The sequence below is a fragment of the Prosopis cineraria genome, unplaced genomic scaffold, assembly GCF_029017545.1.
Source record: "Prosopis cineraria cultivar Desert tree isolate PC_DT_omini unplaced genomic scaffold, ASM2901754v1 PC12, whole genome shotgun sequence".
Lineage (NCBI taxonomy): Eukaryota > Viridiplantae > Streptophyta > Magnoliopsida > Fabales > Fabaceae > Prosopis > Prosopis cineraria.
In genome coordinates, this window is record NW_026555343.1 from 29,216,853 (window position 1) to 29,288,941 (window position 72,089).

General features: G+C 31.9%; 1 protein-coding gene, 1 long non-coding RNA gene and 1 pseudogene across 2 annotated transcripts; all 3 read right to left on the reverse strand.

The window, feature by feature from the left end:
• Positions 1-34,614: 34,614 nt before the first annotated feature.
• Positions 34,615-36,964, reverse strand: LOC129288624 (cytochrome P450 76T24-like). Its single transcript, XM_054925296.1, has 2 exons — positions 35,909-36,964; positions 34,615-35,344 (listed from the first exon to the last, which is right to left on the reverse strand). Exons 1-2 carry the CDS (start codon positions 36,884-36,886, stop codon positions 34,736-34,738), a joined length of 1,587 nt encoding a protein of 528 aa, XP_054781271.1. The 5' UTR covers positions 36,887-36,964; the 3' UTR covers positions 34,615-34,735.
• A 1,005-nt stretch (positions 36,965-37,969) lies between these two features.
• Positions 37,970-42,539, reverse strand: LOC129287635 (uncharacterized). Its single transcript, XR_008587763.1, has 2 exons — positions 41,963-42,539; positions 37,970-38,375 (listed from the first exon to the last, which is right to left on the reverse strand). It is a non-coding gene; the product is annotated as an uncharacterized LOC129287635 (long non-coding RNA).
• A 26,369-nt stretch (positions 42,540-68,908) lies between these two features.
• Positions 68,909-71,836, reverse strand: LOC129288612 (cytochrome P450 76T24-like; annotated as a pseudogene).
• Positions 71,837-72,089: the final 253 nt, after the last annotated feature.

The window sequence follows — 72,089 nt, forward strand, 5'->3', positions numbered from 1 at the left end:
AACTTAATCACCTAAGGTCCTAAATTTATTGAGAACATGAATAATTCTTTTTTGTCTTCGAGTAGCCCGATTGAAGGAGATTAGCCAGGAAATTTGCTAGTGCTTGGCCTTTTACTAAATTTTGATATAGAAATATTAATGACAATTCAGCCAGGGCCAAGCTCTATTTCCCTATACAGCTTGTCATAATTGCCCAATTAAGCATGTATTTAATTAAATCAGAATGTGAAACCACATACATAATTGCATTTATTATATAATGCCTTAATTTAGTACAAGCATAATACAATGCTAAACATGATATCTCCACAAGTGAGTATCTAGTCTCTGTGAGAGTTAAACACCTACTCAAATAATAAATTGCTTACTCACATCCCCATTAATAAATTGGGCTAACATACAACCTATAGATAAAGTGGTGGAAGCAAAATACAAAATGAATGGTGTATTCTCCCTTGGAGTTACTAAGATCAAGGGCTTCATTAAATTTCTTTGATTTTGTTAAAGGCTGCTTGCTTATGTTTAGTCTAGGTGAATTCCTCTGCATTTTTAAGTTTTAGAAGCTCAGAGAACTCTTTTGTTTTACTTGCTAGATTTGGAATGAAACACCTGAGATAATTAACTTGGCTTAGGAATCTTTATAGCTCTTTTTCTTTACTTGGCACCTTTGCTTCTAAGATAGCTCATACTTTATTTTGGTCTACTTCAATTCCTCTTTTATGGACCAAGAATTCAAGGAAGTTACTTATGATCACACCGAATGTACATTTAAGTGAATTTAATTTAAGGCTTACTTCCCTTATTTGAAAGAAGCTCATCTTTAAATGTTCAATACGATCTTGTGCTTTTTTTTTATTTGATCATTATATCATCTATGCATACTTCTAGATGTTTTCCTATCATATCATGAAAGATGGCATTCATAGCCCTCTTATAAGTAGCCTCGATATTTTTAAGTTCAAATAGCATGACCACCCATTCAAATGTTCTAATAGAGCTTGATCATCTTAAAGGAATTTTGTGAATGTCTTCTTTCATAATAAATATTTAATTATACCTTAAAAAACAATCCATTAATGACAATAACGCATTCCTAGCCCTAGTATCTATTAACTTGTCTGCATTAGGCATTGCATACACGTCTTTAAGCGTGGTCGTGTTTTTGTTTTGAAAATCTACACATACCCATATTTTTCTATTCTTCTTGATCACTAGGACTATGTGCAAGAGCCATTAAGCATACCTATAAGGTTGTATAAATCCAGCTTATAGGAGGCATTTGATCTCCTCGTTTACTAATAATTCTACCTCAATAGACATCCTGTGAGTGGGCTACTGATGTTGTCAGTAATTTAGCTTTATGGTGAGCTTGTGTTCAACCAGCTATCTTGCTAGCCCTGACATTTCATCATCGTCCCATGTAAAGTAATCCTTAAATTCCTGTAACACCTACTTTAAGGCATTTTTCTATTCATAAGCTAGTAACAAGCTAACATAGGTGATCCTTGATTCTTTTAGGGATTTAAGATTTACTTCTTCAAGTGGGTCCTGTACCTCTAGCTATATTTTTAAATTTTAGAGGTGTAGCATCTAGCTTGTGCAATTATGTTAGTCCTTGGGATTCATCTTCATAAATGACTTCAATCCCTAGTGTTTTGGGCCCGTAACCTTCTAGTTGCTCTTGCATGGTTTACAACCTTAGTTTTTGAATGTTCATGGCTACTACAACCTTTTTATGTTCTGATTTAGTCATCTATCAATTCTATAATGGGATCATGCCTCCGCGATGTTAGAGGTATGATATTGTGTGTTGTTAAGTAACTTTGCTTGGACCTCTTGCTGATTTACCCTTTTGAAAGTAAAAGGGTCGACATCAACGTCATATTACCTAGTATCTACAAAGTCTGTAACTACCGTAAAGGGCATGTCTTCGACCTAAACCATTTTTACTTCTTCCCTTTTCCATATAAGGAGCATATGATGAAAAGAAGAAGGGATACATTCATTAGCATGTATCTAGTCTCGACCTAAAAAGGCCTGATATTGTGTTATCATACTGATTACAAAGGAAGCCGTCAGAGAGAATTTGGTCCCAACATCAAATTGTAATGGTAGAACCCTAAGAACTTTCAAGGCATCTTAATAAATCCCACTATGGATACCTCCATTAGCATCAAATATTGTTCCTCCCATCCCATTTTGAGCATTATATAAGCTGGCAGTATATTCACCATTGAGCCATTGTCTACCAATACTCTGGTCATAGGCTTCCCATTAAAATGTACCTTAATATATAAGGACTTTAAATGTTGAATCATTTTAAGGCTAGGTTTTTCTATAATAGTCCATTTAGGCTTCCCTTCCATAGCCTGTGACGTGATTTGGCATAGGGGCTCTATCTTAGTTTTATTTGCTTATAACTATACCTCAACTAGTTTAGGTTCCTCATCCTTCCTAGGCTCTATCGAGAAATATTAATATGAGCTTGTACGCATTGTCTCTGTGAGCCCTATCTCATCCTGATCCCTTAACAATTGGTCTTAGACCTTGTAAAGGGAGCATTAACAAAACTACACAACAGAGATTCAGGGGTATCTCTCTTATGTGAATGTTCCCACTTTGTTGGTTTTCCTCCTTACTTTCTTCGTCCTAGTCTTTTGTTAACCTTCTTTTGAACTTATTTGATTTATGCCCATCGGTAATTTCTTAGGCATTCACCTCTTGTTGCTCTAAGAACCTTTGTGCAAGCCATTTGCATTAAAGACATCTTTTCTGGGTTCTTGCTAAGACACCTTGAAATTGTTGGTGTCTTACAACTCTCCCTTGTAGGGGCAGCATATTACTAGGTGGAGTAATAAACATGCCCGCATTCTTTATGGTCCTTAATGTTGAAGAGAGCTCTGTAATGTTTTTTAATACTAGCTCTATCAAGGGTAGTCCATCAAGACCCACATCCTATCTTAAAGGTGTTCTTGTGAAAGGATCTCTTGTTTTTAGCAGAGCTGAGTATTTTACGAAATAGTCAAACTTACTAGATGGTTCTCCCAAGTGGTCCTAAACCAACTTAGACCTTTATGGACTCTTTATATGTTGCCCCTTTAGGCCAATATCCTAGCCTAAAGGTTTGTTTCTATCTTGATTTACTGTGCATTGTTTGTCAAAATTTGTCTTGCTCATAAGTTCTCCCAGGTGGTCATATACCATCTTTATGTTCTCTCACTTCATTTCTTCCCTAGTCTAAATGTTCCAAGGTTATCCATATCCTTGTTTATTTTTCCTACCATTGTATCTTTTGGTTTGTCGTCTATTAGAGTCTATTTTCACTATGTTGACAATGGCAAATTGTGGGAATGACCATGGACTCCTCCTTTGGAAACTTCAGGATTTCTTTGTTAATCCTATCTTGCACGACGTTCTTAAAGCCCCAATAAAGATTAGTATTGTGGCTCCATGAGTGATGGTACTTGCAATATTCCTTTCCTCTTTGTTCTTCTTTGGAAGGAATCTTATGGTCTGTGGGCAGTGAGATGAACTTCTCTTTGAGTAAGAAATCAAAGATTTCTTTAGTTTTTAAGGTTTCGAAAGTATATTGTACTGTGTTAGGCCTTTAGGGGTTTTTCACAGCCTTCCTTATTAAAGTCGAACATGTAGAGTTGCCTGTGTTTTTTCAGCTCTGCTACTGCTATGTCAAGTTTGCCAAAGTATGTGCTTATAATGATCTATTGACAGTGATCCTCTTCCTTCAACAGCTCTTCATATCTATAGACGTTGTCTGTGAGCTCATAAAAATCCTTGAACTTCATTCCTTTAGAACTTTTTCCTTAACTCTATGTCAAGACCTACCTGGGCTAGTTTGACAAACTTGACCTCTAGAAGCAGTACATGGCACCTACTCATAGTCTTTCGAACCTTACAAGGTACTAATCTGCTGCCTCTCTAGCCTGTTGGGTAAGTTTGCAAAGCTTTGCTATACTGACTTTTGGTTCTGTTTTATAAAATTGCACATGGAATTTTCATTCCATTTCCATCTAGCTAAGTATCGAATTACAGGGCAGTGAGGTATATCATGTGAATGCTAGGGCTATAAGAGTGTTCGAGAATAGTCTCATTTTTAACTTAGCAAAGTTGTTATAATTGGTAATCTCTTCGCATTGAATGATAAATCTGCCAATATGCTTTATGGGGAGGTGTTTTTTCTTTGTTGCTTTTTTGGGTTTTAAGGGAAAGACACATGATGTATGAGCAAATTCTTTAAAGTTGACATTCATGAATTTATGTGAAAGTTTCTTTTTTGGTTTTGAAAATTTTTCATTTCATGATTTTTTATAAAACATAATTAAAATTGTATCTCCTCTTACTTAAAAAAATAAACCTTGTCAAATTCACGGATCCCAATTTCACAGGATCCATTTCCCGTAATGCAATTGGGTACTATGTTGCATTGCACAAAGTATAGGATACGCAGCACAGTTATGTTCATGGCTTATCAAATCCGACATTCTATGTATAATTTTTAGGTGATCGAATGTTCACAAAACAAGAAGATTAATATAGATTCATAGATTCATAGACTTTTTGATATACAGATTCATAGGTTCATTGATCATAAAAGAGTCTAACATCATTCTAATGATTTAATTATAGATTCATATATTTGTTTGACATAGTAGTATAAATAAAATAATTAATATGTCAAACACAAGAATGTGGAAAAATATGGTGTTTTGTCTTGATGTGGACATTTGATTCATTTACCGTTTCAGGAACGTAATAGTCAATAAAGCTAGCTAGTGCCATGTCGAAAGGATAAAGATTAAAGTACAAATCTCCTCTTAATAAAATTTATTCAAAGGCAATAATTGATATTTTAAAGTATTTAAAAGCACAATTTGACATCCAATATTTTTAAAAAATGGTATAATTTTGTCTTGACTTTACTGTTTGATAATGTTGACCATTGACTTTTAATTTTGACTGCTAAATGTCTCATTAACACACCAGATAAACGTTCATGCATGAAAGCTAAGTGGGACCCATTTTTAATTTTTTTATTCAATTCTTTTTCATTCCTCATTCGATTACATGCAATCAATCTATGCTTGAAGCATCAAACATACCAATCCATCATCTAAAGCAAGTAAACAAACCAAGAACAATCAAATAAGCTTAGCAAAACAAAATTTGATTTTGCTACAAAACAAGAACAATCAAATAAACCCAAAAAAAAAAGAGATTTGATTTTGCTACAAACCAAGAACAATCAAATTCCATGTTTCACCTTTGCTTCTCGACAACAAACTCGAGGGGCCAGAAATCTCAAACTTGATTGAAATTTTAAATTAACTAGAAAGTTGCTTCTCAATGACAAAAACCAATCACCTATGCTGTTTATGGGTTTGCACAAAATAGCCAAGGAGTATGTGATGAACAACTAGAATTTTCAGTTATGTGAATACACTACTACAAAAAAGCCTTTTCACAGCGGTTAAAAAATACTTTTTACATCGGTTCACGTAGCATTGTTGTTTCAGGGGATGTAAAAAGTATGAGATTTTTTACAAAATTGTAAAATTGCTACTGCCTGAACTTTTTACATCGTTTGCCTTCCAACCAATGTAAAAAGTCCCCTGTAAAAGCTAAATTTTGTACAAGTGATGCTTGATGCCTGAATAAACTTCTTGAGGTTTTCATCAATTTGAAATCAAATAAAGGCCAACCTTGTTTTCTTGCTTCTTTTTATTTTTCCAAAAATGAAAGAAAAAAGCAAGCTCAGGTTTAGAACCGGGAGGTGATTCTAGAGAAGAAATTGAACGGTGGTGATTCTGGAGAAGAAGTCAAAAGAGTGTGTGTGAAAGAAAGAACTTCCAGCTTCATCTAATTAAAAAAAAATCTATCTAAGCAAATATTTAACCTATAAAAAAAGAGATGGAAGCCAAGTAAGCATGCCATATAAGCATAGTTGGTTAACTGACGATCAAACATTAAGGTCTATCAGTGTAGGGCAAAATTGCACCATTTTTTAAAACCTCAGGGGTGAATTTGCACCTTTAAATGTCTTAGAGTACCAATTGTGCTTTCAAACAACTTCAAGGGTATATTTCTATTTTAACCCCAAAGGATAAAGGTGAACCATGTGGGCCATGGCTATAAACTTCGTAACAATTTGAAATAGATATGAACTAGCAACATTAATTATAATCATAGACAAATTCTTTCCATTCGCAGACATGTGACCATAACATTGCCCAAATTTAGGAACATGCATAGAATGACAGAGAAGTCTAAAAAAAAAAACTAACCTAGATCAAGCATCTACATTAATTTTTGTATTTCAAATTAAAGGATTCTTCAGCATAGTTAAGGAATAATCTTTTTCGAGACATAGAATCAAACATATATACTTTATACAACCAAACATATGTTCATTATAGAAAATTTGTATTAATTATGTTTCTTTTAAAAAAAATTAAAAATTCTTTATAAAGGTTCTAGAGTACAAAAATGTACCTTTGTTCTATCGAACCACACAATAATCCCATTTTACACAAGTGGAACAAGGATGGATTCAGAGTAGGTGGCACAGTTATTCTGAGAGAATAAGAGCATTAGGAGAGTAGTTTATTTTGAAGTGGATATTTTAACTTCTCTGATATCTCATATATCATGATTAGATATTAGGTAGTTATCTTGTTTTTGAAAAACAAAATCCTGCTCCCTCTAATTAATTTTGGTGATCACCATCAAATAAATAATAATTATTTAAATAAAATAATGATTTAACCCAACTTGTACGGTCTCTACTTACAGCCAAATTCATCAAGCAGTGCAACTCAATCCAACATGTCCCACTTCCACTTGATCGAATATCTCTCATGCTCATTCTAGTCTATCATGATTACTTGAGCACGATGACTCATAATTTTTTAGTGTTCTTGTACTAGAAATCCTCTTGTGGACTACCACAAAACAACTTTCTTATTGATTTGCTCTTGCATTGATAGTGTGCCTCATATGTCCTAGATTTACCTATATATGTACATGTCATAAATAGGCTTTCTCATAGGCATTGCATCTATACTTATGAAATCAATAAAATGATATCATAAGCAACATGTCTTAGACACTAACATAGGTCATTATATTAATTTTATGTAATTAATTACTTTCCTAACACATCACCTTTCAGCATCTATCATCGATCTCAACTCAACTTAATTCACTACTACAAAAAAATTATTTATGTCTCCTTTTAACGTCAGTTCTAGAAAAAAAACTATTATAAGAAAAAAGCAGGGGCAAAAATATAATAAAATAAAAGATTTTTTTATGTTAGTTTTATAATAATTGACATAAAAAAAATGTTTCCACACTGATTAACACTTACAACCAATGTGGTACACTTAAAAAAAAATTTGAACTTATCACGTCAGTTTGTTAGGTAACCCAACGTGGTAAGTTTTTGTTAAAAAAACATAAAAACTGTAACTTACTTACCGTGAAATGCCAAACTGAAAAAATGAGTTAGCTTTTAAATCACTACTACAAAGAAAAGTATATAAAATGATTTTTTTAATAATATTAAACAGTTACGAACAGTTGAATAATAAGGCACTGAATATTCTTGATCCATATATTCAGTGGTTTTTAACCGCTGAATATGTCCAGGATATTGAACGATTTTGTAAAAAAAAATTTTAATATATCTTAATATTCAATGGTTAATTAGTTACAATCGTTGCATATTATTTAAATATTAAATGGTTTCACATAAATAACCGTTTAGTATTTAAAAATATTCAACGCTTTTATTTTAAACCGTTGAATATTATTGTTAAACAGTTTTTTAAAATAACGTTTAATATTGTGACCAATTTTTTTTCTATTTTTAATAGCCTTCTTACATTGAACATTTACAAAATACAATTTCAGCACCAGAACTGAATCTCAATAGCTAACAATAATTATATACATGAAATTTACATTATGAATTCCTACATAAATTATATAAAATTTGATGTTGCTTATAACTTAAAATAATTAATGGCCAAAATATAGCTCCAAATCCTAAAAAGTTAGCAAAGTACAACAATGTCTATGTCAACTAATATATACCTGCCACATAATTGTATTTCTTTACTATTATTGGTTGTTATAGCTAAACCACGCTTGAAAAATACTACGTGCTAGTTCTTCAAGGACTTCTTCCATTTCAGCCTCAGTGTATACGTCACAGTGAGTGTCCTCATAGTACTGATCAATGAAAAAACAACAAAAAATTAAAGTCATATTAATTAATAAAAATAATATAATGATTATAATGTTAACAATGTACATACTTTGTTTGGAAGAGTTCCTGTAGGAGCATGTTGAATTATATCCTTCATAAACTTCATGACAGTATACCCACAATCCTTGGCTTTATCATGTTGTTCTAGGCACTAAAATCACGCAATGGATAAAAAAAACTAATCAATGACATAATATGACTTATGATTATGTTATTAACATAATTAATGATAATTAAATATGCATACCTTGATAACTATCCATGATGTCATCATATCAAAGCGATCACTGCCCCTTATTAGTTGTTGGAATTACTGATCAACCTTTGTATGGTACATGACAATGGCCCTAACATGTAATATAAAAGTTGATATAAGAAATATTCACATAAAAAGAACTACTTACATACATATAAGTATAAAAATTAATGAACTTACTGATTAAACATCTCTACAATATGCGGCCTGTTATTAGGATTGCCACCCCTAATAGGGTCAAGTACCATACTCTTCCTATGATTGGATTGATGACAAGTAACATCTAGTGCTCCTTATGAAAATGATTACAATTAGGAAATATCATAAGTTAGTTTTGAAAAACAAAATAAAGTATCATAAATTAAATTACCCTTCACAATAAGGCGCTAGGAATATTCTGTTCTTATTAGCGCCACGTAGCTCAAAGTACTTAGAAAGCCTTTGAGCTATTTCTAATCCTTGTTTAGGAGTCATTGTCTCATGGTCATGAGGAGAGACTAGGTGGGGACTAACAAGTATTACCCTCTGCGCTACATTGCCTCTCCCAGCAAGCATGGTGGTGTATAGGTTCCTCAAATGTCAAAATAAGTAGATTAATAAATGATTAAAGCATATATATATACACACATATATATATATAGCTAAACATTTAATTTAAGATTTTAGACACATACCTCATATATAAGTTACATAAGGTAATGGTAGCCTGTGCATGATTAAATAAGTCCATCAATACCTCATTGTTGACTTGATCAACAAACTCTGGATCTGCATACACCTTTGTAGGGAAGGGAAGCAATACTCCTTCTTGTGTTTTTGCATAAGTCTTGAGCAACTTTCGGTGTTTATCGAGAACAACTACTGCAAGCTGAGATGCTGACTGAGAGGCTTTAGGAGGAGGGAGAGCCTCCGGTGCTTTCTTGGGAAATGTGATGGACTCCTTGGATTTATCGACAAAGTTCTTATCATTTCCCATCTTTCACTTAGTCACCGATGCTTTCAAAGGCTCTGATACTTTCTTGACCTCCGGTGCTTTCTTAGCCTTTGATACTATTCTTTCCCACATGCTTACTAATAGGCTAGTTTTTTCACATATAGATAGTTAGAGATTAACTATAAATACATGCAAGATGAAAATTAAATTTCAATTATGAATTTAAATATTATACCTTTGGAGATGGTGCTTAAATACGTATGAGATGAGCTGGCCATGCTACAAAGCTTCTAATCGCATCTTCTATTGTCCTTATGTCTTTAGTGGGGTAAGGCAAATCATAATTAGGCTTCTCAGCCGTCTTCAAACTGACTTTCACAATCCCTTTAGGGATAGGTTCATTGTGAAGCATGATTTTTCCAGCAACATTGTACATATGTCCCTATGCAACCATAGTGCCATCTTCTCCTAAACAATCAACGTCAACCTGACCCTAAAAAAAGAATAAATCGTTATATAATATGAGTAATATTAAAATGAATAAGGCTAGTAACATGAAAAATATTACCTCAGGTAAGAGCTGAGATGGGACTGTGCAACTGTCATTCATATTAGGGTTAGCGTCGCCCAGTGGAAGCCCCAATCTGTGACGATTTAGTAGCATGTCAATAAGTCTAGATTGTTCTTGTAACTGTAACAACTGTGCTTATATTTGCTATTTTTGTTCTACTAGCTCCTGCCTCAATTCTTGAACCTCAATCGATGAAGTAGACTTTTTACTACGCCTTGACCTTTCTCTAAAGAATTCTTTCCTTGTGACTCTAAAACCCATACCTTGAACACGACCAGATGGTCGGTATTCCCTAAAGCCTTCTCTAAGATATCCTTATCAGCAGTAAGAGTGCCTGCTGATGCCTCCTATGTCAAGCTCTCCTGTGAAATAGCAAAAGTAAAGTAAATAACTAAAAGCAAATAAATAATAATATTATATCATTAATACTTACTATTGTGTCGACAACCGCTTTTATTTTTGGATTGTTAATATTGCCTTCTTTATTTTTTTAAGCCTTAACCCAAATCTTGCCATAGGATATAGAATCCTCAGGCACCTACTCTTTTTCAATCAATCCCTTCTTAACACCCGTATATCCCTTACGCCTAGCCTTATAGGTGTACTCATTTTTCTTTTTCAACTCTTTGTTTTTGGCACTTAATGCCTTAAGAAACACAAAAAATGACAAATAAATTAAAGTAAAACTTAACAAAATCAACTTTATATAGATAGAATGTTAGAAATATTACCTTGAACTCAGGATTGTGTGTGAGTTAATAAAAGCTTTCCATTCATCTAAATTGACAATTGGCTTAATAAGGGATGGAACTGTATTTTCAATACCCTCTATGTCAGGGTTTGGCTAGAATTTACGAGTGACAAAACTTCTAAATGCTCTGAGGCTATCCCAGCCTTCCGTAAGACAAACTTCTTATGTCTCTCCTTAATCTCAAATCCCGACTGCACAACAAACAAGTCAACTTGTAAGGACACATATAACAAACAAGGTTAAAATAATAATCAAAGTGATAGCATCTTACCGTTATAGTATTCCACACCGCATCCCTCATTGCTGGCGTTGCATTCTTCTATGATTTTAAAGTGATAGGTATAGAGGATTTTGCTATCACTCTGATATAATTGATGAAGTTATTACTATCAACTACTTGATTTTTATTATTCCATTTGACAGTAAACTTCTTGCCTTCATTCCTTGCTTTTGTAACCTGCTACATCACAACCAACCCCTTCTTTAACCATTCTTCCTCCCTTTCAAGGTCATTCTTCTTAGTCACGTTTTGGCCATTGTCATTATCTTGCCTACTAGGACTATTGGATCTAGAGCCAGTGTCAAAATGATCACCCTCAGTAGCCATTTACCTATAAAGATAATAATAATAATCAATTAACAATTAATCAAAAATAATCAACTAAAGATAAGTTAAAAAAATCAATGAATAATTGGTAAAAAATAATCAACTAATAGTCATTTACCTGTTTATTTTGTTCTTTTTCTTATTCTAACTACTTTATTAACAAATTTCTTTTTAACTTTAACTGTTTTCTTCTTCATGTGAATTGATTTCCCTCTTTTAGAAATCTAAATATCCTCATTATGATCATGTCTTACATAAAATATGTCATTTTCAATATTGTCTAAACCATCATCATTTTCAAATGGTGTCCCACAAAATGGATCAACCTCAACTTCATCATTTCTTCTATTTTCATCACTTTTTATTGCTTCCATTTCTTCAAATTCCTCATTACTCCACAAAACAATGGACCATTCCTTATCAACAGGATCATGGACATAAAAAACTTGTTTGGCTTATGATGGATAAATGAAAAGATCCTCTTTATACGCTTCCTTATTCAAATTCACCCTGATCAACCCAAAGTCATTGATATCTAACCCATTATTATTTTCAACCCACTTGTAACTGAAGACCAAAACTCAAAAAGAGATATAATCCAACTCTCAAATGTGCTTAATTACCCCAAAGTAATACATTTTTGTATAGATGGTTTTTTTATCTTTCGTACTAGAAATGTGCATGCCATCAGCTACTATGGATACACTACTATTTTGCATTGTACTTTAGTCATCATTCTCTTTCGTGTAGAACTTATACCCATTATTGAAATAGCTCGTGTAAGAGAGAACATGTTTGTTCAGACCTAGTGCCAACCATCTCAATCTATCAAGAATTGAATTTAGTTTGGTATTATACTTCCTTTCGATGTGCTCTTTCAACCATTATATAAACTATTTATTGTGTAGTTTAATGATCCAACTGTCTAATCGATAAGGGTTCTTCCTCTTAAGTTCTGCCTTGTGAATCTTTGCATACTCATCGATCTCTGCAAAGTTATATAGCACAAAAAGGTACACTTTCTCACATTGATCATTTGCAATAGTGACAACTTTCCTTCCTGTTGTCCTTTCTATATCTTTTTCACCAATAACCCTTGAATTCTTTAAGTATTGACTGTAAAAATGAACTTCCTCTTCACTAATATATCGTTCAACAATACAACCTTCTGGTCAACTCTAACTTTTCACATATCCTTTCAATACTTTCATATGACACTTAAACAGATACATCTAACTTAAATAAGCAGGACCACAGAATTGTACCTCTCTTACCAAATGAATTGTTAAGTAGACCATAATATCAAAGAATGTAGGAGGAAAAAACATCTCCATCTGGCACAATGTTTGCACAATTTGACTTTACAATCTCGGTAACTTGTCGGGGTTAATTACTTTACTACAAAGACACTTGAAGAATCAGTATAGTTTTGTAATTGTAGCTCATAAATTATCAGGTAAAATACCATGTATAGCTATCAAAATAAAATTTTCCATTAAAATATGACAATAATAAGTCTTTAAACCCTTTATCTTTAAATCGTTCATTGAGACAAGGTTCTTAACATTTGAAGAGTACCCATCTAGAACCTTGATTGTAGCAAGAAACTCACAAAAACTTTTCTTCTCTTTTCTAGACAATGTGTGAGCTGTAGCATGAAGAAATGTACGGGTTCCCTTCTCCTGTGGTGCCAGTTCTTCTCGTATCCCTATTCCAATCATGTCTAACCTCTCATTGATACCATCTTTGGTCTTTCCTAAAATATTAAGCAATGTCCCAAGAAGACTATCACATATATTTTCTCAATATGCATTCAAGAAAGTGTCTCACATTCAAGGTCTTTCAATATGGCAACTCAAAAAAAATTGACCTTTTTTTCCACCCGCTTATTCCAACGTGCTTCGGAAATGCTTTACCAAATTCAATATCAAGGTCTTTTACCTTTTGATACAGATCCTCATTAGTCAACTGCTTTGGTGGTCTCCCTTGTTATGATTTTTCATCAAATGACTTTTTCCATCGATAATACCAATGATTGTCACTCAACCATCTGTGATACCTAAGGTACATGTTTTTCATACCATGCTGCAACCTCATAGAATGTGCGCCTTCTTCACAAATAGGGCATCCAAGTTGGCTTTTAATGCTATATCTTAATAGATTACCATATACTGAAAAGTCATTGATTTTACCAAAAAGTATAGCTCTCAAATTAAATATCTCTTCTCTGTAGGCATCATATACCTCTACACCAGTCTCCCACAATAACTTCAACTCTTCAATCAATGGTTCCAAGTAAACATCTATGTCATTCCTAGGTTGTTTAAGTCCTGAGATTAGCAACGACAGCATGATATACTTTTGCTTCATGCAAAGCCAAGGCAGAAGGTTATAAATAATTATCATCACAGGCCATGTACTGTGAGTGCTACTTTGCATGCCATATGGGTTCCTCCCATTAGTAGATAATGCAAGGCATAGGTTCCTATCTTCTTTTCCAAACTCCAGGTACTTACAATTGAACCTTGTCCATTCAAGAGAATCAGCTAGATAGCGAACCTTGTCATCTTTAATCCTCCCATTTGTATGCCATGTTAGATTATTTGCCTCTTCACGTATGCTATACAAGCGCCTAAATCTTGGAATAATAGGAAAATACCATATTTCCTTCTCTGCACTCTTTCCATTCTGCTTATAGCATGATGCCTCACACTTAAAACAATGAGTTAGCTCTTCATATTCATTCCTAAACAAGATACAATCATTGGGGCAAGCATATGTCTTCTTATATCTTAGGCCAATTGTGCGTAACACCTTTTTTACATCATATAGCCGGCTCGAGAGCTTGTTATTCTTTAGTAGCACTAGTTTCATCAAAGAGAACAAGCTTGAAAAGTTCATATTACTCCACCCACTTGTAGCTTTCAAGTTGTATAATTCTAGCACAGTAGATAATAGAGTGAACTCAGTATACCCTTCATATAAAGGTGTCTTCGCATCCATTTTTAACCTTTTCAACTTCTTTAGGATTTCTCGAGTTCCCCTTCTATCTCATTGGCCAATTCTTCAAGACAGTGGTCGGCCTCATATGCACTTGTGTTGGAATCCGGTGATGATGAACAACTTTCTATATGCCCCTAGCTACTATTATTCACATCATCCAATATCTCTCTATGCATTACCCAACACTTGTAACTCTGATAAATTCCATACTTAAACAAGTAGAGTTCACATGTTTTAGAAGAAACTGATTTCATATTACCATAGCTTAAACAAGGGCAAATAATTCAGTCACGATCTTTTATATTATTTACTACAAATTTGATAAAGTCTGCCACTCCATCCCAATATTCTTTAGATAAATGATTGACAAACATCCACTTCGTATTTATGCCCTCATTTAAGAAATATGGTAAAAATAAGGAAAACATTTAGTGAGTCATAAGTTGTCCATATAAAAAAAGTTTGTCTACATATTTAAAAAAAGTTTAATTACTTTTAAATTGAAGTGGGAGGTAATTAGTTCCACTATCTTCACATTCTATTTAAGTTTAATTTTGCACTACTTATTTGTTCTTTTTAGCTATTGTTGTTCTCGTTGTTGTGTTGTCGTTATTGTTAATTAGGTTGACTTTTTTATTACAAAGATTAGCATAATAGCTTAAAATTGGTGGTTCTCAAGCCTTATGTCCTCAATTTATACTAATTTAATCAAATAAAATGATAGAAAATTTTAAAGAACTCAACAAAAAACTTCAAGTTGTTCTACATAAAGCCAAAACCAAAATTTAAAAAAAAATTTGACAGTATAACAACATAAAATTGAGCATTTCCCAGGCTAAATGCCTTCTTTTAACAAATTTAACATCAAATTAATAACAATTTCCAACCAACATTCACATAATGCATTTTCGTATATCAATTTCAGAACAAAATACTAATTACAACTAAAAGGAAACTCTCAATAACAATATCAGAGAAACTTCATCAAAATAAAATATTAACTAATAATGTATGAATAAACTAACTTTGAAGTTTGTCTAATTCTTTAAATTTTTTATGCTAATCATATTTTGAGGCTACCCATTACTAGAAAGTGCAATTAAAAAAATAAATTACAAATATTTTTTGCAAAAAAATAACTTACCTTTGTCCAAACCAACTTCAGCCAAATGAGGGGAGATTCGTCGAGGGGGTAACTGAGTAGTGGCCGAAGAAATGACCAAGAGCCATGCCAAGACCACGCATGCTAAGATGTCTAACCCATGAGTTAGAGCAAATGAACCCAGCCACCGAAAACCCACAGGAAGCAAAGCTGAAAACGAGAACTTAGAGCCACCCATGAGCACCAACAGTGATGACCTACGACGGAGGAAGGTAGGAAATGGCTAGAAACATAGATTGACAGAAAACAAACCCAGCCATCAGAAACCCATAGGAAGCAAAACTGAAAACGAGAACTTAGAAACCACCCACGAGCACCAACGATGACGACCCATGGTGGAGGAAGGTTGGAAATGGTCGAAAACATAGATTGACAGAGGTGGAAGATGAGAAAGATAGGGAAAATAAATGTCAAACGTGAATGAGAGAAGAAACAAAGACTTTGGCGCGAGAGGAAAAATGAAATGGAACGTACGGGGGAACTGATTTTAAATCCCAATATTAAATAGTTTCATTGTGAAATTGTTTAATAAACACATATAAAATGGTTGTTTGGAAAAACTATTTAGTAAATCCCTATAAAGATAAATAGTTCTATGAAAAAACTGATTTTTATGTTCAAGAATCATATATTAAACGGTTATATTAAATAACCATTTAATATTTTTCAGGTATATGCAACGGTTATAATTTATAACCGTTTAATATTGATATTCAAATTTCTCGCCTCCCTTATTCAATGTTTTCCATAGTAACCGTTTAATATACATTGCTATATATTTAATATTTTGTAGTAGTAAATGAGAAACAATGTCAGTTTTACAGAAATCAACATTGTTTCTCACTTGATGTAGTGAGATATTACTAGGATTCATTCCCAATTGATGTAGTGGAGTCTTCTCCACCTCTTCTCTTTTTTTTAAAAAAAATAACATTGTTTCTCACTTACTCATTTAAAAGCTAGTTCATTTTTTCAATTCCATATTTTACATCAGTTCATGTTTTTGCGTCAATTTCCCAGTCTCTCTCACCTAAAGCTTCCTTATTTTTCCATTTCCATTGTTCGTGAGCTAGACCGTCACAAAGGTGTTGTCGTCAGCTTGATGCCATTATCACTGTCGTGAAGCCGTAGCTGCTGTTATGAAGTTGTCGTTGATGTACACCAACTGTGGTTTTTCTCTTCCTTCTTTAATCTCTTGTTTTTAAGTTTTTTGACTCCATTTTGCTTGATTCCTTGTTCACTTTTCTTCCATTGGGATGAAGACTTATTAAGATTCATCTTTTAGGGGCTAACTCATCTTCCTCCTCTTTCATTACAATGTGTTAAATGTTGAAGTGGGTTTTTTGGGTTGCATTTTCTTGTTCTAATTCCTTGTAAGTCTCTCATTCATATTTTTCTATTTTTTATTGATTTGTGAAATTATAATAGTTGGGTATATATAAAAATGAATGTTTGTTGTTTTTATTCTTTATTTGTTTGCTGAAACTATTTTTTATAATTTTTTAATTATTTATTTTTCTAAAATGTGAAATATGTTTAGGGGAATTAAATTTATTGTGATCAATTTTGTTTGAAAATTATTATGCTTCCAGTTGTGTTGCTAGATATAATTTTGTAAATGCTAATTTTTTTTGATAATGTTGATAGACTTGAATTTCACTGTTATTGAGATTTGAGTTGATTTGAGTTTAATTTAATTATTGTAAAAATTTTGGAAGGTCCTATTTTAAGGGGAAACTCTACCAAATTTTTTTCTAATCCTTGCAAAGTTTTTTAAATTATTTTCTTTCTTATAATATGGCCTATTCTAATTTTGGGGAATTAAATTTATTGTGATTAAATTTTTTTATACTTGATAAAATGTATAATTATGATAGTAAGATTTGAGAATTGTTATGTTTGCAATTGTTGCTAGATAGAATTTTTTAATTGTTGAAATTTTGGGATGTCTTATTTTATAAGCGAAAACTTTGCCAATTTTCTTTTTCTAATATTTATAGATTTGAACTTCATTGTTGTTGAGATTTGAGTTGATTTGAGTTAAATTTGATTGTTGTTAAAATTTTGAGAGGTCCTATTTTAAGGGAAAACTTTGTTAAACTCTTTTCTAATCTTTACAAGGTTTATATTTTGGTAGTTAAAGAATGGATTGTAGTTGGATGAATTTTAGGAGAACAAGTGAAGAATATGAGAATGGAGTGGAACATTTTCTTGCATTCACTAAAAGGAATGTTCCTAGTAAAAATGGACTGTATTTTTATCCTTGTGTTAAATGTTTGAGTGGGAATTGACAAGGTATTGATAAATAAGAAAGCATTTGCTTTGTTATGGGATAAATTTTATGTATAAGAAAGGGATATGGCATGGTGAAACTAAAGGATTGAGTTCTATGTTCCAAGAGAAAGAAGTAGGTGAGAATACTTAGGATGATAGAATAGAGGATCTGATCTGTGATATTGAAATGCAGTCCTTTGCACAAACACATGCACATGAAAGCTTGCAGAGTTATGCAAAGAAGCCTTTGTAAATGGGGTATAAACAGTATGCACCTTTGATTGGTATGTTGAGATTGGTTAACTTAAAAGTAAGATATGGATGAATTGATACAAGTTTTACATGGTTACCTGTACTGTTGACAAATATGTTTTCCAATGGTAATATGCTTCCCAACCATTACAACAAGGCTAAGAAAATATTTTTCCTGATGGGTATGCAGTGTAAGAAAATACACATTTGACCTAAATGACTATGTATTATACAAAAAGAAGTATGAAGGGCTATATAAATGTCTAAAACGTGGAGCATCACGACACAAAGTAAAGAAGGATGTTGTTGGTGATAGTAATTATTAGAAAGTAAGCTCTAGGGCCAATCATTATACTTTGAACATTGTTAATTAATGATTTTCTCTTTTATTATCATATTAATTTTGTAACATCCTTAATTTTTTTAAAACAAGATTAAATAAGCCTAATCAGATTTAATTAAATGTATTAGTGAGGTATGTGGCTAGAGAGGTCTAACGGGCCTGTTTGGTCTCAATTTCAACCCTAAACATAAGTCCAAAGAAGAATCAGGTTACCCGAGAATGAAAGAGGAAGAAATTTTGAATAGGGATATCTGCACCACGCATTACAGCTTGTGGATGAACCGTCACAATGCATATATGGCAACATGCTTGGAAGAGGCTTCTGTGCCATGCGCCACGACACATGGTCACTTTTCTACTATCATAAGTCTCAAATTTAATACAATAGAGAAGGAAAGAAATAAAGAACATGAGAGAGAGGCAGAAGAGCAATGTTAGGGCTTAGGAAATTTGAATATTAAGAGTATTTTGAAGCTCCTAAACATTAAATGTAAGCTTTTTACACTTAAATCTTTCTCTCTTCTTCCATTTTTTTATGGTAGAAGTTAGGGTTTAGTTGATAATGGTGATTTTGGTCTATAGAGGCTGTGAGTTTGAACCCATGGACTTAAGTAGAGTTAAGGGGAGTAGGTTGAACTAAGAAAATTTTGTATTAATGATTATATAAGGACTGGTGGTTGAGGAGCATTTAGTGTCCGAAAATCCTTATAAATATAGTGTTTAGAAACAATGTGATCCCATTAATGACTAGTAAAGAGCTCAATGATATTAATGAGGGTTGTAGGAAGCTAAAAAACTCTATGGGTACTTTTACTTAAGTCAAGAATGAATATTGAGTATTAAGAAATATTGAAGTATTAGTGAAAATTAACTCAAATGTGGACATTAATGATTTGCAATGTAAATGCTTATAGAGTAACTCATTGGTATCATTCAAGCTTCTTGAAAGGTTTGGGGGTGAGTATTTAAGGGGTGAAATCTTTGACCTCTCAAAGGTTTAAGGTAACTAGGGAAATTCTATCTTATGATTTTGTGTGTTAATTAGTTTATTGAGTAATGATTGATCATTGAAATGTGTAAAATGAAATAAAATGCAAGTGTGGCATGATTTGCTTAAGAATCCACTAGATTGATTTTGTAAGTTCTATGGATTGTGATGTGAAATTTTTTGAGAACAATATTAGTGAATTTTCATATTATGTTTTATTAGAAGTTTAATGACTTTGTGGATAGTGAAGTACAATGAATTTTTATTAATGAAGTTCTATAAGTATATGTATTTATGATAAGTTCAATGACTTGTTTGAATTTGGAGTTCAATGACTTGTGTAATTTGGAGTTCAATGAAAATGTGTTTAAGAAGTTTAATGAATTATAAAATAGTGGAGTTCAATGAATTTAGTTATGTGGAGTGCTATGAATTAAATTAAATGAGAATTTTGCATGAATATGTATTACATGATCTTGAGAGGCGGGAGTTCGCCCAGGAAGAAGAGTAGATAATTAAATCCATGTGGTAGGGCTCCCATCAGAGTGATAGCTTGCTAGATTGATTATATTCATATTGATCTACTTGTTTAATGAAGGGTTATCCCACTAGTTCAACGAGGAACTTTAACCTAGCTAGCTGTCCACTGGTTCAACGAAAAAGCTAGTTTAGGGTGTATGACACCCCATAGTGTGAGAAATGAGGGAAACCGTGTTTCATAAGTGAGTTGGGTGCGCCTTAGCCAAGTAATCCCCTCACAAGTATTTAGGCTAGGAAAGTCATAGATTATATGTTAGAGGAATAAGGAAGATATAAGGGAGGTGTGAACATGCATAAAGTGAGTAAGGGCACATGGTTGTATGTATTGTGACCCTAATGAGAATACTCATGAATTGAGTCATAATTACTTTCGAGTATTTGTGATTGTATCTTGTGACAAACTTTTTGGGACATGAGAATTGTTAAAAGGCGTTATTTTCTAAATATGTACTATTATTCTTGGAATTGTGAATTTCACTCTTTAACATTTTATATGGTTTGAAGAATTGATTTTTAATTAGCACTTGCATTAAAACTAATTGATATACATTAGTATGGTTAGTTGAATCTTGGTTACTGAGTAATTGTACTCACCCCACTATCTTTAATATTATAGGGAATAGCTCAAGAGGATTGGAAAGAGGAAAGCTCTCAAAGGCTTAGGACTATGCTCCTATTTTATATGCCTCTTTATTTTTAAGTTATTATGTGTATTTGACAATTTAAATTGCCAACTAGGTTTTATCCACATTTGGTTCTTACTTGTATTATGTGTTTGTGAGTTATAAGTGTATTTTAGGCCCTAAGGATTGAGTTAATATTATGTGATATATGTAATAGGGCCAAAATATTAATTTAAGTAAGAGTGGAGCATATTATGTGTCAATTATGGATTATTTAATGAAAATGTGCTTAAACTCCCCCTTGTATGTTTTTTAGATTAAGAGGTTGAATAGTGAAATTGTGATCTATGACTGTTTAATGTGATGTGGTGTATTGCATGAGTTAGAAAGTTTTTTGATGTTTTGAATGTGGTCAAAGTGGTGTCAATGGCTATTGGCTTATGGTAAATGGTTTAGGCATTTAGTTTTGTGAAATTTTTAGAAAAAGTGTAAGTTTTGAAAAAAGTGTACAAATTTTTATTGAGTAATAATTTGATTATAAAACTAAAGCCATTAGTTAGAGCTCGGGAAGAGCTTTTCGTAGACACCTAATTTGCATTAATCGAACGTCAAACAGAGAATTGGGGTGTATCGTAAGTTGCTCCAAAAGCTGTCAAATTGATAGTAGAATTCAATGTCAAAATTCGTGCAATTGCACCGCGGTGTATGGTGCCATGAGTCATGGTGTATGTCACAGAAGTAAACATGTTGCAATGCCTGTTTAACAAGCTGTGATGTATGCCCCAAACTTTTTAGAATTTTCTTGTCTTTAAATTCTTATGCTGATACACTTATGTTTGAAATGATACCATACTTTCTCATATTTATGAGCTTTGATTTGTCTAATGGAAGGACTTTGAAACTAGTTTTAGGTTTGTAAAACTTGGGATCCTAACTTTTCTAACCATTTAAAACTTAGTATTATGTAACTACCTCAATCCCATTTCCTTGTTACTTGAGAATAGGAGTTAATTATGGGATAAGAAGGAGGATATTACAAATTGTATATTCACTAAGATAACTATATCCTTAGATAAACTATAGTAATTGTCTTAAATATCCCTAGTTAGTCATTTGTGAGGGATCATAGATGAAACAAGACTAGTATGACTTTAATTAATTATAGATATATAAATTAAAGTCATAGGCACTTGAAAGGGTATAATGTGCTAGACTAACCCACCATGAGAAAGCTGCATGGTATAAGTTACAAGCTTATCTCATATATAACCATGTCACTAAGCCCTTTGACTTAAGATCATCGTGGATTCCTACATAATAACCACTGAACTTTGACCTAGTCAAAAGTCACTTTAACCAGGTGATCGTAAAGGCTATAATTGAGTTTAGTGATATTCATGAAGAGGAATATGAGTGGTCAAGATGAAACTTATCCCTCATATTAAGAGATATTACTAGGCATCTCGATAAGTAAGACTGAGAAAATGTATGGCCATACTGTAATGGAAAGAGTTTTTTCATGTTATAGTCAGTCCGCTCAAAGATCGAGAAAGTAATGGTTAGGTAAAGGAGAATGATAATTTCATGTCTCACACTTGACCAAAATATCACATGACAAAAGAGATGTGATACAGTTATATGATAGGTTACATTAGATCATCGATTCTTATATAAATTAGGTAGTCACAATGTCTTGCTAGAGGCCCTTTATGACTCGTGGGCTCGTAGCGTTATTGGCCTACTGCCAATTTCATATGGGTCTATAGGGTCACACACAAGAACAGCCTAACTCGAGTTATAATGTCTAAGTTCATTGAATTTGGAATGTGTTTAGATTTAATGAATGTAATGCTTTATTTAGTGCGAATGAATTATATATATATATATATATGTATGTATGTATGTATTTGAATAATTATCTTATAAATATATATATATATATATTTATATTTATATGAAATATAAAATTCAAAATATAACATCATATATATTTTTGAAATATATATATTCATGTCTATATATATGTATGTATTTTTATATTATATTGTGTTAGTTTTAAATTTAGTTTTATATGATAAATTAAATTTAATAACTAACATGATATAAGAGGCAATCATATTAGCTCTATCACTTAAATTTATGAGAAAAATTCAAATGAGATATGATATCATAGAATTAATTTATAAGATAAATTAAATTTTACTTTGTTGGCTCAAGATATAATTTTTGAAATAATTGTGCTTTTTTTGAAAATTCATAAGGGAAGACAAAAACCCTAATTTGTAAATAGTATAGAGAGGGACGAGCTTCCCAAGTGAGAGAGATAGAGTCTTGATGGCAAAAACATAGTGAGAGCCACAAACATATCCTAGAGGAAAAAAAAGGAAGTTTGACGTTTAAAAGACTGATGGATGTTTGGAGTGCTAGCACCTTGTTCAAATTGAAAGCTATTCGTGTGGATAATGGTAAAAGGAGTCAATCTACGTTGTCAGATGAGGTCCAAATGCTTGAAAGGGGTTTGAAAAGTTTGACATTTAAAAAGGTACTTCTTCTATCCAACTCAGCTTAAATGAATTCGATTGGTCAGTGATCACAATTGGGGTTTCTAGATTTAAATTTTTATTTCTGCGCCCCCAATCCAACAATGGCATCAGGTCAAATTGTCATTTAAGTTGGGTTATGATTGACTACCTTCTTGCATGTTCATGTGATGAATTGCTTTAGATGTGCATTGCCATTTGTTTCTTTTTATATTATATGAATTGTTTATTTATCATGGTTTCCTGGGATCAAAATTGTTTGAATATGGTGACAAACATGGCTCTAGAGTTTTACAAGGGTTGTAAATTTCAAATATGGCTTGCATATCAAGCCTCTCTCTATAAATTTTTAATATACATTCTCTTCTCATCTCAATCTCCTTGTATGTTTAAACAAGGTTTCTTTATGTAATTTATTTCTTAGAGAGGTCCTCTCATTGGCTTAGAAAAAATAATTTGAAATTGTACTTCTAGTTACTAGGATATATATATATATATATCTTACCCCTTATTTACTTTTTTTCAAGCAATACTTCCAATGACATTGGGTAGGTGTTGGACAAGTAACCACCCTCTTCAACATAGACTTGGTATATACATTGTAAGAAGGAGTTATTGTACAAATGCCAAGTATCATGGTTATTTGTGACTTGTAAGACTTTTGAAAAATATTGTAATACCCCTATCTTGTTAAATCTTTGTATTTATGATCTCTAATTGATGGTTGGTCTAATACTTTTGGTTGATAAACTATTTTTCATTTTTCTTTTGTGGACTCTAATTTCATGCTTTGTCATTATTGTATTCAAGCTTGCTTGAATGGAAACACCTAAGGAGGGCTCCTCAAGGTAGGATCCAGTTTGGAAAGTGATTTATTTCAAAATTTTAGAAGTATCCATTATTTTATGATGGGGTGTTATAGTTACTAAGAACAAATCTAGAATATATAAAGCCAAAAGTTCTAAATGAGAGAGTGTCAATTACTAAAGTTAAGGAGCTTGAAGAATATTAAAGTGTGAAGGAAGCCTTAAAATTTAATTTGATATGAGGAAAGAGGCAATGCCAAATGGGTATAGTGCTCTAATTAAGAATAATACCTAGGTCCTTGTGCCGTATGTTGGACAAACAAATGTTGTTGATTATAAATGGGTATTTAAACTCAAGTTTAATGCAAATGGATGCCTCCAAAAGGCCAAAGTCTATATTACTAGCAATGGCTTTCAACAAAATCTCTAAATGATAATGATGAGACGTTTAGCCAATATTTACAAGGCCTTTATACTAAAATTTATACATCCTACTATTGTTACTTTATTTCAACTAGAAAATAAGGCAACTAGACATTAATAACACATTCCTAAATGCTTATTTGCATAAGCAAGTATTCATGGCTCAACTAGAAGGATTCATTAAGGCAATTAGACATTAATAACACATTCCTAAATGTTTATCTGCATAAGCAAGTATTCATGGCTCAACTAGAAGGGTTTATTGATCCCAAGCTCCCAGATCATGTTGGTATGGGACGCAAAAGTAGAATCAAACTAATTAGGAATAGAATTCAAAAAACATAAAAACAAACACAAGAACAAGAGAAACACAAAAGAAAGAAATGAAAATATATATGCAACAAGAATAAGAAGGGAATGAAATTTTCAAGGAGAAAAGGGATAGAGATCAAAGAAAAAATCTTCTAAAACATCTGCCTCTAGTAATCTTAACCTTCAAAAATATCACAAAAGTTCTTCTAGCTCTTGATCATATTTTTATTCACCACAGGATGCCACAACAATTACTAAGGCTTACAAGAGTTAGAAATTCTATCAATACGAACAAATCTTATTATTCAAATTCAAGTTAGCTTACAAGAAGAGATGGGATGCCTCTTACAAGCTAAAATAAGACTCCAAAACTCTAAAAGGAATCCTAATTCAAAATTAAAGGTCCACATAATGTTAGGAATTATGTTTCCTCATCAAATTATGGGATTATAAGAATTGAAAATTCCTAAATTATTGAAAGCGGTTTAGACTAAACTAGAAATAGGAAACTAAAATATAAGACTCACTCTTCCTAAATAACAAAAACATAACATAGAAAACTAAATAGTCTTGACCTAAAAGAAAAGGAAACAAATCAAATCCTCAATTAAATAGGAAATCATGTAGGGCTTAAATCCCAAGCAATCAAGGAGATTGGAATGGCATCATGTCATTATGGAAGGTGATCTGATTGGAATGTTGACTTTGAATGCATCAAATTTGATGAGAGGATCATGGCACTAATGCTTGCAATATGATTAGGATATGGCTCCTCTTTAAGTCTTCCTTCCCAAAGTCACACTATTGTCACATGTTAGATCAAGTAAGCTAGGGTTTTAAACTAGTAGACTTGGGTCTTCTTGGACTTAGGTCCTTAGCACATTGAACACACCATTTGTCTCTTCTTCGGGCTTCAACCACATGCTCCACATGGGCTATAGTTCTTGGACATCTTTGATGAGACAATGTAGGGTTTGCTTCATGGCTTTGGTTTGGACTTTGGTCACCAAGCCTCCAATGTATTGTAAGGGATTCTTTGGCATATTAGACTTGAATTGTTAGACTTCATTAGCTCCATCCATCACATCTTAGGCTCCTTACTCAACTCCATCCATTTACTCACTATGCTTTTCAAGCTATATATCCAAGCTCCTTTCCCGAGTTATCAATGTCATGTGGGCCATAGGTCCATAACATCTCTTCTTATCGAAGAAGGCTCTATATAATTTAAAGCAAATTCTGAATGCTTGGTTTGAGAGGTTGACTACTCTAACTTATTTTCTTTCATTCCAGATGTGATACATCATTTGTTTTTCTCAAGTAGAAGACAAGTATTTTATTTGTGTTAATCTCTGTGTGTGTGTGTGTGTGTGTGAGACGTTATTGTAATAGGGTATTGAAGCTTATAGGGATGAGATTGGCCTCTACTTGAAGTAAGGAAGACAAATACTTGATATCTCACAAAAATGTGGTATAGATATATTCTCAGTAGTTATAACTCCCATTGTTGTAAATAAACTCTACTTTAAAGAAGGTTGGAAGTTACTCAATGAACCCAAAAGGTTTAGAAGAATTGTTGGAGCTCTTCAATAGTTGATCAACACTAGTATAGTCAATAAATTAAGTTTTTAAGCTTAAAAGAGAACATATATTGTCATCCACTAAGGAGAATGCTCATATATATCTAAGAGGCACTACAGATTTGACTCTCCACATAAAACCTGATAATCACATTACCTTGCAAAGTTTTTCATATGCTTGCTGGGCTGTGTGTCTTGATGATTGAAAATCCATGGGAGGTCACTACAAGTTTCTTGGTGACTCGACGTCTTGGTCTGCAAAGAAAAAGAGGGTGGTTGTTTCATCAAGAAATGAATCCGAGTATAGAGAACTTGCTAATCTTGCGGTATCTCTGGTTCATGAAAATGGTCTTTATCTTGGTCAGATACTAATAGCTAGTGTGATAATATTAGTATCATTGCGTTAGCCTCTAATCCCAATTACCACACTTGATCATTGAGATAGACATATGCTACATCCAAGATCAAGCAATAAATCACTAGTTGGTTGTACGATATGTCCCTCCTATCATCTAAGCAAGTAGCAGATACTTTTATCATAGCTTTGACTCATTCTAAGTATTGGGCGTTTATAAACTAACTTGGTTTGCTAAAATCTCAAGACTTTTGTTTTGGGGGCATGTCAAGATAGATACACATATGTTATTAAAAAAAAAGATAGATACTCCTTTTGTTTTTACGTAGAAGAGAAAATAATTGTATCACACAATTTAAAAAAAAAATCAGTTAAATATAACAATTGTGTCGGAAAATTAAAAAAATGATCTAAAATACCCATGTATTTAATTAAAATAAGGATACATTAATTATTTCTCGTGAACAAAAATTATGAATTTATGGGGAGTAATTTAAAAAAATGATAATAGATGCTCATTAAGGTGTGTGATTTTACTTACATAAAAAAACAAAACAACAAGTAACAGTAATGGAGGGACTACATTGTATATGTTATTTCCTTGTATACAAGTAAGCTTAAGGTGTATTTTAGGGTTGTGTGCCCTACTATTTAATGATAATAATATGATTATTATCTTTAAATATCTCAATTCATATATAATTGAATATGATAGAATAAAGTAATGTATGTGTACCTGAAGAATTCATGAGTACTTGAGAAATCTTGATTTCCTCAAGTGTAGACAGATACACGTACATTAGTTTATTCTATTATATTCAATTATATATGAATTGAGATATTTAAAGATAACACTTGGCATCAAAGCCTTGGTAACAAATTTTAAATTTTTATATCTCAATTCTCCTAATATATATAATGACATATATTGATAGAGATTCATCTCAAACTAATAATTTTCTTATATCCATATTATTCAGAAAAATGAGTATGAATATAAGATTTGAATATGAGAATTTTGTTTTTTTAAATCCTTTTATATTTATGATGAAAACAAAAAAAAATTCCTCCTCAGCTGCATCATCTTCGTGTTTTGGACGAATATTTTTTTTTCTTTCCTTCTTTCCTCATTTTCTTTCTTTCTCTGGTTCAGCATTCACGTCGCCAGAAGGAGTAGCAACTCTCGTGCTATCGTTCTAGTTGCTATAAATCCTTTTTTTCCTCTGCGCATTCCTGGTTTGCCGGCGTCGTCTCCCTGGTTCCCGACGATGGCATCCCTCTGTCTCATCTTCTCGTCCGACAGCAACTTCACGCCAGTGGTCCCCTTCTCCCTCTGGTTCCAGTTCGCGGCTGGATAAGACCCAGAAACGGGTCAGGAATCGAATCCTAGGGATCTAGTTCTATGAGTTATGGGCCCATTTTCGTATGGGCCCAAATCTCTAATATGAAAAAAAAGAGGAGGTAGGGAGAAGCTAGTGGCGTAAACGAAACTGGATCCCTTCATTGTGTTGATCTAGGCCTAATTCAATAAATAAATAAATAAATAAATTCTCTTAATTACATTTTGACCCCAAGATAGAATTACCTCATTCAGCCCAAAATTTATGGAATTTCCTCCTTGACCCTAATAAATTTCTTAAAATTATATTTTGGTCCCCTTAACTTCCAGAATTGCAATTTTAACCCAAATCTCTTCCAGAATTACTTATTTTCCCTTGATTACCTTTCAAAATTTCACTTAAGTCCTAAATTTGTTTCCTAATTCCTAAAAAAAGACCCTAAGGACTTTTTAAAATTATTTTGTTTTGTCCTAAGGTCATAAAAATTTATGACTTTATGAATTATTGATGATGCTTAGGATCTTGTAACATTGATAATGGACATACCCCATAGGTGTGACATTATTAATGTGATTTTAATGGTTGGTTTTGAGGATAGGTTAATAGCACTCCTTTTATGTGTTAGATATTTGTTGTACCCTATAGGTATGAAAATGTTTAATACATTATTTTGTATGAAATTTTGTATGAGCTAAATTTTTTATGGTATATGAGCCTTCTTGGTGCATGATTATAGTTGCATAATTGATAATCGCTTGTTGGGAATTCTATTTTATAATTATGTTGTGCACGCATAATTAATATTTCCCATTTTTTATTTTGCGATTTCAATTTCTGCTTTTACGCAATCATCCTTTATGAAGGCTCTCAATGGGACTAACTATGATGATTGGAAAGAGTCCCTAAATATGTATCTGACCATTTCTGATAAAGATTTAGCTCTGAGAGAACCCAAGCCTGTGAATCTCTCTTTCAAGTCTAATGCTTCTGAAATAGCCTTCCATAAACAATGGAGTGAGTCTAACTGAATCTGTCTAGCGATCATCAAGTATACAATTGAAAAGGGAATTAGGGACAGCATTCCTGAAAAGGATACTACAGTGGAGTACTTGAGAGCTATTAGTAACAAATACAAGAAGCTTGACAAGACTCAAAAGAACTATTATCTGTCACTTCTTGACAATACTTGATATGACGGAGTTTCTAGTGTCAAGGAGCACATTCTGAAGCTTGTTCATTACTATAACAAGCTTAAGTCATATGGGATTGATTTGGGTAAAAGTACCTTAGTTTACCGTGTTCTTCAATCACTGCCATCAAAGTACGCATTCTTGAGGACTTCATACAACTCACAAAAAGCTGAATGGTCTGTTGACCAAATGATATCGATAGTCACTTAAGAAGAGGAAGCTATAAAGAAGAATTCCTCTCACTCAATAAATTATGTTTCTCATGGCTCTAGCAACAAATCTGGAGGGTCATATAAGAAAAAAGGGAAGAAGCATGATGCTCCAAAGCCTAATAATCCATCCTTTAAGAAGGATGGTGATAAGAGTGAGAAGCTAAGGAAGAAACCCTTTAAAGGGTTATGCAATTATTGTAAGAAACTGGGTCACATTAAACTGAATTTCTTCAAATTGAAGAACAAACAAGAAAGTAAAGGTACAACTCTTCAAACTGCCCCTCTAGCTCTAGTTTGTTTTGAATTTAACACCATTGAAACATTCTTTGACTCATGGTGGCTGGATTCTGGTGCCACAATACATATTATAAATTCTCTACAAGGGCTAAGAAACCAGAAGGTTCCAAGTGAGGCACAGAGGTTAGTCTTTGGCATAGCAGGGAGCAAGGCATCAATTGAATGCATTAGAACTATTTCTTTGTATTTAAATTCTGGTCATGTTTTACATTTGAACAATGTTATTTATGTACCTTCTACAAAGAGAAATTTAATTTCAACTTTAGCATTGGATATTTATGGCTATTCATTCTTCTAAGGAAATGGAAAAATTGACATTTGTTTTGATTCCATTAATGTATAAGTGATTGCGGTACATAGAGGCAATTTCTTCACTCATAGCCTCCAACCATTCAGAAGAATGCGAGCTAGAAATAGCCTCTTGATAAAATATTAGGTCTAAACTATCAATAGCATCTGAATTAAATTCCTGCAAATACACCATGTAATCATCTGGAATAGCAGACTTGCGAACCCTTTGGGACTGTCTTAGTTCAACAACCATATCCTTATCACCCTCTAAAGGTGGTTCAGATATTTCATCACCTTCATAGATGATTACTCTCATTATGGATGGATTGAACTCTTGCGTGAAAAAGGCGAGTCCTTTAATTCATTCAAGACCTTTAAAGCAGCAGTTGAATTGAAATCTGGCAAGTTGATCAAGTGTGTGAGATCTGATAGAGGAAGAGAATTTTATGGGAGATATACTGAGAATGGCAAGAACCCTGGGCCATTTGCTTTATACCTTTAAAAGCACGGCATTGAAGCTCAGTATACTATGCCTAGCACCCCGCAGTAAAATGGGGTTGCAAAAAGGCAAAATTGTACTCTTATGGATATGGTTAGGAGCATGATCAATCACTCCTTACTGTCGGAATTCTTGTAGGGTAATGCACTTAAAACTGCTGTTTATATTTTGAATCAAATTCCTAGCAAGTCAGTTCCAAAACTCCATATGAGTTGTATTTTGGAAGGACTCCTGCACTGAAGCATGTATGAGTTTAGGGTTTTAAAGCACAGGTAAAACCTTACAATCCATAATAAATGAAGCTTGATGCTAAAACTGTTGATGGTTTCTTTATTGGCTATTACACCGAATCTCGTGGGTACAGATTCTATTGTCCAAATCATACTACTAGGGTAATTGAATCTGACCAAGCTTATTTCTTTGAAGATGCCTTAGATAATGGGAGCTCTGTGCCTAGGCATATTACTTTGCATGACGAAAGTAGCATTTTGCCTATGCCTATTTTGACAACTCCTCATGTTGACAGAAATAATGCTGTGGATCAGGATGAAGCTCAAGATGAACCACCTTCAAAGAGTTCAGAGATAATAGAGCAAAAGAAAATGAGTCGTGTGTCTTGCGATTATCAACTAATCGTCTTATATAAATTAGATCGATAACCACATTATTAAATAATAAATAATTATATACTTCATTATCTTTGACTCAATCAATTAAGAGATAGAAAATAACTGATGGCTATTGGGTTGTGGGTTGAGCCTCTGCCCATTGGGCTCACTTGTGTAGTCCTCATATCACGGTTCACACAAGATCACAAAGACTAGTTTGTTTGGATTTATTAATTAATGTTAATCCGTATATAAATAAATAAATATTCCAACAATGATGGCATACAATAAGCCACCATTAAGCAAATATGCCAACTCACATGGTTTAAGAAAAGTTAATTAATTTTAATAATTATGTCTGAAATTACAATGATTAGACTAAAATGTCCTTCTAATTGATTTTTAATTGTTTCTCTGATTTAATGATACTATACATTTATAAGGTACGTTTTGAGAAAAATATAATTAATAAAAAACAATAAAACATAGGATAGTTCCTCTCATATTTGAACACGGACGGAATATTCAGATTTCGATACTAAGGGCTCATTTTTTTTTTATTTTAAAATTTTTTTTATTTTTGTAAATATATAAATTTTTTTATATAAGTGTTTTTCATTTAATTGTTTTCAAAAAAATTTTCATTTTTTTAAAAACCAAACAACTTCAAGTTATTTTCCTTTTATTTTTCTTATTTTTAAAAATATACTACATTTGGTTATTGAGAATTATAAATTACCTTGATCAATCTTTATTATTAATCACTATCATTAATTATCTATAACCATCCTTATCAGTTCATTTTTCAATTTTAGAATTGTTTTTGAATTGACATAACCAAACAGATTCTCATTTCATTTTGTTTTGAAAAATGATTTTGAACACTGTATTATAAAATAGATTTTAAAAATAAAAAATGAAAATGAAAATAAAAATCAAACAGGCCCTAAGATTCGATGATTTTTAGAGTTCCACCTTGAAGCATTTGCGCCATTGTGGTTCTACATATGTTAAATGAAAAAGTTACGTGCCTAGTGGACTCATATTTAATTTGTTGGTTTTGGTCCAAAATTGAAGTCACTTACTAGGCCGATTTGCAATTAGAAAAATAATTTCCAACCCATTTTTGTATCATTTTTCGCTTCTCAAAATTTTCAAGCCTACGCTTTTTTTTTCCTTAATCAATGATTCATTTTTTATGCAGACTTAGAGTAAAATATTCTCCGTTCGTTACATTTTATTACATGTTATTTTTTGGGAGTAATTTCATTTTTTAAAATATATTCTTTCCATTAAAAAAATATAAGGCATTTTTAATTTTTTTAATGAGTAATTATTATCTATTTTTTAAAAGTACCCCTATTGAATAAATCACTATATTTTTTTAGGATAAAATATTCTATTAAATAAGGGTAAATATGAAAAGATATGGTTATTTTAAAGACAAGTAACTACTTTATTAAAGGGTGATATTCAATTAAAAATATCTTACATTTTTAAATGGTGAGATTAAGATGTTTTGCAAAATAACAATGATGCATTAATAAATTTTATTCTAAAATACCCTTATCTCTCTCTTTTATTATAATGCTTTCATAGTCAATGTTTTATGTTAAATGAAGGGTATTTTTAAAAATTTATTTACTCCTTTTTCGAAAAAAAAACTAAGATTTTGAAATGCATTCAATTATTTTAATTATTCTTGAAAACTTATTTAAAAACATCTTAAAAAATATAACAAAAAGAGTATATAACTATGACAAGAAGTTTAACCATAGCTATGATAAGCGAGAAATTCTTGCATGGATCAGGAGTACCACCTCATCCACACTCTATTTAATGAAATTAATCATTTTAATCAAATAAAATATTAAGTCATTAATTTTAATAATTTTCTTTTGGAAATAGAGTGCTTATTTAATTTATCATTTTTTCTCTTCCTATCATCATTAATAATAGAATTAATTTATATTTGTAGCTTAAACATGCATGTTATGTTTTAATTGAATACCATACAACTGACATGGTGGACCAAGGTCCATAATAAAATTTCTCTGTGACGAGGCTCTACCAGGAAACATCTTTTAAGGAAATAATAGGCAATGGGGATATCGCCCAAAAAGAAACAGAAGGTGCTATGGAAGTTTGTCATATTTCATCAAATGCAGAGTTTGTAGATGTCAAGACAGAAGAAACGAGGTATCCAAGCCCAATACCCAACACAGACCGAAGCCCGATTCATACAATTCTTAGCCCAATTGTGTTTGTTATTCTTCTCATTAGTACATTGTATCTGTTATTCCCTCTCACTTTTTTTTTTAAAAAAGAATTACATTAAATTTCACACAAAAAAATTAATTACTATAAAATTTATTAAACTAAATTAAATGCATTGATAACTATGTGAAACTTGATTGTAATTCTCCATTTTTTTAATAACCTAGCTGGCTGGGGAAGGGGTGTCTCCCTTTTTTTTCTCCCTCTCCAATTTTCTCCTTCTCCCTCTCATCACCATTAGATCAAAGTTTTCAACGGCTCAGTGTTAATTTTTTGATAAATTTATTATTATTATTATTGATAAAATATATAAACAAAATACTATAGTTTTAAATTATTTAGATTAAAATTTAATAATTTCAATTTAATAATCTTACCAAAAAATAAATCTGAATCATTGAAACTTTAATTCAACAGTGATGAGGGAGAAAATGAGGAAAATGGAGAGGAAGAAAAAAGGGAGACATCCTCTCCCCATCCCCATAGGATAGAGGATCCTATGCACATGCATTTTACACACACACACATCATACATCACACAACCACCCCGAACACACATAATCCCCCTCCCCCAACAAAAAAACAAAAAATTAGAATGGAGGTTTGATCTGAGAGCCTCTTTCTATAAAAGGGAGAATCATAAGGATGGCAATAGTACCACTAGACCAATGGTCTGTTAGCAATATGTTATTCTCCTTCATACATGTAAGCTTGAAGAGTATTCTAGGCTTGTGTGCCCTACTATTTAATGTCAATAATATGGACTCTTTGATTACCGATTTTTAGAACAATTTCTAAAAAAAAAAATGTGTTTTCATGTTACCTGTTTTGAAAAAAAAAAAAAAATTTTGAATAACTAAAAAAAGTAAAACATCTTTTCATGTTTTGTTATTTTTTGTTTTACAAAATTAAAGTAGAGAAAAGGTAAAAAATATTATATTTTTATTAATGACAATAATGTAACAAAATAAGTAATTAGTTCACTTTGTTTTACTGTTCTAGATATTTTTTAAAATAATAATTCAATATATTTTATCATTTTTTTGTTTAAAGAATAAAAAAAAATCAAACAAGTCCTATCTTTCTATAATTTATCTCTAGTGGTCCAGGTCATTTTGGAATTTCCCTTCGATTTGTTGATACTGTATTTGATCCTTTTATCCAAAAATATTAAAATGAACTTTTCCCTACGCAATCAGGTTTAATAACCTTTTTTTTTTTTTTTGGATCAACTAGTTGGAACCGTTTCTATGACCCAAAATATTTCTAAATATATTCCTTGGTAACAGAGGCTAGATCGAATAAAATCTTAGTAATTAAGTAAATTCCAGATTGCCGACTTTTAGAAATTAAAGAGACTTGCTTTTAGTAAAAACAACATGAGTATTATTCATGAAAGCAACAAAATTAGCAACTACACTCTGACAGGAATAGCTCTTAGAGGTTGAGTCTTGTGCATGGTAAGGCCATATCTTTGACTCATATCCATGTCCTCAGCCTTTAACCCATCTGGGACCTTCCAATCAAAGTGATATATGAGAGAGGCCAACATATAAGAAAGTACCCTAGAAGCCAAGGGCAACCCGGGACACATCCTCCTTCCAGCACCAAATGGAATAAAATTAAAATCATTGCCCTTAAAATCAAGCTCACTTTCCAAAAACCTTTCAGGGATAAATGACTTAGGGTTTTCCCATATGCTTGGATCTCTTCCCATAGCCCACACATTTGCTAAAATTTGTGAATTTCTGGGTACTAAGAAGCCACATAACTCGACATCACAAATTGCCTTGTGGGGTACTAGAAATGGTGCTGGTGGGTGCAGGCGTAAAGTCTCTTTGAGTGTTGCTTGTAGGAAAGGCAACTTTGAGACCATAGACTCTTCAAATTTCAAAGTACTTTTACTAAGAACTTGTTGGAGTTCTGTTCTTGCTTTTATCATTTTTTCTGGGTTTCGCATTAATTCTGCCATTGCCCATTCTAGTGTGCTTGATGTTGTGTCTACCCCCGCTATAAATAAATCCTGAAATATCAAGGAATACCAAAAAGTCAACTTAAAAGGGAACTTTAAATTGAAGGGTAATAAAAAATAGTTTAACGACCCTAAAGTCATGATTTTAGTATAATATTTCTTTTCAATTTTTAAAAACCATGCAATATCATTCTATCATTAAGTTCACAAGAAAATTATATAGAATGACCTTAAAAATTATAGAATAAGATTTAAAAAAATTACAAGAAGTCAAGAAATGATCCAAAATGACAGACAATAACCAAAAAATATCAAGAAAAATTTTCTATCTAGGTCTTTTCCTACAATTTTTGAAGTCCTCTTTTATATGTTTTTTTATTAACTAATGGTAAAAGTTAACATTTGTTAATAGAAGAGAAGATATTGTATCGTTTTCAAAAGTTTATGATCCAATATACTTATGGACTTATAATTTAGATGTAAAATTGTCATTTGGCCCTAAAAAAAAAAAAAAACTCTATCCATTGGCGGGGCCATCATTGTTCTAGTATTTGCGAATTTAAGTTAATTTATTCGGCGATGAAGTACTCGTCCATAATTAACAATTATACTCACAATGAATAAATGAAGAGCATCATCACGACTCAACTGCGAAGTACCGTCTTGCATAAGATTGAGAAATGAATCCAACACATCAGTGTAATCTTTGGACTCCTTGTTCAAACTTCTGAAACGCAATCTGTCTTCCATAATATCATCAAAAATCTTATATAACTTCCTAAGGTAACCTGTCATCCTTGCACGAACGCCTTGAAGATCCAAAAAGCTCAAAACATAAAAAAGATCGGAAACATTAACCCTTCCAGCTTCATCCACGATCCCAATCATCAACTTCTTATACTCTCGAGCCTTATCAGAACCATAACGAGCAAAATCCATGGAGAAAAGCATGTTCGATATTGATTTCAGAACTGTAGTAAAGAGAGCCTCAGTGAGATCTATAGCCTCACCTTTGATGGAATATTCATGGACGTGATGGATTAAGTCTCCAACCTTGCTTTGGCGTAGAAACTGGGTGGTGTCTAGCTTCAGAGTTGAGAAAACTTTCGTAACACAAACTCGTCTTAGGGTTCTCCACTGAGGTGAAACGGCAAGCCATGTTACAGAGAGTCGGTGACGGTCAAGAGCTCGAGCACAGTCTGGGAAGGTTCGGCTAGAGAAGTCTAGGTCGTGCTTTTGAAAAGCTTCTTTGGCTATTTCTGGAGAAGAGATGACTATGGCAATCCTTGTGCCTAACTTGAGTGACATAATGGGTCCGTGAGATTTGGAGAGGTTCGTGATGGACAAGAGAGGGTTAGAGCCAAGCTCTAGGATGTTTCCAATTACAGGGTAGGCACGAGGGCCTGGTGGGAGCCTGTATGAAGAAGACGATGATGATCGAACGAAGCAAGTCGAGTACTTGTGAATCGAGGCTGACGAATTGTCATCTTTGAGTTTGAGAGATTTGTTAGAGGCTCGTTTGATGAATAGGATGTAGATGAGGAAGGAGGCACAGAGAAAGGACGTTAGGATGAGGACTAGCAAATTGTCCATAGTTTCTTTAATTTCTTTCTTTCCCTCTAGAAACCACTAATCTATATAGAGAATTGATACATTAATATCTCGGTCTCTTTCTACATGCGGTCCTCATCCCACTAGGAAATTTCATTATGTTTTCTCTCTTCTCTTAAACGTCGAAACACAAGAGGAGATACAGCCAAAAATTACATTGAACTAAGTGGGCTCGTTTGGAATGATGAGAATGTACAAATTTATATCAAAATGTCCATATTAATTGTGGAGGGTCGATATTCAATTCAATTTGATTTCTTAAATCTGTTGAGCGGTCTAAATATACTCACTCAAAGAGTGTATCAATGACGGTCATTGAATTTTATTAACATTTAAAAATTGTCAAGATATATTTTTCCTCCAAAAATTTAAAATAATCCTTACAATCAAAATACTCAATCCCTGCGTATGTTGTCCCTTATAAAAATTTGATATTTAGGACATTTTGAATATCATATAACAAAACCTCTTATAATTACTATCGCATCATGTGAAATACTTTTTGAGTTAGTGGATTTGTGCCACTCAATAGATCCAAATTAAATTCATTTTAATATATGCAAAATTTATTTTTTATAAAATAAAATAAAGATATATAATTTTTTATAAGTAACTTTTCTTAAAAAAACGTAAATTTGTTTTTCTAAAAAGTACTCCCTCTGGTCCTTATACGAGTTATTTTCTAGAGGAAATTGATGAATCCATACGTAATTAAGTTCACTTTTCATAAAATGCTGAACTAAGTAATTATTTTCAAACAATTTAACCCTTTTTAGTTTTAATTTTATGAGTAGGATAAGATGTCACACATATGTAATAATATAAGAGTATTTTTAAAGATAATGATTCAATAAGAGTAAATTGAAAATTCATTTTTCAAATAATGCTAATGATTTAATTAACTTCCACAATCTTACCTAGTAAAAAATAACTTATAATCCCTCCGGTCCTATTTATAAGTCACTTCCACCAACCTCACTAATACCAATACAATAAAAGTATAAAGAATAATTGTCAATGAAATTTCAAATTTACCCTTCAAAATGAAAAGGCAAAAGCACAATCAATGAATAAATTATTATTTTCAAAATTTTTCTCTCATGCTTTATCAAGCATGAGACTTTTACAGTAATAGTATGAGACTTTTGGCGGGAATAGAGCCTTTTATAGTGAAAATGAGACTTTTACAATGAAAAATTGAGCCTTCTCACGGGACTGAAAAATTAGAAGTAGTGTTTCACATTTTGAGAAACTTATATCCCACTAAAAGGGAATCAGACAACATTAAAAATAACAGAAAAGAAAGGCACAAAAACTGCACTTTTCCACCATGGAAAAGTGCTCCTTCTCTACCATGGAAAATTGCTCCTTCTCCTTTGATTTAAATGCTCCAACCAATAAGGAAGATAGTGGGGACAACAACACCATTTTTTTGAACTTAAATGCTCCTCCCATGTGTGAGAATGTCCACCTGGACAACAATCAAAATGAAGAACAACATGTTACAATCAATGAAGGAAATGGTAAGAATCTCTCTCTTTATGAAGCCCATGAATATCCACATGAATATCCCCATCTTTTGTTATTTCTTCTTTCAATGATCTAAAATGTTTCTTCTTCTTTATTTTTCTCTTAAATTATTTATGTTCAGCTAATATTAAATAATAATTAAGTTAAATTAAATAAAATAAAATTTTCTTACCTCCTGTGCATTGCACGAGTTAAATATCAAAATATTTGAAGACAAGGTTGGCCAAGAAGGTGCCATCATGATGCTAAGTGCAAATAAACCAGTGAAATAGGACTAGGAAATGTAACTTGATAGGTTTAAACTTTAAAGAGTACAAGGGCGAATCCTACATGGCTAACTTGATGAAACAAGTAATTGAAGAGGCTAGATCTGAAAATGTCAAGTCTTTAATGCTGATAAGGCTACAGTTGATTTGTTATATGATAAGTGCGATTGAATGATAGAAGCAGTAAAGGAACTGAATTACAAGCATGAGAGAAAGGAACTTTTCAGGCATTCAATCTTTCATGAAGTTTTAGAGTATAGTAAATCAAGAATATTGGTCACTGACTATGTTATAACATGAAATAAGTCCATAAATATATGGAACCAAGATCATTATTAAACACCTTCATATCGTTTCTTCTTATATTCATATAATGGTAAGCAACATGTTATCATTGAAACAAAATATGAGATGGCAAAAGATGTCAAACTACATGGCAAATAAGGAAGCAGTGAGGGATAAGAGTTCAAATAGCATTTCCCACATGTATATTGTCCAGAAAAAACTTATAATTCCAATTAAAGAAACAAAAATTGCAATTCCTAGCTTCAATTTTTTCTCTTCTCTTATACTAACATCCTCCATATTTTCTTAATCTATAAAAATAGGCTAATTAGGAAGCAGTGAGGGATAAGAGTTCAGCTAGCATTTCTTAATCTCTTATACTACTTCATTCTTTATTGAAATATTAGTCTACCAAATCAACCCATCCAAATGTCACCAAATCTCTACCAACTAAACTGTTCCCCATGATCAAACTACTTCAATGAATAAACACTAAAAATGACAAACACTATTAGAGAAACAGACTTGAGTATCATTTTGAAATGATGAATTACATTATGAGAGAAAATTATGATTTCCATCCGAAGTACAAGTGGAAAATTCTAGTGTAAAGTCCTAAAATTTTATACCTCATTTAACCACAATGTCACCACTTAACAAATAAAACAGTTGATAGAACTAGACATTTTAAATTTCCTTTTTCAAGGTAAGCAACAACATCAATCTTTTCCATTTCTATGCAGCGATTCAAAAAGAAGATTTATACCTTGGTTTGTGCTCAACTAGTATCCTGATAATCTTAGAAACTCACCCACAGAAACTTTTGTGTTTAATTAGTATCCTCACAGTTTTAGAAGCTCACCCACTGTAAGTTTTATAAATTCTCATTTTTTTTGCAAAAAAGGAAAAAAAAGTTTATTAGATTATATGGTCTATAAAGAAACCTAACATTTGTAAACTTTTGAAACAAAGACAGATGTGGGACGCAACACAATTGAATCACTAGGGCAGCCACCATGTAAAAGAAGAAGGTTCTTATCAAATGAAGAATGTGTCTCCATTTATAAGATCTTATTAAACTCAAGCCATCAAGGTAAACTGAACAGTATTACAACAAGAGAGATAGCTTCAGCATATTCAATTTCAATCAAAGTCATTCAACACATTTGGTGTCAAGTTAAGGAAACAGGGGATGCAAGCAATAGAAAGACAAACAAGTATGGAAGAAAGGGACCTAATGTGAACATGGAACAAGTCATGGCAATTCCGGTACATTGACGGACTACTTATAGGTCGCTTGCAAGTGCACTAGGTTTTAACAAGACATCACTAATCAGACATAAAAAAAGAGTTCTATGGCGCCACACAAGTGCAATCAAATCATATTTGAAGGAACAAAACATGCTTGCTTGGTAGAGGTGGTATTTATCTATTCTAGAGCAACAAAGTATACCAAATGACCCAACTTTTCAATCTATGCACAAAATTATCCACATTGATGAAAAATGGTTTTACATGACAAAGAAATTCCAAACCTACTACTTGGCAGCAGGGGAGGAGCTGCCACATCGAACATGTAAAAATAAAAACTATGTTGGTAAAGTCATGTTCCTAGTTGCTATGGCTAGACCTAGATTTGATGCACAAGGAAATGAAATTTTCTCTGGGAAAATTGGTTTGTTCCCTTTTGTTAGAAAAGAGGCAGCAAGAAGAAGGAGTGTGAACAGGAGCAAAGGCACAATGGAAACAAAACCGATCACTTCAATTATAAAAGAAGTCATGAAGTCTTTCCTTATTGACAAAGTGCTACCAGAAATCAAAGCCAAATGGCCAACATATCATGCAAATGAAACTATTTTTGTTTAGCAAGATAATTCTCCTTGTCATATTGATGACAATGATGAGGATTTTTGTATGGCAGTAAGTGATGGTGGGTTTAATATTCGCTTGATTTCTCAAACCCCCAACTCCCTTGATTTAAACATTTTGGATCTTGGATACTTTAAAGTAATTCAAGCATTACAATATCAAAAGGCATCTAAAACTATAGAGGGCCTTGTTAGAGCTGTGGAGAATTCCTTTGAAGTTTACACATCTAAGCAATTGAATAGGATCTTCCTAACACTACAAGCTACTATGGTTGACATTATGAAGGACAAAGGTCCAAATAAGTATAAGCCAAGCCATTTGAAGAAGGATGTGATGGAAAGAAGGGGTGAATTACCTAATCAACTCAAGTGTGATCCCTACCTAGTCCAAGAAGTGTTAGAGCACTTAGAAGAAGTGGATGGATAGCTTAGATTAAGGAGTGAATATTTTTGTAAACCCTCAATGTTTTGGTCATTAATATTTTGTGTTACAATTTTTCATGCAACTTGCAACACATAATATTAACAGTTAATATTTTGTAGTAAATGAAGCAATTTGTGTATGAAGTAGGTAGTTTATAATTTGCCAACAATTTCTATATTGACAATGCATATTGATGTTACATATCAAATTAAAGAAGAAAAAATCTTTAAGGATTCAAATTAACTCCACAATTATGAAAGGGCTAAATATTCAGCATTGCATATTGACACTACATATCCATTTGTAATTTCCTAGCTACATGTAATCCCTACCATAACAGAGATGCAAAAGCTCACTAAAACATAAAGCTTGCTAATTCAAAAAAACAAAACAAAAAGCTTGCTAATTCAAAACATCTGCCATTAGTTTAAATATCATCATCTATCATTCTAATATAATAGAGACGTAGAAGTGGCTAAAATGTCAATACATTCATCCATCAAACTAACCAAAAAAAGAAGATCATCAACATGCAACTTTAGCCTAACCAAAATTAACTAAACTATTATGCATCAAAATAAGCTTAAAGTCTAGACTAACTAAAATTACACAGAACTACACAAGGCCCAAAAATTCGATACTAATCAGAGCATATAATGCAAAGTGTCGTATACAAATCGCTTACGGGCTTTCTCTTCCTCAGTCAAATGTGCATAATCTTCCTCTATAAATGGAAATTTGTTTAGATCGAATGGGTGGACAATCTTCCTCTTTTATCTTTCTCTTCACCGGTTAGATGTGCCATTGTCGTTGCCGCTGCTCACTTGTTCACTGTCCTTCATTGCCTTTTCGTTTTAAATTAGAGGACTGGACTTGCTTTTTCTGCACCACCTCAATGTCGGAAAAATTGGAAGACCCAAGCAAAGAATCCTTTGGACGAGGTGCCCACGAAATCTTCTGATTCAGAGACATCACCTCTCCAGAGAAGTTGACTCGGGGTATATCTTCTTCCCCATCAAGAGAATCGTTGACTATATAGCCCATTAGCTCATCCCATGACAGATCTTCAAAGCTCTTTTTCGTTGAGCTTGAACGGCGAAGATCCATCGACATTTCAAATCACTCCTTTCATGGCGAGTTTGAGGCAGACCATGATGGAAGAGGAAAGTTAGATATGAAAGTGAGGCGAGAGCTAACAGGAAGAATGAGAAAAGCAATTGATGGCAGAGACTGAACACAGTGAAAGAAGAAGCTCGACTTGAAGAGAGAGAGAGTTGAGCCACAGACACAAGCAAGGCGTCATAAATGTCATACCACCAAGGGTATTTTGGAAACTTCAATCTAAAATACAGTCATCATCTCTTAGTGATTTATATTGTAGACCAAAATTTCTATCTAAAAAATGTCTAATATTGTGGATAGGAGGGGGTACATGAAACCATTTAATAAATTTGATATTCACAAGTCAGATCCCATCACAATCATAAGCACGTCAAATCTGTGCCGAATTCATGGAACCTGCTCACGCACTTAATTTGTGTCTATCTATCAATGCACCAACAATTGTCCACCTTCTATTAATGATTCGTCTGATATCTTCAACTTGCCCATGATGAGGATAATACTATGAGTTTCAATTTATTTTTTTAAAAAAGGATAATACTATGAGTTTGACCGTTGTACGTTGAGGAATCCAACATCTACCTTACTGTATTCTTTATTCCATTCCGTATCTGTTTGTTGATACCAAATAGTAAAATATAAACTAAAGTATATATTTAATTATTTAATTTTATATAATATTTTATTTTAAACTCTTAATTTTATAAAGTATCTTAATTCTTTAATTCTAACACTTTTAGTTTTATTTTAATAAATTTTTACATTAAACTTTCAAATATTAATAATAAAATATTTTCAAATGTTGACATATTAAGTTTAATTTTTTTAAAATAATAATAATTAACATAAAAAATAATTATTTAAATTAGAGTTAAAGGACTAAAAATATACTTAAGCCTAAAATGTAATAATAAAATTTAAAATTTAGAATTATTTAAATTAATATATATGCAAATTTATCTATGCAAAACTTAATAAATATTTAGGAATATTTCAGTTCTTACAAAATCAAACAAGCATTAGTTATATTCATCAAAATGTAGCCTCCAGGCCAACCATTGCCACTCCGCGAATAGTTTTACGGTTAATATATAGGGTTTTTTGGATTTAAGGGTTCTGGATGAAACCCTAAGTTTTAAGAAGGGGATTTAAAATTTCTTGACTGATCGATGAGTTTGGAGTGATCTAAAGACTTGATTTAGCCATAAGATACTTGTTGGAACTTAAACTTATGGTTGAGATGGATGATATGTGGAGTTTTGAATTATTGGGTATTCAAATGTGAATGTTTTGAAGAATTTCGATTTGAATGATCCAATTGTGTTTTGGTTTCATTATTGATTGAGTTTGAAAGTTTGATTGGTAAAGATGTTATGTCTAAAGTTTCATTGGATCTGGAATTGATTTGGTTTCTAGTTTTGAACTCGATATTTGTTATTAAGAAAAATAAAGAAACACTAAACATTTGAGAATTGGTTATAATATAAGGAGGCTAAAATAGTAATATTTGAACCTGTAGGCTGAGGTTATCTATATGTGGGTGTCTGTTTGGATTTGGAGCTCAATTTGGTATATTATGGTCTTCCTTCTGACATGAAGGGTGAAGGTAATCAGGGGTTTTATTTTTCATTATTCTCTTGATGCTGTCCAGTATGAATATAATTGAATTCTAATGTTATTTTATGGCTTTAATATGGATATTGGTGTATTGATTGATTTGTGTGTGTGTGTTGTACTCTAGCTAAGTTAGATTATCTTGTTAATTATGTTTTGTCCTTTTACAATCACGTGGCATTGGTACATGATTCTAAACTATTGTATGTAACCTATATCGCTTAGTCCACTCCACTAAAACATACATGTGGCCCCATAATGGAAAGTGTTGGGGTTGGTTCACTACTTTGAAGCCCAAAAAGCTTCTATGCTCCGGTCCTTTTTTATAAATTGCGACTAACTAATTTATCAAAATCAAAAAGAGGTAGTTAAATTTTTTATATTATTTAAAATAGAAAGAAATTTCCTAACTTACCTTCATTAACTGCATCATCTTTAAAAATACTTTATCATGTAACTTTTAACTCTTTACTCATTGAAAATGATGAAAGGATAAATTGAAAGAAAGTCATTAAAAATCCAATTTTTAATGCAAAGTGACTTATAAAAAGGATCATAAATTTTTTTTAAAATGTGACTTATAAATAGGATCAAAAGAAGTATACTTAGCTTGTTAGTGCTCAAATCCTTAACTACTTGTATTAGAAATGAAAATGTGTTGTTGTAGCAACCACTAAATTGGGTGTTTGCCCCAAAAGGTGTTAGGCATTATTATTATGACTTAATGGAATGGTAAATTAATAATGTTTAATGTAATGAGAAATCTTACTCTTCGTTACTTAATTATCTCACCCCTCGATTACCATTCATGTGATTGCTTCCAGACATGTGAAGTCTCATTTAACATAGACCACTCTGTTGCACCATATACATACTTGGTATATGTATTTTGATGGGAAGTTATTATTGTACAAATGCCAAGAGTTAGGGTTATTTATGAATTTCGAGGTTAACATTTTTAAACCCCTATTTTGCTAAATAATTTTGTTTATAATCCTTGTTGATTGATGGATGGTTTATTATGTTGAATTATTAAACTACCCTAGTTTTATATTTTATTGTTGTTCTATTTTAGTTCGCTTGAGTCTATGGAAACCCTCTCCACTAAGTGGACCCTGTTCGTATGTTTCTGTTGAAGTCCTCGGGTTCAGATCTTGTTTCAAAAATCTATTTTAAAAATCTCTAAGTATCTACTATATTTTTAGTTGGGGTATTTCAAAATTGTGACTCATGATTTTTTTTTTTTTACCTTGATACTCATGAATTTAATTAAAAATAATTGTCAATTTAAGTAATGTTTTTGTAAATGAATGAAAAGTCAATTGTAAATGAATAGATGGTTTTATAAATTTTTATATGATTACTTATGAATTTGAGGACAATCACTCGTGAATTTTCGGAAGGTTATCAACAGTAACTTTATAAAATTTCAATTGTGAATGAATAGTATACTCATGAATTTCGCATTTGTGGTTCATGGACAGTCACAAATTTAAAGAGTGTTACTTGTGAATATATGGAACGTTAGTCTTAAAAGAATATGAATAGTCTTAATTCTAAATTAATCAATAATTTAGGAACCCTTTGAATTTTCAATCTTGAGTTCACCAAGTAACTTTTTGAAAATTTACAAGTGACTCTTATTAAATTTATAGGAGGTAATGGTGTATATATATATATATTTATGAAGCTATCTATTCATGTATAATTGATTTCTCATATATATACACACACTTATTCACAAAGTGATATTCCTTCAATTTAAAACTTGTTTTCCTTAAATTTGTTAGCGACTTGATTTCAATAATTAAAAATATTTTAATTACAAATAAAGATTATAACCCTTTTATGATATATATCTCAAGACTTTTAATTATTATTAATGACTTTATAAGATTCTTAATTATCCTAGTTAATATGTCAAACAAGCTAGCATGCGTATGTATAAAAATATCATGTTGTCTTGGTGTACCCTTTTGTCGCCTTTTGTCCCAGTGTCTCGTCTTTCTTCCCAAGGATAAGGCTAGGCGAACCCCGGGGCTCGTGGGCCATGGTCATGGACTTCGCAGCACTCGGAAACTGACATGCACAAGCATCAAGCAGCATCGTAATAGCCGAAGACCTTTGAATCCTCAACCTCAAGCATCAGAAATAATCTTTTTTTATTCCACATCCTCAATCATGAATAATTCAAATTATTAGTATGACGACTAATAGAAGGATAAGGTTTCTTAAATTCTCTGCGCACTTTTGATTTCGCCGCCACAGAAAAAGCCTTATTTGAATGTTATTTTTTATTTCCTTCCGTTTTAAATTATAATACACTTTTAAATAAAATTTTATATATTAATAAATTTTATTAAATTTACTTAACAATATTATTATTTTAAAATAAAAATATAAAATTTTAAAAATACTCATAATTTAATATATTATAAAAAAAGAAATTGAAATTAATTATAGAGAGAGGAAAGATAATTTTGAAATTGACGTATATAATAAAATATTAATTTATTCAAAGTGTTTTATATTTTGAGATGAATAAACTTCATAAAAAATACCCTATAATTTGGGATGGAGGTAGTATCTAATTTCATGATTTTTTTAATCATCAAAGAAGATGGTGCCATATATTACTTACCCCTTTACTTAATAGTTAAAAATCATCAAATGAGAACATGATGGATATTTAGAAATAATAGTCAAGTATTTGGGCCTTTGGTCAGTCCTAGAAGCACATATTTGATGATTACTACCAAAAAACCGTCAAATATATTTGGTAAAAACCAAGCTTTAAGGCTTAGTGAAAAAAATATTTGATGGTTATTTAGTAATAATCTTCAAGTATTTGCAAATACATGAAGAAAGTAAATTCAAACTTGATACTTACTTTAAAATAATTATTAAGTATTTATGATATTTTTTTATAAATAGAAAAAAACAGCCCCTACAAATTTATAGCAAAACATAACTAGAATAGCCATAAAATTGACAACAACAATAATATCACTATATTTCATTAAAATTACTATCCAAATACATTAAAATTACTATATAAACCCTAAATCTAAAATCTTAGCTAATTTGCAAATAAAATTCCTAAGCTCAGTAGCCTAAGACATCAAAATTGGTCAAAAAATACATGGATGTGTAAATATATGCTTAAACTAGTTAGGCCTTACCACTAATACTATCCACATGTTGAACACTACCATGGCCACCTCTTCAAAGACTTCTTTTATATGCGACTCTATACCTTACATAGTGGACATCTTTGAAGTCTGTGTGCAAAGATCTACAACAAAATCAAGTCATTAGTCAACTAAAGTTCAACATAATTTATCATTTAATGTAATTAAGTTTAATATATACCTTGTCAAGTATTGTTGTAGGGGCATAGGTAATGATGTCTTTCATGAATCTCAAGAGGTAATAACCACAATCATTACTTTGATCTGGCTAGAGTGGATACTATAAAAATATCAAAGATCAATGAAATGATATAATAAATGATAGTTGCTTAATGAAAACTTGAACAATTAAATGAATACCCTTATTGTGGTCCATGTGTGTAAAGAGTCAAATGCCCTTATGCTGGAAGGGACAATCTTGTTGACTGTAATGCAATATAATACCATAGCTTTAACAAGGAAGTAAAAAGAAAGATGCGAGAAATTATATATGAAAATTAAAATAACAAGAAATAACAAGTGAAAATTCAACTTACTTATTAAAAATTTTTACCCATATATTTCCTGTTGCCTAGTTTGTCATTGAGAGCATTGAGATACCATATTTTCAGAGCAACATGATTAACCATAATAAGAATCCAGTGCCCTCTAATAAAAAATAACAAGTGTTATTAAACAACTAAATATAAAAAACCTTTACTTTTGCCAAAAGACTAAGAAAGTGGCTCACCTTTGGTAGTAAGGAGCAAAACATAAAGTATTCATGTCTATGAGCAAATCCTTGAATTGATCTAAAAGGTTTCTTGCTTAATCTTTAAGAGATTTTATAGTAATATCATTGTAAGGAGAAATGTCATGGGGACTAACCACCGAGAACCTCTATTTGAGGCCATTACGGACAAAGAGTGAGGGACATAGGTAACTTAGATGTAAAAATAAATAGGTTAATATATATATATATATATGAGGTACAAAATTCAATTCATTAAACTAGTGCTTGCCATTTTGTACTTGAGGATTTCATTTAAAACTTTATCTCACGAAACTTCAAACAAGCTTGATTTTCCATATAGCCCATCCTCAAATAATTGAATGGTATCCCCAAGAGCCACAATGTGTGTCAACCTTGTAGCCATTGCATAAGTCTTAAGAGAAGGCATGGAATCTATTCTCTAAAACAAGTACTAACATTAGATATTGTGAAACTATGGCTGACTCTTTGGTATGCCCTGACACCTTGCCTTTCAGGAGACTCTTCTCCATCGGCTGTACAACAAAAAAGTTAGATATGTTGGAATCAAATTACAAGAGTCTAGAACAATTATTAAACCATGCATTTTTGCCTTTTCTCATCTCCTGAACCTCAAATGGTGAAGTCAATGTTTGCTCTTTTATTTTGCGTCAAAGTTTATATTTTCCTTTATACTTTCCTTAGAGGAGTGCTAGACACCTGTACTAGTAAGTGGGGCATTTTTCCCCTTAAATCATTTTTGAAAGGAGTGAAAATCCCCCTTTGTTAGTGATCCATTAACATAGGGGCATTTTTCCTCTTTTGAAAAATGATTTAAGGGAAAATGCCTCACTTACTAGTATAAGGTATCTGATGCTTCTTGAACAGATGTATAGGAGCAAAAATGCACTTCAACCTAAAAGTAAATATTAGTTACTACTTTAATTTAAGTAATGATTACTTTTCTTTTGACAATGATCATAATGGACCAAGAAATTGTAGCTTCCACTATGCAAATTATTTATAGAAGGGAAGTTGTAATTGCTTGTTTCATTCTAGTCATTGTCAGAACAAAAATAGTCATTGCTTAAACTAAATTTACAACACTTGGATTTTAGTGAATATTTTGCATAGGGGAAGCTCTAATTTCTTGTTCCATTTTAGTCATTACCAGAACAAAAGTAGCCATAGCTAGAACAAAAGCAGTCACAAATATTTACAACACTTGGACTTCAGTGAATAAAAAGCTTGCACAAGGAAAGTTGTAATTGGTTGTTTCATTCTGGTAATTTCCAGAAGATATATAAGTAATCATTATTTAAACTAAAATAGTCAATAATATTTATTGTTTTATTTTAAACTAGGAGTACTTTAGTTATTTCACAAAAAAATATTAATGTTTGAAAGGCCCCAAGGGACTTGAACAGAATTATGACATTTTGTAATATCTCATTGTCATTTGCATATTTTAAGGAATTAAAGTGCATTTTTTTCTATAATTTCCTTCGATGAGTGCTGGGCATCTTGTATTATTAAGTGGGGCATTTTTTCCCTAAACCATTTTCTAGACGAAAAACTATCCCATGCATTAGTGATATGTTAACGGAGGGGGGTTTTTTTTATTTCTCTGAAAAATGGTTTAGAAAAAAAAATGCCCTACTTACTAGTACAGGATATCTAACGCCCCTCAAAGGAAAGTGCAAAGGTAAAAATGCACTTTAACCCTTTTATTTTCCCAAAATATTACTTCTTTTTGACATAAAACCTGACACCCTTGATATGACCACAGTGGTCAGCATTCCCCAATTGTCATGCCTTAAAAATTCGGTATGAACAGCACGAGATATATGCACAAGCACACATCCCTAATGCCTCAGTAAAGAAAATTCCAAATTTAATTATTGACACACTATTAACATAATTAAATATACTTATGTTACTTGTCATATAAATTAATATAATTTTGTAGAAATTTTGATAGCATCTTCTTTCTCAATAGAACCTCTCAAAGTTTTTACAAAAGTTTTTACAAAACAAAAAAAAAATTTGAAAATGGAGCTATGCTCCCTAGCAACTAACATATTATATAATGATGATATAACTCTAACTATAGCCTACATGGAGTATCTAATTATATTTTAAAAATAAAATACATAAATTATATAATTAAATCAAAAAAAAATAATATCAATAAAGTCTATGATCCTTAAAAGTCAACAAGAGATATAGCATCGTCTAATGAATCTATGACCAAAAGTAGCTTTCCAGTGAATAATGTCCCAATTTAGATTCAAAGAAAGTAAAGGAAGATAATATTTATAAAGAAATTATAAATTTTAGAATAATAATCATTATCATAATAAAAGTAAAACACATTGTGTAATTCAAATATTCTTACAAAAATATGTCAACCAAATAAATATCAATTTGATTAAGGGAAATAAAAACATGGAGTTCAACTTCCAAGTCATGACTTTTGCCTTAAACAACTAAATTATATAATTCATGTTACAAAGATAAATTCATGCACAATTAAGCAAACAACTTGTTTAGGAAAAACCAATTTAAAAGACAATAAGTTTCAAAATGTTATAATTTGTGAAATTCAATTAAAACGATTAACAATCGTCCACGAGAGTAAATAACCAACGAACATAGACACATAGTCCACGAAAATAAGTAATTAACAAGTGTGGCTTAAAGCCATGAAATAAGTATGGCAAGAGGTCATGAATAACAAGAGTGACAAGAGTCACAAAACAAGCGTGAGTATGATGCTCACAAATATTCATTCCTCTGTTTCACGTGTGTTGGCTTGTGCACGGGGCTAGCACCTCTTATGAGCACCCTACTAGCTAGGTGTACCATGGAGTGTTAAAGGCTAACGAAATTGCCGTTAGCAACTAGTGTTCTGATGTGGTCCCACACTTTAAATCAAGCATGCACGAGTCATAAAAATAAATCATTCCTTAAATTGTAAAATCAAGCATTGCTAATATATTAAGTAATGGTAGATACCCAATTGTAAAATAATTTGAATCTTCTTATCAAACTTTGTACAATATATGGAACCATGTTTATTCATGATAGTTGATAACAAAATTTAAGATATAACAATAAAAATAGTTAAGAATGTACTTAAACATAATTGTGAAGAAAATAAGTCATTTGGAATGCTATTCACTTACCTGATAAACTCCAAAATAATAATATATTCCTTCTATACAACTCTCAATTACCCTTTAACTACTCTATTACCTAGACAAGAAGAGGGAATAACTTTCGTTAATGGTAACTCTACCTTATTTATCACCAAGAGATATTCATCAACCCAAACTCCTTAAATTATTAAAGGTTACACTTAAATAGCTCACTAGATCCTTCCCACTATGAATGCATAACAAACTTTAAAAGAAAAATAGCTTAACCCACTTTTCTCATGTAGAAAGGAACATTGACATTAATCACTAATATACATCACCATAGCTAATCATTGATCTTAATATTCTATAATCTAAAGGAAAAACTAACATTCTTCCTTTTTAGGCACTAGTAGAGGATCATTTCAGTGAACCAAGCTTTCACCACAATGGAGATACATGTGTGTGTATCTATTCAAACAATCTTTATGCCTTTCATAGTTTTCAACATAGAACTTGAACAATTTAAACCCAAATTTCAGTCATTCGTATACTAGATATACTTAATTGCTCCATGCCCATCAAATTCCTCTTTTGCACATTTTGGCAAACACTTTTTGTGTCTCAATATTCAATTATGATACAAAGCTCCTTCATACAATAAGACATGCTTGATCTTTCCAATCTAGCCCTTCTAACATTTTGACAAATACCTTGTGGACATCAATATTCAAACCATAGCACCAAACTTCTACTCTTCCTATCTCTTGTTCAACAATTCTGAAACATTTAGAAATTTATTATGCTTTCCAAACAGGTGTACTTATCCAAAATCCATTTAAATCACACTAAAATTCTTTCTTTCTAGTCTTCAATTTAATCTTGTTAGAAAATCAATATTTCCCTTACAAACATATAACAATTGATACAGAAAAATAAATAAACTTTCAGCAACTTCCAAGATCACAAAACACATATAGATCGACATAAGGAAGAGGGGGAAAGAAGGTTGAACTCACCAAGAAGCAAAGAAGAAATGAAGAGGAAGAAAGACTCCCACGATGTAGAACAGTGAACAACAAAGAAGAGGATTGACAGCAACAACCCACAGCAGCTCATAAATAGAGGAGAAATGGAAGAACAGTGGCGTTGAAACGTGGGGGGAGCAATAGAAGGCTTCACGCACTACGATGACAGCACAAACACAAAATAGAGGCGGATCTGAATCTCTCTGCAGCACGGAGAGAAGAGGAAAGAGCAAGGATCAATGATGAACCATAGAGAAGGAAGAGAAGAACCCATGAGCTAGACCTTCAACGGCAGCAATGAAATCACCCATGGTCACTGGCAAACGGACGGAAAGGATAAGGAAGAACAGAGGAGTAACGGAGGTCTCTCTCTCTCTCTCACTGGTTCTAGAAAAATCGAAAATGAGAAGAAGGGAAGAAATGATGCATGCCACCGGTGAGAAGAAGAACAAGTTCGAAGGTGAGGAGGATGGGTTCGACAGTGATGAGAGGAGAGAGCTCAAAGTCGGTGAACCAGAAGTGGGATGCTCTATTTTCTTAACTTTCACGCGAAGAAATATGATCTGATCAAAGAGTTTGGGGGAAAAATTGTAAGGAGCAGCACAAAGAAAATTATAAGAAAGACCCAAGGAAAATTTAAAAAACAAAACCCAAATTCTTCTAAAATTTAAAATAAAATAAGAAAAATTTTGTTCAATTTAAAATTTAAGATCATTGCATTAAGATTCAAACTCACACTTGAGAATGCTCTTTTTTTATTTATTTATTTATTTAACAAACACAACTTGAAAATGTTTGATAAGGTATATTTTCACTAATTACCAATCTCTCTTTGTATATTAGTTCCATAAGTTAATAAAATAAACTTAAAATATTTTATCATGGATTATAATTTTGATTAAAATTCTTAAGGTTATTACACCAACGCTCTTACTAAGATATCCTCATTTTCAAGAAGTTTGTTAAAATGACTCAAGAATTTAGAATTTTGTTAAATATACAATACATGTTTTTTTAAAAAGGAATAATTAGATCACTCATTTCATATTTGCATAAAAAATGATAATAAAATAAAATAATAAATTGTTATTCTAAATATTTAACTTTCTTTTTATATTGGGTAGTTATAATAAAGTGAATTAGTAGTTTGTTTTGGTTTCTAATTGTCGGCTCACGGTTTGAATTTAGGCAGTGACAAAAGTGAGATGCTATATTTTTTAGCACTGCAAAATTTAAGAAATGCCATTACTTTTTAAAAAAATAATTAAAAAAGAAAGAAAATCCCATCAGATTCTTTTTTTCTTCTCCATTACACTACAAATAGAAAAAAAAGACTTTTAGCTCCAAAAGTCACAGCTAAATGTTTTTAGGGTGATTTTTCACCACTAAAAGGTCATTTTTATAACTTTCATTGTTAATAGTTTTTAGCAGCAATAAATACTTTTTTTAAAAAATAATAATTTAAAAATTTTACTGGCATCATAAACTCTTTTTTTTTAAATAATAATTTATTTTATAACATGTCACTCTGCCACGTGTGCCTCATATGATGCCACTTCGCCTGCCACGTATACAACAGATGATGCCATGTCACTTGCCACCTCATCCATGTGTGCAGCAGATGATGCCACATTACTTGCCACCTGATGCCACATGTATGGCACATGATGTCATATCACATAGCCACCTTATGCCACGTCACACGCTAAGTATGTGCCTCTTCAAACCACCTCACACGCAACGTCACCACCTTGTGCCATGTGACATATTTGTTGTAAAATGTACCAAAACAAAGACTTGAACCCTTGACCTCCCATATTCAAGCCTTAAGTCTCTTTTCTTTGTTAGTTAAACTGAAATACACTTATAGTTATTATATGTGAAATTAAATATATATTATTTAACTACATACACGTATATCAAATAATAAATTATTAAAAAGATATACAAATATTTTATTTTATTTTCAATTATAACATGAAAAAATAATTTATATAAATATTTATATTATGTTTTTAATAAAATATTATTTTTACCAGTAAATATTATTTTTTTAGGAAAATAAACTTAAAATAAACAAATTTTAAATACTAAATAATTTTCTTATATACATTGTAACTAATTTTAAAATTTTATTTTTATTTTTAAACGTAGATTATTAAGTATATAATTTATTTATAAATATGTATTATATTAGTTTATGTTAAATATATTTTACTTTTTTCTTCTCCATAATTTTTTCAAAAATTAATAAATTAAGTAATTAAATTTTTATCTTCTCTCAAAATGGTTAAATGTTCCCCCCTCTTTTATTAAAAATATATTTTATCTACAATTTTTCAATATCTTAAAAAATAATTTTAATAATAAATTAATTTCAACCACATAAATTTTTTTAATATTTTTAAATAATTTCAAATTTTTAATGAATACTAATAACTTTTATTATACAAGATAATTACAAGAATATCATATGTGATCGATTTAGCTAACCTCTAATTGTTGTCTATCTCATAGCAAGGTGGATTTGAATAATTTTTCATATTCTTCTTAGCAATAATTAGTTATAAAAATCTTATCAATAATTTCTTTTTTTATATCATTGGAAACCTAAATATATTATGTAGAATCAAATAAAATTACCATCTAAGAGCCATTAAAGTTCAATAGAAGAAGTAAACACCATGTGTATATCAAGCTAAGCATCTAATGTGTATTATGTTAAATAGTCTATAATATCATTTGCATCTCGCAACATCTGCCCAACTTTGATGTCCCAATGCCATTTATGTATTTATATATAAATAATAATTTATGTATAACTTAACTTGATTATAATTGAAAGTAATAAGGTTCATCAGGATTTTAATTTAGCATATTAAAATACAAGCTTAATAACATAATTCTTAAAAAATATGAGCTATATATGTCTAAAATGATTATGAATAATACAAAATTAAAAAATGATTTAATAATTAAACTTAACACATCTTCACTATTATTATTTTTGTTTCATGATCCTATATATCATTTATTTCTAATTTTGTATATAAAATAAGAAATTTAATTTCATAAATATCTTTTGAATGATTTTATTTAATTTTAAATTTTTAAAATAATTCATAAGGAATTTTTAATAATTAATTAAATGAAAATTTATATATTATCTCATATAATTTAAAATTATATTTAATTTTTTAAAAATACTTTTAGTGGAGACAAATGATGTCACCAAAAATACTTATACAAATTATTTTTAATTTTTAAATTATTTTTATAAAAATACTTTTAGTGGTGACAAATGTTGCAGCCAAAAGTCTACTTTTGATGGCAACTATTAAAATTCGCTACCCAAATGATACTTTTGGTGATGACTTTTAAATTGGTGGCAACATTGATTTGTTGCCACTAAAAATCTATGGCCAAAATTCATTTTTTTTATAGTGATTACCGTCAAGTGTAACCAAGAGAGAGGGAGAGAGAATACATTTGAGAAGCTCTAGATCAAGAAGCTTCCATCCTCCAATTTGATCATCTGTCGCTTGTGAATATGGGTTTGCCATCGTCAGCTACTGTGGGTTATGTGAAGCTTGCGAAACTTCTGCTCTTCCTCCTTTGTTACTGCATCTACGTTGGTACTGTTTTGGGTGAGGGAGGGAACTTCAAATCTTTCTATCCATTCCTCCTTTGCTTCTTGGTGAGTTCAAGCTTTATCCTCTCTCTTCCTTATGTTGGATTTGGTGTGTTTTATGCCTTGGGAGGTTGCTGAATTTTTTCCTCCCTTGTATTAGTTGCTGTGTGTGCAAGGGAAAGACTGAGGTGGTAACAAGTTTAAATTTAAGAGTAGGAAAAATTTCCGTTTTGTTTGAATGGATTTTTTTATGAAGACATGATGAGTTTGGGAGGCATACAAATTTATATAGAGGTTTAAGAATTACTGATTGGTAGAGTAAGAAGCTTGATACTGTAGTTGAATATTGATGCCCACAAGGTATTTGTTAAAATGTGTGTGTTATGTATGTGTGTATGTTTGTATGTATATTATGGTATGAAAATTATTTGAAAGAGGTTTGAAAAGGAAGGAGCTAAAATGGGTAAAAGAGAAATTTGATTCAAATGAAGATTAAGCATGTTTATTATATTAATGACTGGAATTGGATTTAGGTTGTTCAATTTCTATGTTAAAAACTTAGAAATGTATAAATGTTGCTTGAATATATATATATATATATATATATATCTCTTCATTTTAGTGTAAAGTTTGGGTTACTAAAATGAAGTAATGAACCTTGACACATGTCTAAAAATGAAGAAGGATATTGATAATGTTTAAGACCAATGATTAGTTATGGTGATATATATATATATATATATTAGTGATTAATTTCAATGTTGCTTTCTCCACAATGAAAGTTGGTTAAGGTATAATTTTTTTTTTCTCTTTTAAAGTTCATCATGCGCTTAGATTGGGAAAGTGTCTAGTGAGTTGTTTGAAGAGTAACTTTAAATAATTTAAGGAGTTTGGGTTGTTGAACATCTGTTAGCAATATATAACATAGTTATCTTAAAGAGAGTTGTTTGTTTTCCTTGTCTAGATAATAGAATAGCTAAGGCTTTTGAGAGGTGCTTAGAAGGAACAAATCATTATTTTGGGAGTTTATCAAGTAAGTGAATAGCATCCCAATTAATTTATAAGCTAATTTAATTTTCTTCAATATTGTTAAAGTACTTTGACATGTATATTCATATAACTTCAATTTTTTTTATACTAGCTATTTTGAAAGACACTACTTCCATTTCATGCATTAAGCTTCAAAAGGAAGGACAAGACTGTTTTATTGTTGGGTATTTTTATTATTTAACATAACTAATAATGTTTGTTTTATGGGTTGAAAAATGATTATTATTATGATTCATGCATCAGAGATTATAGATGAGATTGTTTTATGATGATTATGATATCAAGAGATAAAAATATCGATTTTACTTAGACTTATGCACGCTTAGTTTAGATTGAGGGACTTATTTCAGAATGTTGGTTACTAGCCTCGTGCTAAGGCCAACGCATGTGGAATAGAATGATGGTTATTTATAAGCATCGTACTTACACTTGTTTTCATGGACCTCATGCTTGTACTTGATCATTTCGTGGCTCTAAGCCGTGATTGTTGGATACTTACTCTTACAGTTGTGTGTCCATGCATGTTTGTTAGTCAATTACCCTCTTGAACTTTGTGTCCACACTTCTCAATCATTCTGATTAAGTCCCGAAAAATAATTGAGTTTTGGGGCTTACTATTTATTCAAAATGATATTTGTTAAATTTGTATTCTTCACATATAAAGAGTTACATATTTCTTAATTGTTTAAAACATGTATTGTAGTATGAAAATGAAAGCTTAATGTTCTGTTGTCATTATTTTGATTCGTACATATATGGTTCACATATTTAAATAGAATCATGTGGCTTGTAAGGTATAGGTTTCTAATTTATTTTCAAAAGGATATTTTTGTTAAATTCCTCATTTTGTTATTAGTATATATTCTCTTTATTTCCTTGAATTTAAATTGGGACGTTATTCACTAGAAAATATTTTTTGGCCCAAGATAGAATTGCTGAACCTATATCTTTGTTTGATTGTTGAGAGGCTTTACTAATGAATTAAAGTGGAAGAATTATTTTAGGCAAATCTCAACTTGATGTCAATTTCAACTTTTTATTAATTATTTTTATAATTTGGGTCTTAGATGCTCCACATGTACTATAGGTAGGATCCTTATTTTTCTTATGAGATTATATATCTGTTGGTTAGGAATGGAGCTCCTTTTGTTGGGTTGCTGTTATTATATTCTTTAATGTTGTAAGATTTCATGGTCTTACTTTTAGGTAAGGTTTTGCTAAAAATTTCTACAAAAGTTATGAATCTTATTGCATGAAAGGTAATGAAAATAAAATCCTATTACAATGTCAAATAAGTTTGAGGTATAAAATGTGAGTTTATTGAGTTAAGGCTCAAGAGAAGTGAGTTAGTATGCATATGCCATGCCAATCACATCTTTTTTTTTTTGGTGTGACATTTTCCCTGAGACCTTCTGACAAATGACGTCCTATGCAAAGTAAATATGATTATTTTGATATTAATAATCAATTATTAATTAATAGATAAGAATAGTACTTATAAATTTATCAATAACCTCCTCCACATGAGGGTTGTTAATAATTCCTTCTTTATTAGCTTATACCATTGCCCAGAGCATATGGTGGAATATAGTCACATTGATTCCTCCTTCTTTGCAGCTTTTTGATCAAGGCCTACATACCCCATATTCATTCAAAGCTACTCTCTCTTTATAATGAGTGCCCAGTGTATTGGCAAATAACAAAATATTCTGTTAGTACACATATATATACAATAAATAAATGTGGAAATTGGCAATCCAATCTACAAAATTCTTAATTAACCATTCAATTCAAAATAAAATAGTAGATAAACAACAACATTAAAGATATAAGAATCAACCAATATCCACAAAGCACCGAATAATGAAAACTCACAAGCATCCAACAATGAAAACCAAGCTCTATGAACTTAGAAGATTAAAAAATTAAGGAAAAACTAAAACTAATATCAAACAAATGAAAGAAACCACGAACTAGAGAGGATGAAGGGCTCAGATACAACCTACGCGAGCAACTACAAAGAGAACAGCTATCATGAGCAAATACAACTCAAGAATCAAGAACTAAACCAATTTGTGTGTGAAAATGAAGGGGAAGGCTAGAAATGGATTTTCACATAGGTCTATGGAGTTCTCAAAGGGAGTACGACAGTCTAAGTGAAGAACAAATATAAACATCGTGAGCATTCTAAAACGTAATATTTGATGGTTATTTTAAAATAATACCAAGTATTCCATATTTGACACCTATTGAGAAGCAACCATTAAATATGTACTAGGCATATTTAATGTTTGTTTTGAAATAGGCATCAATATTATATATATATATATATATATATTAGAATGAGGTGTATTTTTACCCCTAAATTTTTTCTTAAGGAGTAATTTCACCCATGTACTAATAAATGAGATAATTTTATCCTTGAACTATTTTTTCAATAAGAAAAAAAATTTCTATAAGGGGCCTAGCGCTCTCCAAAAAATAATTTAGAGGTAAAATTTTTTCACTTATCAGTACAGGGATAAAATTATTGTTTGAGAGAAAGTTTAGGAGTAAAATATACTTTAACAGTATATTTTTTAAAAAATAAATTTATTATATAGTTGGTGTTTGTTTCAATAGCACTATCAAATACAATAAATATATATTAGACAATTATTTTGAAACAGTCATGAAATATACATATTCTTTTGAAAAAATAAATGATATGTGTGTGTGTATTTGATAATAATTGTCACTACTACAGAAAAGTGTATAATTGATGCTCTATAATTGATGTTTATTTAAAAAAAATGATAAATAAAAAAGGTAGAGAATACTTGACAGTTGTTACAAAATAAATGTCAAATATTCAAATAGATACTTAACGGTTATTACAAGATAACTGTCAACTATATATATTTGATGTTTTTATAAATAACCATTAAATAAAGATAAAATTTATATGCCAGTCTTCGATAAACAAATGTTAAATTAATAATTAAAAAAATAAATTTTTTCGCATACTTGACGCTTGTTTTGAAACAACCATCAAGTATGTCTACCATATACTTGACAGTTATTTGAAAAAAAATATCAAATATGTAATACTTGATGGTTACTATGAAATAACCATCAAGTATTGTCATTTAAATTTTCTCTAGATTTCTTTTTCGCTCTCCATTTCTACAAATCCTTCATCTTCAGAAACAAATCCAGAGCCATTGAAACCCATTTTTCATCACTCCAACTGCCAAAAAGCACATTTTTGGTCTCGATTCTTGAGGGGTTTTGGATTCTCAGTCTCTATCATTCTTCAACACACTCATCTCTCTATTTTTCCGCACAATCGACGTTCACTCTTCTTGTTGAGGTAGGTTCTTGCTTTCTCAATCATTAATTTTCATTTTGAATGTATGAGTTATTGATTTTGATTTTCATATGCAATAAGTGGTTTCTATGTTAATTATTTTGATGTGCATTGTTGTTCTTCTTAGAGAGTGTTTGAACTTTTGAGTTTTGGGTGCTTAATTATTGAATTAATTGTTCATCCAATTGTTTTGCTAGTATGAGGAGATTCATTAAGCATATGAAAATAGTATACCACCTAATTACCTTGTTTTTAAGTTTTGAGTGTTTATTCTGTAATTGAATGATTAGTTTAGATTTATATTCTTTGAGTTGTCAATTTTCATATTACTAGTTTTTCAATTGATTGAAAATTGGCTTATGTAAAAATATTTTTGACATTTTAAATTGATATTTACATAGTGTTTGATGTGGTTTATATGATTTTAATTAAAATTAGGCTTCTTATTAATATTGTTATTATTGTTGTTGGATCATATATAGTCTCATTATGGATAATTTGATTTTTCTAAAGGCATAAAGACCTGGTAATACTCATTTTAAGCCATTATATATACTATCAATTTTTTTAAATTATTCTTGAATATAACTTTATGTAATTATTGTTGTGGATGCTACTTTTATTGTCATTTAGATTAATGGAGGAGATAAAACCCGAGAAACTCTCTTTTTTAAGTTGTTATGCAGCCGAAATTATTTCAATGGCTAACATTAAAATATAGTTATTAGTTTTAAACAGATTAAAGAGGGAATGTGCAAACATGTGGTTAGCGACTTATTGACTAATTGATCTTTGTATCTAATTCTCCCACTATCTAGGAGTAGCCAAAGTCACTAATCATATTTTTCTCTTAATCTTTCTAGGAATTATGGATAAGGAATGGATGTCTACCAATCCTCTATCTAAGGAATATTGGGATGGGGGTGGCAAATTTTGTTAAGCTTGTAGTTGAGCATGTGGAGGACCCTACTAGGATTGTTTGTCCATGTTTAAAGTGCGATCTTATAAAGCGGGTTAGTCTAGATACTTGTGAAGAAAACTTAGTGATTAATAGGATGGATTAAAGTTACAAGTGTTGGACAATGTATGGTGAGACAAGAGATGCTATTGGTTGTAGCCAAAAGCACATCATCTCCTGATGATTTCGATACATGCACACTTGAGGAAGATTGTCTTGAACAGATGGCCAAAGTAGTTGAAGAGGACCTCGAGGATTGTTCGAAAATGTTTGAGAAGTTGAAAGGTGATGTGGAGACATCGTTGTATGCTGGTTGTAGTGCATCAAAGCTGTTGGCAGTATTAAAATTGTACAACATAAAGGCAAAGCATAGATGGAGTGATGTGAGCTTCACTGAGTCGCTTTGGCATTTAAAAGTAGAATTACTTCCTAAGCAAAATGAGCTTCCTTGTCAAACATATGGCACAAAACAAGTATTGTGATCAATTGGTATGAGTTATGAAAAGATACATGCGTGCCCTAATGATTGCCTTTTATTTTAGAATTAATATACGTCATTAACCGAGTGTTTGAAGTGTAATGCCTTACACTACAAGTAGAATAAATCAAGTCCAACGAAGGCACTATAGTATTTTCCAATCGTACCTAGATTTAGCTGCATGTATAGCAGAGCAGAAGTTGTGAAAAGCTTAACATAGCATGCGGATAAAAGGATAAAAGATGGCATGCTTCGTGACCTTACTGATTCTCCATAATGGAGAAAGATTGATTATGAGTACCCTAAATTTGGGGAAAAGAGGAGGAATCTATGCCTTACATTGTTTACCGACGGGACGAATCCTTATGGGGCTTTAAAATAGTAGCCACAGTACTTGGCTAGTTATTTTGGTGATTTATAACCTTCCTCCGTGGCTTTGCATGAAGTGCAAGTATATGATGTTGTCCATGCTAATTGCGGGACCTAAGCAACCTAGGAATGACATAGACATGTATTTGGCTTCTTTAATTGATGACTTGAAGATCATGTGGGAGTTAGGTATAAAGGTATATGATGGGTATAGAGAAGAAAGATTGAATTTAAGAGCTGTGCTCTTCGGTACAATCAATAACTTTCCTGCTTATGATAATCTGTCAGGGTATAGCATTAAAGGGCAACTTAGATGCCCTATTTGCAAAGAGGGAACATATTCTGTGAGGCTTCAACATGGGATGAAGAATGTTTACCTCGGGCACCGTAGGTTTTTACACCAAGAACATCATTGTCGACGGTTGAGAAAAGCGTTCAATGGAAATCCAGAAGAAGGTAAGACACCTTTGCCATTAACTAGTGATGAGCTGTTTGAGAAGACCAAGGATTTGGATATTGATTTTGGCAAATCATTTGCAAGGCACCTTGTGACAAGCGGATGGAAAAAGAGATCTATTTTTTTTTGAACTCCCTTATTGGACCACTTTGGATGTTCGGCATTTTCTTGATGTCATGCATATTGAGAAAAATGCCTGTGGTATTGTATCGCATTGCAACCGACAAGACTGTGTCCCTTAAGATAAGGGCATTCGAATCTTCAAAGAAATGGGTTATTGTTAAGGTGTTCATTTAATTGGTCAAGTTTTTAAGCAAGAAACTGTCTCATATTATATTTTACAATTTCATTGATATGTGTTTTTTTTATAGTGTCTATTCCAGCCAGATTAGAGCAATGACTGTGGTTATTGCTTGATGAAGTTCATGAAGGACATTATCACCCATGCCCCTACCACATTATCTGATAAGGTATATATATAAAATTTAATTACACTTCAATTATAAATTTTAACCAATTTAATTAACTACCTGTTAACTTGAAATTGTTGTGACTATTTGCTTACAGCACTTTGAGGGTGTCTATTACATTCATTATAACGGTTGCACATGTAGAAGAGGTCCTTAAAGAGGTGGCCCAATGTGTTTTTAATATGTGGGTAGCAACAATAGTTGGACAGGTACAATAGTTAGTTACATATATATACATATTTTTTGGGCCAATTTTTATGGGATAGGCCACTTAGTTTTGGAACATTAATTTGCAAATAAATTGAGCATAGATTTTTTAGATTTTAAGGTTAAATGTATAAGAATTTTTATGTTAATTAGATAGGAGATACTATTAAAAATATTCATTATATTGCATTATATTCATTGCTGGCTGGCTATTTTTTATCTGTATCTGTATCTTTATGTAGGGGGACTGCTTTAAAAGCAGCCACCCTATTGAAAAAAGTTATACCATAAATACTTGACGGTTATTTCAAAATAACCATCAAGTATCAATATATTTGACGCTTGTTTTCAAAAAAGCGTCAAGTATTTGTAAATACTTGATAGTTATAAGGAAACAAGCGTCAAGTATTTTATGGCCAAAACAAGGCCTGACAGATTTTGGCTATAAATACTTGACGCTTATTTTCTTATAACTATAAAAACAAGCATCAAGTATTTATTTAGGAAAGTGCATATTTAGTTCATATATTTGACAGTTTTTTTTCAAAAAGCCATTAAGTATTATGAAAAATAAGTGTCAAATATGGGTATTTTCTATGGTAGTGTGTCAAATATTCTCTTTTACACAAATAACTGTCAAGTATAGAGTATCTTATTATTTAGCATATTCTATAATAGTGTTTGTTGAGTTCCAGATTATTCTTGTACAATTTTTTTGTGAAATAATCATATAATATTGTTGAGGTGAAAATAAGAAAATCTCTTCTAATTTGAACATTGATATACTATATATTTGGCGCGGCCTGCTCTCATTTACCGCTCCGAGGGTTTATATTTTATAATGAATTGGAACCCTGAGTTTTACGTTTATAACACTTGTATGCAAATTTGCTTTCGTACATGTCCACTGGCAATTGAGACAGAGCAACTTTTGTCTGTAAAGGTGGATGAGGACGAGGGGGATGTGTACATCCTTCTATCCACACCGCGACGTGATATAACATTGCACATCCACCCATAGATCAGACACGTGCAGCTCTTAATCTCTCTCCATGGATGGACGTGACTCCCATCGTCATGTCCTTGCACAGGCATCCACGAAACCTTGTTTTCTCTTTCTAAAACCTCTCTAAGGTGTTCTTTTTCTAAGATCCCAACAAGTTTTAAAGGCTTTCCTTCGAGACGAGGATGTTACATCCGCTCCCAGCACTCCATCAGAGTATAGAAGATAAACTAGTCATGCAATCACAGTAATTTAATTCAATTAAATTCAGGCAACCTTTAAAAATTGGACTTCCCAATAATTCAATTCACAATCAAACAAAGCTACAATGACTAATAAATTTATAAACACAAAAATTCAATAAAGGCATGCTAACACATTAAACAATTTAAACATGTTAGCGTAATCATTCACAGCTGACCAATTTAGAACACTCATGTTACCATAATATGCTAACAAATCAGCCTTATTAATTATTATACAAAACTTGTAAAACTCAACTGGTTGGTCAGAAATTGGTTATCTCTTGTTGGCTAATGAACCCTAGGCTTATTTTAAAATTGTCATGTCATTGGTTGACTTAATTGTTTTATTTTTCTTCATTTTCTTCTCATTTAAATGAAGGTATATTTGATGTTGGGAGCCTTCCTAGAGTCTTTTTCAGTGGCAACTGACAGTCTTTTCTCTCCAAGCATTTTTATGTTTCCGAGACATTTACATTTATTCTCTTCTTTCTAAAAGTAAAAACCGGTGCTTCTTCCCACTATAATTTTCGCTTCCTGTGTTATAGTATACTTCATTTAAAATTTTGGTTTTCAACTCAATGCATTGAACTCTCTTCCAACGCGCTGGCACGCTCTCCTTTCAAATTTCAAATTAGAGCCATCCTTTTTCTCATGCGTAATGGATTTGTGAAACTGAGATGCGACGCAGACTCATCTCCATCAACTCTCGGTTCTTCAACTTCGATTTTCAGCCCTTCAACATTGGTTTTTTCAACGCAGCGGACGGGTCAGGATTTGAATAATCTGACTTCCAGCATCCATGCAGTCTTGAGGAGGACATGGTTTCTGCCTCAGAGATAATACGTGAATGAAAGGTTGAGTTCATAATTTCTTTTCCCTGTAATTTGCTGCTTAACGATCGCTTCAAGAACTATTAAAGTTGTTTTAGATTTTCTTGACGAAGAACCGCTGGCAACCGGGGAAAAGCTTTATAATTCGTTTGCTGTAATGGTAATGGGATACTGTGGCAATTAACTCAACGATTTTGCTGCCACCGATACATGGATACACAATCAATAACAATGCTTTTATTGTTGTAATCACTGCCTTTTATTATTCTTTTTACTGCCACTCTTCCCCTGTTTGCAATTTTTCGTTCTTTACTTCTTTTAGCCATGTCTTTTGTTTCAATTTTTTTTTTGTACTTGCATTCTCTTTTGACTGTAGAAGGGTTGAACAGTGGTGATGTATCGGTTTTGAAGGTATGATTAATGGAACCCAATGAAGATATATTTGAAGTATTTTGATGCCTTTTATCATTTCTTCTCTTTTTCGAAGCTCCTAATGGAGTACGTAATAGCATGAAATCATATTAATGTTGATGGGTCCAGGATATTACTTGTATATTAACAATGTTTTCTACAACTAAATTAGTACATGGAAAACTTACACGTATGTCATTAGCAAAAGAATTTATATTTATTTGTTAGCCTCCACTTCATTGTTGGTATAATTTATTTTGTGTCACAATGGCAGGGCTAATATGACTTTCAGTATATAATATAAATTATTGTAAATTGCATTGGTTAGTTCGTGTTTTAACAGAGCAACGTGATGCCTTGCCACAAGTTTCTTCTCTTCGTAATGTGAGAAGGTTGGTTTATCATGTAGTTTATCTTTCAAACTGTCTTGTAGAGGATTTAGTGGTGAATAAATATTTGAAACTTATTTTAATTCCGCCTGATTTTTACTGTTTGTGATCTTTTTTCTAATCTGGCAGGCTTTTGAAGAGGCAATTTCTGAATTTGACACAGTGGGTGACATTGATCATGCAATCTCTTCTCTTGGGTTTGTGTCTTTTTGTTCTCTCCTCCCTTCTTACTATTGCCCTGGTAGAGCTTCTCACCTAAACATTGCTGTTGCATTACCGTTGACGGTATGTCTGTTCTGCTCATGTTGGCAATGAAATGTATTTTTTATCTCTCCTTTTGTCTTTTGTACCTTATTGAAATGCATCATCCTGTATTTGAAAAGATTTCATCTCCCACATGACTCCTGAGTCCATACTTCACGTTAAATAAAGAAAGATTGGGTGATTGAGTTCTGTTATTTGTTTTTAAACTCCATCTTCAATAGAATTCCTCTGTCAATCTGATTCCTCACATACATGTATTCTGTAATTTTTAATTTCAACTCATTTAAATAGTTATCAATAATGAAAATGATTCTCAATCTTCTATTATCTAATAATCTACTTAGTTGGTGACTCAGTGATTGTTACTCATTATCTCATATGCCTATTTCATCCCACAGTACATAGTTGAAAAGGACATCATGGATAATAATTTGTTTATGATAAGCAATTTTTTTAGGAAATTTTATGAGGAACCAAATAGATAAAGCAATTTAAAATATTTTCAGAAAGATTAGAGATAACATCAGGAATTTTTATACGTTCAATTTTATGATGGAGCTTCTGGGTCATTGATTGTGAGGTACTGGGTAATAAATCTTTAATTCTCAAGAAACTTGATCCAATCACTTATACCAGAATGAATTCAAATCCACAGCTGTCTATCTTTTTTTCCATTGAATCTCACTAACGTTGTTATTGTTGTTTGGTTCTTCAGGGTCCAAATTATGGAAATGGTGAGGTGATAATTAACCTTAGAAAGGTGATCCAAGTCTTGCTCCATCTATCTACAAGACTTGAAGTCTCTGATTATGTTCTGCCTTAATCAGAACACCCAGCATGAAAACCAAATGACATAGACAGGAAAACCCAGCAAGAAAATCAAGATAATCAAAATTGATAAAAAATAAAATTAAAAAAAAAATACCTGGGTTGAAGCACGCACACAAGCGCAAATGGATTGAAGCACCAACGAACACCATGCTTGAGGCACAAATGCAAGATTGAAGCTCATAGAAATGATGCACACATGAAATGAAGAAGAATAAGAAGCACGGCCAAAATAAAACCCACATCACACGAGAAATAATTTTTGGGTTGAAGCACATGAAGAACGCAATGAAGCTTTAGGTGTAGAAGACTTTGGGTTTAGAGTATCTGTGTTTGTAGTATGCGACGAAGTTTTCTAGGTTTGCAGAATTTGATAAAGTTTTCTAGGTTTTTTATTTAGGGTTGGTTGAACGTTGTGTCTGAGGGAGAGGGTTTGTAGAATGGCGAAGATGGCAATTTGAAAGTAATTTAATTTTCTGAAAGGTTTTCTAGATCAGTTACTTAAAGAAACCGTTGTAGAAATTATTAAATAATTTTTAATTATTTTTAATACTTTCTAGCCCTGTTATAAAGACAACCGGCCAAGAAAGATAAAACGAATTTAATTACCACAAAAAAATAAACGTTTCGACACCAGTTGCCATGCTAATCGGTCTAGAAAAGTAAAAATAATTAATTAAAAAAAGAAAAAAAATTAAAATCCTTTTGAAAAGAACTTTTTAGACAACGGTTCTCATAGAAACCAGCTTAAAATTTTTACCAGTCTCATCAGTTATTTACAAAAATACAACCACCTCTATTTTCTAAACCATAGGCATAAGAACTGGTTTGGAAAAGGCGGTTTAAATGTCATATTTGTAATATCGTCTTTTTACTTTTACCGTACGAAATATTTTTATTTCTATATTTCAATTTCTTTATCGTTCATGACTTTATATTATAATCCACTGGAAATTTACTTTCGATGTTAACGTTTACAAATCCTTAAAATTATAAAATAAGAGAAAGTAATCTAATTGGTAAAAATATGTAACATTTATTATATTGACAGAAAAATTATGGTTACCAGCTGGTCACCAATAAAACTATAAAAAGAGAAATTTATATCCTATCCCCAGGTATAACCCTTGAGACTCTAGAGTAATAACTCAACTTTTATTATAATATTTAAATCTGTCAACTCGGTAAATTGTTAAACTAGCGTTTTGATCAATTTAATAAAATATTTCATCTAGTTTGATCAAGACTCAACTACAATCTTAATCATTAATCCTTTTAACAAGTGTTATAATTAGTTTAATGATTAGTTTAATTTTAAGTCACCTGTTTTTATAAAAGCAAAAGCAAATGGATACTAGTTTGTCAGTGGATGGCCCACACAGGATTAGAACTTTTCTTTGGCTAGCTGGCCATGCAACTGTATCTCTTAACAGTGAGAAATCCATGCATGTGGCGGTTTGTCCAGATCACCTTAGACACACAGATTATACAAGAGACCACTAGACTCTTGACAAATATAATCCATACAAGTAACCCATTAATTAACCCGTAGTACTCATCTGTCAAATTTCTTTCACTCAATTAACCATTTTCTTGGGGAGTTGATAAAGATAAATGAAAGAAACTCATTAACTAACTACTCAAGTTAGAAATTTATGGCAAACTTGATGAAAGAGGTCTTGATTAAATGGGCGTTAATTAATGTTTAACTTCATGTACGTGGTTTTAGTTTAAGGTACGAGTTGTTTCTAGTCGGGAACCATTTTATAATGACCCAAAATATTTCTAGATTAAATGCAGAACAAAGTAAATCTCAGATTTTAGACTTGTAGAACTATTGAAGAGAAAACTACATGACCAGCCCGTGTCAAGCAACAGTACAAATGATTATTTATTTCTTCGAGTATCACATGCTTTTACAAACTTTAATTCTTCATGAAAGAAACATGTTAACAACTACATTTTGACAGGAACGGCTCTTAGAGGTTGAGCCTTGTGCAACGTAATCCCATAGGTTTGACTCATATCCACGTCCTCTGGCTTTAGCCCATTTGGGACCTCCCAATCGAAGTGATATATAAGAGAGGCCAACATAAAGGCAAGTACCCTAGAAGCCAAGGGCAATCCAGGACATATCCTCCTTCCAGCACCAAATGGAATAAACTTAAAATCATTACCCTTAAAGCCAATATCACTTTCCAAAACCTTTCAGGGACAAATGAATTAGGGTTTTGCCATATGCCTGGGTCTCTTCCCATAGCCCACACATTTGCTAAAAGCTGTGCGTTTTTGGGCACTAAGAAGCCACTTAACTCTACATCACAAATTGCCTTGTGGGGTACTAGAAATGGTGCTGGAGGGTGTAGGCGTAAAGTCTCTTTTAGTACTGCTTGTAGGTAAGGCAACATTGAGACCGTAGTATCTTCAAGTTTCAAAGTATCACTTTTATTACCAAGAACTTGTTGGAGCTCTATTTTGGCTTTTACCATTTTTTCTGGGTTTCGTATTAATTCTGCCATTGCCCATTCAAGTGTGCTCGATGTTGTGTCTGTCCCCGCCACAAATAAATCCTGAAATATCAAGCAATAATTATGTAAGTTAACTAATCAAATAGGCACACACATGCCATGTTAATTTCATTTAATTTGTTTGTGTTATCTCTCAAATATGTAATTTTAAATTGTTTTAATTTCTTGCCTTCTTGCTCCGCTCATTTATAATAATGGCAGAGAGAAAAGACAAGAAATTAAAGAGGCACTCTTTTTTTAAAAAAAACATTAATAAGGATAGATAAGCTTTTATTTGATTGAATTGGTACAATTTTATTGGACAAATATAGCATGAATTGGATGATACTCCAGATCCCTGTAATAATTTCTCTATTACAAGGACATTTTTTGTGTGATAAAGTCAGCATGAAAAATTTAAAAATACTTTGCTTTAGTTTATTCTATCTTTCTCTTAATATAAAGCTAAATTAACATATTGATCTTGTAATATACGTAATATTGCATAAATCTATATTATTTCTCTTAACAACCTTCAACCATTTTGAAAAAATAAGTAACTTACATATAAAGTGAATTATAGCAAGAAAACTTGGGAATTGAATTTAATTCTTAATCTTCTTTTGGAGCATTGGGCACCCTATATTAAAAGGTGGGGCAATGTTCTCCCTGAATAATTTTTTCAAAAATAAAATTGCCTTTCCATTAAAGATCCATCATTTTTTTATGATTTGCTTATTTGAAATAGCTGTGGATTCCACACACAATGACAACAACGTATTTTACTTGTTTTGACCATATGATGTGGGCCAAAAAGGCTGAAAAGGACTGTGTTAGGGGCTAGACTTATTTTAACAGAGAAATGGCAGTAAAATGGGTCATAATACCTTATTATCACTGTGTGTGGACTCTATAACTTTTCCATGTAAGCAAATAACAAATTAAAGAAGACAATGAGTCTTTGATGGAAGGGCAATTTTGCACTTGAAGAAATTTCTTCATGGGGGATATCACCTTATCTTTTAGTATAAGGTACCTAGCACTTATAAAAAAAAAAGATTAGGACAAAAAATGATCTTCAATTCAAAATTAAATTTAACTATTAATACTCACCATGAAAAAATGAATGACATCACCACGGCTCAATTGCGAAGAATTGTCTTGGATAAGATCGAGAAATGAATCCAACACATCATTGTAATCTTTGGACTCCATGTTCAAACCTCTGAGACACAATCTCTCTTCCAAAATATCATCAAAAAGCTTATACAATTTTTTATAGTAACCTCTCAACCTCGCACGAACGCCTTGTGGATCCAGAAAACTCAAAAAGGGAAAGATATCAGAAACATTAGCCCTCCCATTTTCATCTACGATCCCAATGACCAACTTCTTATACTCTTGAGTCTTATTAGAACCATGACAAGAAAAATCCATGGAGAAAAGCATGTTCGATACTAAATTGAGAACTGTGTTAAAGAAAGCCTCAGCGAGATCTATAGCCTCCCCTTTAATGGAATACTCACGGACATGATTGATTAAGTCCTCTACCTATTAGAGATCAAGAAGTCAAAGAAGTCTCACATTTTAAAATTACAACATAGATTAGGAACATAAAAAGCTTGGGATGTGTCTAATCAAATGACTAAATCTTTTTTTAATGAAGTATACTATCCTCAATCATAATTAATATAAAGAGTTTAACTCTACCTTGTTTTGACGTAGAAACTGGGTGGAATCTAGCTTCAGAGTTGAGAAAACTTTCGTAACACAAGCTCGTCTAAGGGCTCTCCACTTAGGCGAAATGGGAAGCCAAGCTATGGAGACTTGGTGATGATCAAGAGCTCGAGCACTATCAGGGAAGGTTCGACTAGAGAAGTCTAGGTCGTGTTTGTGAAAAGCTTCTCTAGCTATTTCTGGAGAAGAGATGACTATGGCAGTCCTTGTGCCTAACTTGAGTAACATAATGGGTCCATGAGATTTCGAGAGGTTCGTGATGGACAAGAGAGGGTCAGAGCCGATCTCTAGGATGTTTCCAATGACTGGGTAGGGACGAGGACCTGGTGGGAGCCTGTATGAAGAAGACGATGATGATCGAACGAAGCAAGTTGAGAACTCAAGGATAGAGGCTCGTTCGAGAGATTTACTAGAGGCTCCTTTGATGAATGCGATGCAGATGAGAAAAGATGCACAGAGAATGGACGTTAGAGCGAGGACTAGGAAATTTTCCATGGCTTCTTTCTTTCTCTTTTGCTCTGGCTAAAAACTTCTCGGCATGAAGTGATATATTACTGTCTCTTTCTTTGTAGGGTACTTATACCACTTGATGAAAATTTCATTTTGCTTTCTCTTCTCTTGCTCGGCGAAGCACAAAAAGCAAGTGATAGGGTCAAAAAGACAAAAAGTACATTTGACTAAGTGGTCTCATTTGCAATGATGAGAATGCACAAACATAATTATCTGATTAAATGTGGATGGTTGAGATTATAGGCCGATTTCAAAATTTAACAAAGTAAAATATAGATATATATGGCTCGTTTG

Bases quoted from the DNA above. Each gene is read 5' to 3' on its own strand.
- LOC129288624 (XM_054925296.1), bottom strand. From the start codon at position 36,886: ATGGACAATTTGCTAGTCCTCATCCTAACGTCCTTTCTCTGTGCCTCC. The intron at 35,345-35,908 runs GTGAGTATAATT...TTGATATTTCAG, and splicing joins ATGCTCTTCATTTATTCATT to GATTTATTTATAGCGGGGGT.